The sequence below is a fragment of the Canis aureus genome, chromosome 5, assembly GCF_053574225.1.
Source record: "Canis aureus isolate CA01 chromosome 5, VMU_Caureus_v.1.0, whole genome shotgun sequence".
Classification (NCBI taxonomy): Eukaryota; Metazoa; Chordata; class Mammalia; order Carnivora; family Canidae; genus Canis; species Canis aureus.
The window spans coordinates 13,643,613-13,715,701 of record NC_135615.1 but is presented as its reverse complement, the minus strand read 5'-3'; the positions used below and the strand labels follow the sequence as shown (position 1 = coordinate 13,715,701).

At 40.9% G+C, this 72,089-nt stretch overlaps 1 protein-coding gene and 1 pseudogene across 1 annotated transcript; both read left to right on the top strand.

Moving 5' to 3' along the window:
* The first annotated feature begins 27,245 nt into the window (after positions 1-27,245).
* On the top strand, positions 27,246-27,428 carry LOC144313331 (ATP synthase F(0) complex subunit j, mitochondrial pseudogene; annotated as a pseudogene).
* A 210-nt stretch (positions 27,429-27,638) lies between these two features.
* Positions 27,639-50,873, top strand: LOC144313286 (uncharacterized). The gene is made up of 6 exons (XM_077896426.1): positions 27,639-28,062; positions 32,414-32,532; positions 44,875-45,078; positions 45,601-45,772; positions 46,295-46,473; positions 50,319-50,873. The coding sequence occupies exons 1-4, from the start codon at positions 27,639-27,641 to the stop codon at positions 45,619-45,621; spliced, it is 768 nt and encodes a 255-aa protein (XP_077752552.1). The 3' UTR covers positions 45,622-45,772; positions 46,295-46,473; positions 50,319-50,873.
* The last annotated feature ends 21,216 nt before the right edge of the window (positions 50,874-72,089 follow it).

The window sequence follows — 72,089 nt, the reverse complement described above, 5'->3', positions numbered from 1 at the left end:
GGCTAATTTGGGCCAAATTGGTCTATACTGCACATGCCCAAAACACTAATGTATTTTGGTAACCTGCCTTTTTAAGGGCAAAATTAACAATCATTTCTGGCTAAGCCAGAAACAGCACAACAGAAATACAGTTGCCTTTTGAAAATACAAGGTCATCTAGGTGGGATTTTTCTGTCTAATGTCAAAGAGATCTAAAGGGAATGTATGAATTGGTTTTTCAGAGACATTTGGCCCAACATACTGTATTCAATTTTCTCAAAAATAATATGAGTTTTATCAGAATGTAATGCCTGTCGGAGAATTCTGTGTCCTTCCTAGATGCCACAAGTTAACATTTTATCGCCTCTGAAATACTGAGAGATCACCAGGTTTTGTAACCTGACTGTACACAGGGAATAAAAAAAGCTTTTCTCAAATTAAATATACCCTTCTCAAGTTATAAGAAAAAAATTAAAGTGTTAAATGGGCAAATAGCATATGGACAGAAAGTCTCCTACAACAGATCTGAAGGTAACCCATTGTCAAGCATTCCAACAACAACAACAAAAAGTTTTCCTCTTAAAAATCTGTGAGGAAATGCTGACTCGGATACAACAAAAATAGCATTGACAGTTGACGTGTGTTGAATGTCAGGTAATCCTCACAGGAACCCCAGAAGGTAACTATTGCAGACTCCCCACTTCTTTTCACTATTTTATGGAACTTGTCTTTTCATGTATAAGGAACATATTCCCAGATCTCCAAATAATATTTTTAGGGGATGTTAGAGTAAGAAACCACACATACATTTATATTCTCAAAGGGTTTCTATATGGTGGCTCTAATGAGGTATGGCATACATACCATAAAATTTGGTCACTGGGAGTAAACAATGCAAATGACATTTAGGAAAAGTATACAGTATACAACTACCTCCACAATCCCGTGTTAGAACATTTCCATCACCCCCAAAGGTTCCCTGGTGTCTACGGTCAATCCCCACTTACCCACCCCCCAGGCCAAGGCCCAAGCCACCCCTGATCTAGAGATTTCATATACGTAGGATCATACACTATATAGCCTTCAGTATGCGCCTGCCTTCTTTCATGTAGCACAATGTTTGGGAGGTCTATTTTGTAGCATGTGTCAGTTCTTTGTTATTGCTGAGTGCTATTCCATCATATAGTTAAACCACAGGTGACGAAAATTTGGGTTGTCTCCATTTGGGTGTGGTTATGAATGGCACTACAATGACAAGCTGTGCATGTGTCTTCATGTTGACATAAATTATCAATTGTCTTCATGGGTAGAAACCTAGTAGAGGGACTCCTGGGTGGCTGGCTCAGTGGTTGAATGTCTGCCTTTGGCTCAGGGTGTGACCTCGGAGTCCTGGGATCGAGTCCTACATCAGGCTCCCTGCATGGAGCCTGCTTCTCCCTTTGCCTGTGTACTCTGCCTCTCTCTCTGTCCCTCATGAAAAAATAAATAAAATCTTTAAAAAAAAAAAAAAACTAGTAAAACTGGGGATAAGTTTATGTTTAACTCTATAAGAAACTACCAGGCTCTTTTCCCAAGGGGCTATGTCATTTTACATACCTGTCTTTCCACCAGCAGTGAACAGATTCCCATTTTCCTGAGAGGAGCGGGAGATAAAGCAGAATCGGGTACTTAGCCCAATGTTACACAACAAATAACAGCAAAGTAGGGGGTGTGAAACTAAGAGGCCCAACTCTGTGTCCAATCTTCTTAATTTCACAAAGTTGTGTAGGTTATTTGAGGTTAAACAAATTTCCCTGTTGTAGGACTTAAGAGGATTTAGTGCCCAAATATTTATAAGGAACTTCCAAGAGAAGTCAATAGCATCCAGTGCTTCCACCATATGTTTGGCCCATGGGACCCTTTCCTATCTTAGTCCATGTCTTCTGTTGAATTCTCAAAAAGCAGAGCCTGAGAAGGGACCTGGATGCATGCAGTTTATTGAAAAAAACGTAGCAGAATGAGGGCAGGATAGAAAAGAGCAAAGGGGCCATGTAAGGATAGAGTTTTAGAGAGAGTCCAGCTTTTGCCTGATTGGGGATGAAGAGAAGCTCTGAGACATAATTACAAAGCATTTACATTGCCAGCATTTTGCTGCCAAAGTCAACCAGTCGTTGGCCATCAGCTATCCCTCCTTGGTGCAGAGGTAAGGGGGGCTATGACCTTCTTTCCTTGGTGACTCCAAATGGTGGAGGGCAATGTTCAAAGAAGGTGGCTGCTGGGAGCTGTCAGGAATCAACACATGAGTACTGTCATGGAAATGGTCTGAGAGGGGCACCCATGGCATCCATTACAGTAAACTTCCTTCCCTCTCATACAAGCTAACACATCAAACTTCCTCACCCCTGTGCCTTTGCACCTGCTGTTCTAGCCTGAAAATATTACCTCATCTCGACCATAAACATATTGGCTTCTTCTCACCTCTTAGGTCTTAGCTCAAATATCAATTAAAAAAAAAAAAACAGAGAAAAAGATGGCAGTTCTAGTAATAGTCATCAAAAGTGGCCGTCAATGTTCTACATGACTGAAGGGTTCTCTGAACTTACACACTCTAGTTATCAAATGACTGGGCAGAAACAAAGCACACCAGATAAAAGTCACTTCCTTCCACTTTGAGACACTTCTTTCAGTATCACAGGCCTGCTGGAAAAATGTATCATCCAGAACAGGATAGATTGTGCTGCAGTAACAATAAACCCCAAATCTCACTTTCCCAAAATCATTCCTTGCTTTTCCTACATAGCCATTGTGGATCAGGAGGAGTGGGATAGAGGCACTTTTCTCTCAAAGTCATTCCCTCAGTGGCCCAGCTGAGTGTTCAGCTATTGATCTCAATGTTGCTCATCAGTAACTGCCAAATCAGAGTGAGAATGTTCCAGAGGCTCTAGCATCAGCAATCAAATGCTCCAGCCCACATGCAGATGAATGAAACTAGACCATTCTTTTACATCATACACAAAGATAAACTCAAAATGGTTGAAAGATCTAAATGTGAGACAAGAATCCATCAAAATCCTAGAGGAGAACAGAGGCAACAACCTTTCTGAATTTGGCCACAGGAACTTCTTGCAAGATACATCTCTAAAGGCAAAGGAAACAAAAGAAAAAAATGAACTATTAGGACTTAATCAGGATAAAAAGCTTCTGCACAGCAAAAGAAAGTCAAGAACACTAAAAGTCAACCTACAGAATGGAGAAGATATTTGCAAATGACATGTAAGATAAAGGGCTAGTATCCAAGATCTATAAAGAATTTATCAAACTCAACATTCAAGAAACAAAAAATCCAATCATGAAATGGGCAGGAGACATGAACAGAAATTTCACCGAAGATATACACATGGCCAACAAGCACATGAGAAAATGCTCTACATCACTTGCCATCAGGGAAATTACAAATCAAAACCACAATGAGATACCACCTCACTCCAATGAAAATGGTGAAAGTTGACAAGACAGGAAACAACAAATGTTGGAGAGGATGTGGAGAAAGGGGAACCCTCTTGCACTGTTGGTGGGAATGTGAACTGGTGCAGCCACTCTGGAAAACTGTGTGGAGGTTCCTCAGAGTTAAAAATAGAACTACCCTATGACCCAGCTATTGCACTGCTGGGGATTTACCCCAAAGATACAGATGTAGTAAAACACTGGGACACCTGCACCCCAAGGTTCATAACAGCAATATCCACAATAGCCAAACTGTGGATGGAGCCACAATGTCCTTCGACACATGAATGCATAAAGATCATTTGCTTCAACCTGGATGGAACTGGAGGGTATTACGCTGAATGAAATAAGTCAATCAGAGAAGGACAATCATCATATGGTTTCACTCATACATGGAATATAAAAAATAGTGAAAGGGATTATAGGGGAAAGGAAGGGAACTGAGTGGGAAAAAATTAGAGAGGGAGACAAACCATGAGAGACTCCTAACTCTAGGAAATGAACAAAGGGTTACAGAAGGGGAGGGGGGCGGAGGGTTGGGGTAACTGGGTGATGGGCACTGAGGAGGCCACTTGATGGGATGAGCACTGGGTGTTATACTATATGTTGGCAAATCAAACTTCAATAAAAACAAATTTAAAAAAATGCTCCACCCCAGAAGTAGCACCTGTCACTTCCATTCACAGCTTGCTGATTAGAACTGCTCATAGGCCTGGACTTGCCAAGGGTCTAAGAAGTGCTGTCCCATGTGCTCAGCAGAGGAGAGAGTTGGCTGTGGAAGAACTCCTGTCCTTCCTTTCAGGCCTGACTTCATCTAATCCACAGATAGTGTGTGGCTCTGGTGACTGTTCTCAGTCAATGAAATCAATCCCTTTCTGGTGGCCTCTTGTGTTAAACTGGTTTTGGAAAGGGCGGAACTTCTAATGGCATAAAGATAGCAATTAAAGAGGGTATAGCAGTGGTTAATGAGCGAGCAAGCTTTTCCAAGAGAACTCTGAAGAACTGTTAAAACCTAAGTCATCAGCCATGGAAGCCTGCAGTATTTTCAAATGTATGGACCTTTTCTACTTTCACTTTGAGGAAGAGAAAGTTGGCTTGTGTCTACTTCTAAGGTAAATGAAGGTCAGGAAGGCCATAAAACTTATTTTAAGACTGAGCCAGGACAGTGATCTGACAAGGTTATGGAATACAAAACCTTAATTAAAGTGCCCAAGTAAAGAGAAAGAATCTCACTATTTGCTTATATTATTCTATGAAGAAAGTCTTTCAAAATTCTGTATCATAAAAATTCTTTGCAATTAACTTAAAATAAGTCATCTCTTTCAAGGTACTTAGATTTATGATGCAAAGGTAGCTTTTAACTTAATTGTTATTTCTTTCCCCAGGACCTTCCACACACACAACAGCTAATTAGGAGAGCCTTCTTTTGCTATTCAGCATGTTTGTAGCTACTGAAGTGTACACTTCACTGCTGAAGCAAGTGATCCTTGCTTATGAGATTAGCTAAATTTAGGATCCTTCTCCACTTGCCTGTGAGTTGCCTAGAATGACAAGAAGTTCTGAATAAGGTGGAGGGGAGGGATGTAAGAGATCACAATCTATGTCTATTGACATAGTATTGAAGTAATGCAAGCATAAGCCATCCACATGAGCCATGCAAAATTGTCCTCCAGGTTTAAATTAAGAGGGATCACAGAAATTGACAATTTGTTTCCATGGATATAGAAGGAATTTAAGAACCATGATGAAAAAAAAAAAAAAAAAGAACCATGATGATCCACTCAAAAGTCAAACCTCAAAGTATCTAATTTTGCTTATATTTTGCACTTGTACTTGCTCTGCAGTGAGAGTAGCCAAGTATTTAAAGTAGCAGCACTGCCCTCAGTTACTTGGTAGCCTCTGATCACTTCTTGTCAGTTCTTGAGCTATGCACACTTAACCTGATGGTAATACAGAAGAAATGTTACATACTTAGGCTGAAGAAGAATACCATGATCTCTTCTCTTTTTCCTATTCTGTTATTCCTATTCTGTTGTTCAACTCATTTACAGCAACAGACAGAGAAGTAGGAATGCCTTTAATGGTATGCTGTTTGACTACTGTGCCTTACCCTCAGTCCCTCTACTGTGGGCTCCTAGCTTTTCCTCAAGTATGCCACACTCATCTAGGCCTGCATCACATCATGAAGGTGTTTGGCTCCTAAGAAATTAGAACATCTGGGAACAATAAGCCCACCAAGCCACTGAGGCGGGTGAGGCTGAAGTAGAGTAGCAGATACTGGGTCATGTATGCTCTAGTTTGTCACAGTGCCAACGGTGGGCTGCTGGAAATCTTTAACAACCAGCTCTTGGGAGGGAGGGAGACCTAACTGGTAGTGTTTGCCAGTTTTTGTGGTATAAATACTCCTGCCATAATTGATTGCAAGCTACCACTGGAGCATCATCCATCTTACACATTTCCTGAAAAGTTAACAATTGGCTCTCATGAGCTGGTACAAGCTGGTTCCAGCATACCACCACACAATGGTCAACGCTCTACACCCACACAATGTAAGTACATGAATCAAACCCATATACCTATTTCACATGCTACTTTCCCCTCTCTGGGCTTTTTAGGCATCCAAATTAGCCACTACTGGAGTAGATGACCCTAGATCTTTCCAACTACAATAGGAAATGATTCCATGGCTTACAGGGAGACTTCTCTGAGAACATTTTCTACATTAATAACAGGACAGTCTGATATTGCCTCACTATTTTTAGACCTAGAAAGGGCTGCCAGAAGATTGAAAATCTTATCTAGATTCAGATTTGACTCTACAATCTTCACCATCTCATCCCTGTATTATTGTAACAGCTTCTTGGATGTCTCTCCCACTCTTTCTGTAGCTAGGCAGCTATGGGAATAATTGTCCTCCATCAGCTGTGAGAATGAAGCCCTCCAACACCATTTTCATCATGTCATTTCCTTACCAGGCAAGCCTCAGAATCTTCCTGTGGCTTGTCATATCTAATCCAAACCCTTCCGTTTGGCATTCAAACCTGTCTGCCCATAAGCAAGAGTAATAATCCTAGGCATTGTGGCCTTTCACAACACCAGAGGTCTTTGAAATCCCTCTGGACCCTCCACGTTGCATCTCAATTTCCTCATTCACAGAAGACAGCAATAACTCTAATTCCCATCTTTCATCAGACTTGCTAGAATACAGAGTATCTAGTAAGCATGCTGTCTGCATACTAAGTCTCAGGGACTTCCAATTGACACATGCATGTCCTCGATGATCACAAACCCCTTTAAGGACAGATAACATAGAAAAAAATAAACATTTCATTTTAACACTTTGTAGGCCACCCCCAAAACATTTTCAAACACCCTGACATTTTCAGAAAGCACTGAGTTTCTCTCTTCCCTGCATCCACTTGTAGTTCTTGGTAACCTTAATCAGGGTCGATTCTGAAAACCATCTCCCTAGCAAATAGAATGACAGTCAGAGAATGTCTTGCAAGTGGGGTCCTTTTATGTGTCCTACTTCTCTTGTATCAGGAACTGGAACAAATTCCTTCCATATCATATGCCATGGGTTGAGAAACAGATTCTACTGGGGAAAGAGACACAAAGACAGGATATAGAAGATGGTGCTGAGGTCCCAACCTATTGATCCTCTTAGCACACCTGACTTTGCCTACAGCTGTGCTTGACAGTTTCCAGCACATTGAGACCTTCTCACCTCAAGCCCCTGCCATCTCTCTTCAACTCTGCCTAAGGGGTTTCTCCCAGCACCACCAGAGCTTGCAACTGAGAAATGCAGGGGAATTAACATCCTCTGGGACAGTCCCTACCAGTTGTGGGATGGGAGTGAATGGATAAACTCCCAATTCTCCATTCTTCAGAAGGACACTGATGGGCATTCTATATTGTTCTTCAGAAGGTCCCAGAGTCATTGAATCTCATTTTTCCACAGCAGTAACCTATTATTTAACCTATGTTTTATTAGCTTTCCTCTCTTTTCACCTGTTTCCTTGTTCTCCCCAATAAACTACCTTAACCCATATCTTGGGCTCTGCTTTTGGACAAAATAGAACAAAGGCATTGGGTCAGCGAGGGAAAAGAAGGCAGAAGTCCCTACCCTCCCACTCTCACTATGGATCCTGAACCATCACATGGTCATGCAGCAATTGTTATTTGTTCCACTGGGGAATTCCCACCCATGTTCCTTATAGATCCTTATAGATCAGTAGTTCTTAACTAGAGGCAATTTTGAGCCCTTAGAGACATTTGGTTCTATCTGGAAACATTTTCAAATGTCCCAACTAGGGATGAGAGTTGCTACTAGCATCCAATGCATTAAGGTCAGAGTACAGCTAAACATCATACAATGCATGGGACAGCCCTCTTCAACAAAGAATTACCTGGGCCCAAACATCAGTAATGTCAAGGCTGAGAAATGTCATAGAGCAAGCATGAGAACAATTCTGTGGAGGATGATCAGACCACTCTGGTACTAGTTAGTCTCAAATTGGATGTCAGCTATTTATAAGAGTTATCTCAGCACCATCTGCCCAGCACCTGGAAGCTCTGGGCCCATGGAACATGCAGCTTCCCTGGGAGGAGAAGAAGCCACAGTCCTGTGAGAAGCTGAGGTTGGGGTGAGCTCCTCTTGCTAGGACCAGACAGACCGTAGTTCCAGCTGTTAGTCCAGGTAACTCATAGTAAGTCTCTCAAGTCACTCTTCAATCTGGCACACAGAAAAGATATATACCCTGGCGCTCTTATTCTTCTCCCTAAGGAGAATATTCTTAAGACCATTCTCAGCCTATAAACAATTGTAATAATGTAAAAGAAAGACATATGAAAATGAAAGAAAAAAGAAAAAAATCCTCCCTTTACAAACTGTCTAATGTGTGAATCAATCATAACCAGAGAGGAAGTCACCCTCCTCTGCCACTGCTCTGCTCTGTATCCTCACACACCCAACAAACTACAGGGTGAGAAATAAAACCAGATGCTGAGGTTAGCCTATTGCCATGTGGGCTGATTCAAAATGAGTAGAGAATCCTCTAACACAAAGAACATTTTCCTTAAAGACTCTAACTCTCAAAGATGCCACTGTGAGTTCCACTAGAAATAAAGAGTAACAACCATGATGGGTAAAAAAAAAAAAAAAAAAAAAAAAATCACTGGGGTCCCAAGGGGGGGGGGGGAGCGCATCTGACAGGACAACCATCCCAAGTGAGTCACGTGCCATGAGGGATTGAACATATAACTGCTGCTCGGCTCCTTCTTGGGGACACTTTCAGCCCACACTGCACCTGGAAGGGCACTGCTCAGGAATTCTACGAAAAGATTCCAGGCAAACTGTCACTGCCAAGTAGGCATCTGCCTACCTGCCCGGCTCCCTTGGCTGCCTGAGTTCATAAGCTCCACTCCCAAAGGTGGCTTCCCACCAAAGCCAGGAGCTGGCTACACAATCCTAACTCGATCCCGGTCTCCCATTAGAGCCCCATGTGCTCTGGAGCAGCTTTGCAAATCGCTAACGGTTTCTTTTTTTGGGAAAAGAGAGAGGCAGGCAAGTGTAGCAGCCAGCTGACTGTCAGAAATCCAGAGCTGGCTGCAGGCCGGCCCAGAAGACAAAAGGGTCTTTGGTTCACCTGTCAACACTGTGCTCCTTCCTCAGGTCTCTTCCTGTGGAGCTTATCTGATTCCTTCAGCCAGGTGTGATGGAGCAGAGAGTGCTGACATCATCACCCGGGGTGAGGGGGTGAGCGGCTGGCTGGGTCCGAAGCCGCCAGGGAAAGCTGGCATAAGACGCTGCTCTCAGCAGAGGCTGCAGCAGCCTGGAGACTTGGATCTCTCTCCTCCAAACTGGTAGCTCTGAGGAAGAGGGAGGAGCTGGGGGCCAGGGCTGGTCCCCAGGAGGGTGAGGGAGGGAGTTCTCCCTACTTGCCTCTTGCCCTGGCTTCTTCCTTCTGTCAGGCCCTTCCCAGAAGTAAAGGACCCTTTCGAAGCTATGGAGAAACATTTAGCCGGACTTAAGTGAATCGGGCAGAGCCTTTAGTTATTACTATTATTTGGTGATTCTCTTTGCTGTTTTCACCAGCAAATATGCTATTCAGATTTTCTTAGAGCAATGGTGCTCTCAAAGTGTAGCCCCCTGGGCAGGCATCACCAGGGAATGAATTTCCAGATGTGAATTCCTCCCCACTGACTCCCAACCCTCTTAAGTCAAAAACTCCGGGGGGGGGGGGGGGGGGGGGAGGGAGGAGAAGGGGCACCTAGCAATTGGGTTTTACAAGCTCTCCAGGTGATTCTGATGCACTCTAAGGTGTGCAATCCACTGTTGAGAGGAGCGGAGTTCACTAGGGCCAGGCTTCCCAGGCAATTGCAGCTCCCAGAGAGTTCACACCCAGCAAATGCACACCTTCTATTGAGCCTTGCTCCCTGACTTCGCCTTGGCATTATCACCCCTCTCCCAAAAATATTATTTACTGACTTCAAGCTTTTCAAAATTTGCAATTTAAAGTTCTCCTCTGCGTGTGAATGTTATATTAGCATAGATTTCTCATAGAATGCAAATGTCGCTAGTCAAATACATTTCAAAGCCGAAAACCCCTTGTTCCTGTCATCCTGTTAGTGAATTTATTTTACCCTACTACAAGCAATCCTATATGAACCTCATCATTTTTTAAACAAAACAGTTACTTGTTTGAAAATGATTGTATGGAGGGGACGGGAGGTGGAAGAGGAAAGAATATATATATATATATATATACCCTCATGGACCTCCCCTGTGACAATTTCCCCAACCCCCCAGCCAGAATAAATTCTTCCAAATCTAGCTCCTACTGCATGGGCGAAGATGAAATAAAATGAAATAAAATGTATAAAATGTTATTACTCAATGTTGGCAATAGTATGATGAGAGAAACACTTCTGTACACTTCTCAGGGATGTAAATTGGAGTAAGTTTTCGGGAAAGCCACTGGGCAATAGAACCCATGACCCAGTAAGTCTTCTTGTTAGTATCTACCCTGAGGAAAATTTTAGGAAAATAATGGTCAATTTTTTAGGAGATCTGTCTAACCCACTGACTGACTATCCTTTTGATAACTGGCTCCCAGGTGTACTGGTAATACAGCACAAAGGTTGAGGGCAGATTTTGGAGCTCACAACCTAGGCTTGAAACCTGACTCTGAGACAAGACACCTGTGTGACACGGGATAAGCAACTTAAATTTTCTGAGCTACAACAGCAGCATCCAATTAAAAAATGATATAAGTACTATCTCTCCCACGTGTCGGTTGTATGAGATGCCCCATCGTAAGCACTTGGCAGTGGCTGACACCCAGTTCACACTCAGGAATTGTAAACTAGTGTTGCTTTATGATTTTATGTCTCTCTTCTATAGCTGACTGGCCGTAACAGAAGCTGGATCTATCAGATTTTTCTCCTGGGAATTTGGCATTGTGACTCAGAGCCAGCTAGTCAGTCTATTTGTTGCTGGGAGCAGAGCATAAACCATATTCTTCCATGTGGACGAAGAACCTGTGAAGCCTCTTCAGAGAGAGAAGTTTTACAACACAGCAGCAAAAGCAAGAAATAGTGTGAGTCCTGGGGGCTTCCCAAGCTTCAGTTCTGCTTTATCCTGGCAGCCTGGCTTTATTCTTGTCCTTGATTTCAGGAAACATTTAGTTCCTTCTAATACCTAGAAGAGCATGATGATTATTGCCTCTCTGTCCCTCAGGTCGAGTCCTTGCTGTCTTCTGTCCTACTCTGTGCCTTGGGGACTGAGAGTGGGATTATCACCACCCACGGCCCCTTCCCCTTTTAACTACACCCCATGACCTTGTGATTTAATTTTTGAGTTCTTTTTTAATTGCTTCAATCCTATTATGTTCTTCTATAACACAAAGCATATGCATGGGATTTCCTTTTATTCCCTGAGTTATAGTTTTCTTTTAGACTAGGTTCTTTGTCTTTTCCTGTTATGCCTTTTCCCCCTCTGCAGAGCGTTTTACAGCTTCCATGTGGTTTTCTTTCTCATCTCATGGTTATCATGAGACACTTGTCCAGAATTTCTATTTGATCCACTATAGTGTGAGTGAGTTCCCTTTAAGTTCTTTTCCACTGAGGCCTATTTATATCTCTCTAAACTACAAATAAAGCCTGGGCATCCCAGGTCCTAGCCAGTTGTTTTTGTTTTCCTTTTGGTGGGTCTAGCAAGCTTGAGTGGAAGAGCTAAAAGAGAATGAAAGAGAGCTCAGCGGAGGAAGTAAGCAGCTGTTATTAGAAGACTTGGATTCTCTAGAGTTTCCTGATTTTAACAGATGCCTGTTCTAAACCAGGGCCCATGACACCAACATAACAGTGTATCCCAAGGCCCTGGGAGCTGTGCTGGGTGTTCAGACTGGGCGCTGATGGAGAGGCCCTGGAGCCTTTCCTTCTCCAGGGAGGGTCATCATCAGTTGCTCACTTCTCATTTAGCTTTGATACTACCCTCAACCCAGTCAAAAGAGGGAAAAATAGGGGCAGGGTGTTCTTTGTTTTATTTCTTTCCAGTTTGAGGATGGTTAATGGAAATAACAGAGATTGTTTGGACTCTGTGGCAGAGACTGTTATGGTCACCAAAACCTTTCTGTCTCCTGGTGGGCACACAGAAAGACTAACTTTCCCAATCTCCCTGGTGGTTAAGGAGGTCTGGCCAGGTGAAGTTAGCTACTTCTAAGCTGATTCCATAAAAATTTGTCATTTCTGATTCTCTACTTCCTCTTAGTGAGAGAACTTTGAGGATCTATAAGAGGAAGAATCCATAGATGGAAAGAACCTTGTAGCTACCTCACAAGAATAACCATTTGGGTACATAATGAGTGGAAAAGGAAGTTGCCCGTAGCATGTAAAACACTGAGCTTTTAGCATTGCATGTTTCAACTATTAGCTTACCCTGAAGAATACATTCACCAGTATTGTTTCTTGAATTTCGTAGCTGTGGTTCAGTGACCTGTCATGTCACATTACAATATTTTAATTCTTTTCTTAGCTGCCACTTGAGAAATGTAGGGCATTCAATTATTCCCTTTTCCTTATTTTGTTCTACTAGTGATCTGCTTTTTGTTTACTTCTAGTTTTTACTAGTTTTCATTCATTTCATTAGGGATATTCTGTAAAGCCATGCCATGCAGTCATTGTTATCCAGAAGTGACACAGCATATATTTTTTCAATCTGTTATAACCGTTTTTCCATTCTATCTTGCAATGTATGTAGGTAATTACAAACCTGTTTCTTTTCCAGACTGTAAGTTTCTTGGACTCAAGAATGATGACCTAGTTTTCTGGTAACTCTCATGGGTACCACAGCAGCTGGTTCATAGTAGGTACCCAATATTTTATGCCTAATAGATATACTTGTCCTTAGTAACCACTAGACAACCAGGATTTTGTGTGCAAGCAGCTGAAGGTAAATATAAGTGGAGTAAACATTTATAATAAACATAAAACATTAGCTGCCAATCTATCTATGGCCATATAGAACATTCTGCCAGAGAACCTCAATTAGTCAACATTCTACCTGCAACGAGAAAAAGTAAGCATAATCTACTGAAGTACTAAACTCCTTGTCGACTACACAGATATAATTGACTAATCTACTTCAGGAATAGTAATAGAACCCCAAATTAAAGTTTTGGAACTGTTAATGTTGCAGAGAACAGGCATGCCAGTTTTGCTACCTATTAACAGAGATCTACTATGATATAAAACTCTCAAACTTCCAGTAATATAATTCAATTTTTCCTTTAACGTGTGCAATCAGAGGCACCTGAGTGGCTCAATGTGTTAAGCAGCTTGATTTCAGCTCAGGTTGTGATCTCAGGGTCCTGGGATCAAGCCTATATCTCTCTCCCTCTCAAATAAAAATAAAATCTTTTTTAAAAAATAAAAAATTAATTAAAAAATAATAAAGTGTGCAATCAACCTCATTACTTTTGTAGTACACTGGTGCAGTACTTCCTAGCACTTAATTCTGAGAATTCTAAAAACCAAAAAACTAGAGAAGCAATGAGATTTGTAAATGGGAACAAATGGATGATTGCCCACTTCTGACTTTCCCTGGGCTTTCTGAAAAACAGTCTAAGATCCCTATCCATGCACAGAAACTCAAGGCTAAGGCTAATAGTCATGGGAATATGAAGTTTAGGTTGAAACTAAAGTAAAGTTTAGGTTGAAACTGAAGAAAGATCTCGCTTCATTCCTTTTTCATATCATATAAAAGTCTTTTTCTACTAGCTGATGCTCCTAAATGTACCTCTTCTCTGAGCTCCAATCCAACTAAATACTCAAAAGTCTCCACATGGATGTTTCACAGGCATCTGAAAATGATGTGCAAAAGACAAAACTCTTACCTGCGCCATCCCTCTCCTACCCTAAACCTCAATGGGTAGTTGTCACTATCTCAGTGTTTGTCACCCATCCTGATCCATGCCATATCACCAGGAGCCATCTTTGATTACATTTTCTTCCTTACTCTATGTATCTCTTCAGAAAGCTCTGTTATCTCTCCCTCTAAGTGTATCTCTCTATGTTTCTTTTACAAAACTACTCTTGGTCTTCATTGCCTTTCACTTGAACCCCAGCCACAGCTTCCTACATGGTTTCCTTCTTCTGTTTTTGGGTACAGCCAGTCTATGTACTAAATACAGCCAATGCTATATTTTAAAATCCAAAATTAAATAATTAGCCTCTGTTTATGAAAGCTTAAAATTTCACCCCTATGCTCTCTATCCTAAACCTTTATTCCACTCTTATGCTCTCTATCCACATTCCATATCCCTTTCTTCCTTCAAAATTTCCTTTTAGCTATAATCGCCATGCTTTCTTTCAGGTTCCCCTGACATGCCAAGCTCTTTTCATTGCATTTGGCTTTTGCATTTGTCATGTAACCTCCTGTTAAATATTTTCCCCTACCTTAGAATAGCTAGTTCCTTACTCTTCCTACCTCACTTTAAATATCCCTTCCTCAGAGAAGCCTTCGAAAATCTCCCTCCACCATCTTTTCCATCTAGGACATTGTTCACTCAGTATCTTGCATAATACTTGACACTTAGTTCATGCTTAATAGATATGACGAAATGATTGTGATAACTTCTTAGAGTGAGAGACCCACTGTTAGTGAGATGACACTTTTATATTCTTGTTGCTTGTTAATTTATAAGTCAACTCTTACCCATATTTTATCGCAAAACAGGTGGAGTTTTTCATGAAACAAAGTGAAGAGTTATTTTTTGCTCCCCAAAGGGAGAAAAAAGCGAACTAATTCTGGTAGAGAAAGTACTGGTAAGGTCAAGATTTAACAAAGAGAGAAAACAGAAAAGCTAACAGGAGCTGTTGCTTTCTCCAATGTGGAGTAGATGTGAACTCCTCCTTTGTCAATATCATAAAAACCACTTTGCCCACTAAGGAATTTGAGAATATCAAGGGGGTAACTTTTACACCTAGATCAGCATGGTTTAAACCAGTACTCATATAACATAGGGTAATCCATGAAGTGTCCTCACCTAGACTAAGAAACCAGAGGATGAGTTTCCTTTACGATCACGTAAAATGAAAGATCGTTAGAATGAGATACAATGTGCACAAAACATTAAAAAAAACTCCATACCTTTGAATACATCAAAATTAACATTACTTTTAAAACTTACTCTGAAGAAAAGGAAAAGGCAAACCACAGACAGGAAAATATATTTGCTGTGCATATAACCAACAATACTTTAGAACCCTGAATATATAAAGAATTCTAACATTTTTCTTTGGAGAACAATTCAGCAATATTTGATAAAGATGAAGATATTCATATCCAAAAACTTAGCAATTCCATTGTAGTCTGTTCCTCCAGAGAACCCTTACACATGGAAACATGGTTAGGAATGTTCTTTGCAGCATTGCTTGTAATGGTGAAATACTGGAGACACCCTAAGAAAATGGATAAATAAATTATGGCAAAATCATACAAAAGAAAATGACACAATAGTTATAAAAATTTAAAACCTGCATAGCAAAACTATTTCTCATTAGGGATATAAAAGTATGTATTAAAAATATGGAAGCATGCATGAGAATAAATAAATATCATATTCATGCTAATAGTTCTTTCTAGAGAGGAAGACAAAGGAAAGGAATTAGTATCCTTTGGGAAAATACCATGATCTAATAAGGGTAGAAGGGGGCATCCATCAGGGTTCATTATGTTTGCATTAAATTCATTCGTATGTGTAAAATCTTTAAAAATTAAGTTATTTTTTTAAGGACTTAGAAAATAGGAAAAATGTGGAATAAAGTAAGGTAAGACCCAGGGTAGGGTTAGTACACAAAAATCAGACACTGTATACCACCATTCACATGGCAAAAAATGATTCTAACATTAGAACATTATTTAAATAGTCATTTAAATTGTGTTTCCAAATGTAGGCAGTATAAATCCTTGCATGCCGATCATGCTATAGCATGGACTCAGAAATTTCATAACCACAAATTTGGGGAGTTTCAGCAACTGTTGCAACCCCTTCACTTCTACAAAGAAGAATCAAAATCAACTGCCAATGCTACTCCTGCTACTCCAGGCTCTATGCAGTGTAGATCACTGGAAGAGGTTAAGCATCTTGCCTGGTGGACATATTTCTGGGTTAGTCTGACAGACAGGGCATAAAGTGCATCTCCAAAAGCAAATGAAATTATATTCTCATAAATAGGTAACAGCTCTGGCCAGGGCACAACATGCACATTGCCCAATGAATCACTCTGGGCTGTTCTTTTTGCCTAAAATAATACAGGATCTTATATGTTAGAGGAAGCCATGAATCTTTCTGCTCTGCAAGCAGCAAGGGCATGCCTCTGCACTGCTGGCTGTAAGAAACCTTCCTGAGATAGAGGAGAGAATTAAAAAATAGAGCAAAAGTTTGGACTCTGAGGAGAAAAAAAATGGGTCATGTTTTTGTCTCATCCTGCTCATCTTTGGAGAAACTAAATTCACTTTGAATCAACTAGGGATTTAACCTCCTTCTCCTTGTAAGGAGGCTAATATTTTATCATAATATAAAACCTGACGCAATTACAACAGAATTTAAACCAGAGTTGCTTTTGGTCTTTGTTTTTCCAGTTAGCTCTAACAGACACTGGCGCCCAAAGGAAATGAGCAATGTAAAAAGATACTGTTTCTTTTTACTAAATCAGAATGCTGCATTTCCTCATATTTTCCCAGTAGCCAATAGCCATGGCCATTGTGGGGTGATGAGGTCTCCTCCTGGGGAAATATCCCAATCCTCCAGGGGAAAGTTCAGATTTCAGTGCTTTCCTATTCAACTTCCTGTGGCCAGTTTAGTCAATGGAACCCATATTTCCAAAAAAGTGTTGCCAGCGTCCCAGCTTCTGGAGCTTAGAGACAGAAAACTTGCAAGGTAGCAAGTACCAGTCATCCCTGCCTTCCACAAAGACTGCTAGGTTGTGTTAACTCCATTTAGAAACAGGCCAAGTACCGGTTGTGACATAGACTACATTTTATTTTAAACTACTTGCAACCTAGATCATGTAATGTAAATGAATGTGATGCCTCTAGGCCCCCAGAGTATAATTCCCCTATTTGAGGATATTCTAGGGGTGATTAGTGGACACTTATTCAGAAGACAATGCCCGAGAGATGGTATCTCTAAGGCTTCAGCCAGGTCTATGTCTGATCAACACAGAAGCTTGTTAATTAGCATAATGAATATTATACATAGATTTTCATTGGTGAAATCAATGGCTTGTTAATAAGCATAATGGACATTAGATATGGGCTTTCAGTAGTGAAAATGATGGTGTTCAAGATACAAGGGCGGGCTCAAATACAGCTGATATATTCCTACTCTTACATGAACAGGAAGTTTAAAAAATTTTAGCTCTCCTTCCACCCTTGTTTTCCTTATACCATACTAAGATACCAAGAGTGGAATCACAAATATTACCTATCTCTAATACTAAAAGGAAGCGAATGGTTGTGCATCACCAATTAGGTTTAAGTCAGGTTTTAATGTAAGAACTAAAGCAGACTCAAATAATGGCTTAATTAGGGAGCAAAATCAGAAAAGATCTGAGGATATAATTTGGCAATAAATGGCTGATGGGAAAAAGAGAATTAGAGACATGTAGAATTACAGCATCAGACAGAAGAAAATTAAGTATAAAACAGAAGAAGTGAATCTACCAATCAGGAATGAGATGAAAAGAAAAACTGAAAATAAATAGGTAATATTAAAATATTTTTTCCAAACATGGTAACAAGATAAAAAAATGACTGCATGTCCTTTGGATGTCATAGGAATATTGTCTAGCAGGTTTTCCCCAGGATTACTTAATTTTCTAGGAGAAGGTGCCTTTGTTTGACTATTTACCATCGATTAGAACTCATAATCTTAGACGTTAAATGTTAACTTTAATCTTTGATAAAAATACAAATGATATCTGAATGGTAGAAACAGTTATGCCAAAAGTTATCATTTTTAATATTTATATTCTTACCATTTTGTCAGTTTTATTGCCCTGTAGGAAGTGAACAATTTTATATTTAAATTTAGCAATCTTATTTCAGCAGTAATTCTTTCAGAGCCTGTGTATACTTAGCTTTTCAAATTCTCTTTGAATCAGCTTTAATATCCTGCTGCTTCCTTCGTTAATGAGTTAAATAAGTCTTTGACATGATAGTCATGTTTTAAATTTTTTTAAATTATACTTTGGGAGAAAACTGGAAGAGTTGCCAAAATATTTGAGTAGCTTACAGTGCTCAAATACCTCAGAGACAGATTGTTGTCTTATTATTATTACTCTCCAAATGCCTACGTAGAAAGATATTAAATGTTTTCTTTGGAAGAAAATATTTTCATTCCCATTTCACAGAGAAGAGAACTGAGCTTGAAGAGGATAAGCAAATTTGCTCTTATTAAATATACCAGAGCCTGAACTCGAAAGGTTGCCTGAGTATTTTCCTGAAGTTATATAACCTTTAGATTCCATGAATAGAATTACAAAATGAAATTATTTTTTATTTTTATTTTTTTTTAAATTTATGATAGTCACAGAGAGAGAGAGAGAGAGAGAGAGAGGCAGAGACATAGGCAGAGGGAGAAGCAGGCTCTATGCACCAGGAGCCTGACGTGGGATTCGATCCTGGGTCTCCAGGATCGTGCCCCGGGCCAAAGGCAGGCGCTAAACCACTGCGCCACCCAAGGATCCCCCAAAATGAAATTAAAGAGTTGTCACATAAATCCACTTCCATCTCAAGCAACCTCTCAGTGCCACCATTCTGTTGCTCCAGGCATTTTGCTGATGCCATTCAGTGCAGACTGGCCAACACTTCCACTGCCTGAGGCTGATTTTCTTCCAGCAGTGAAGTGATCTGCATTCTCATCAAGAAAACAAGGATGTTTTATGGGCTCCTTCCTACAGCTCTTCCCTAAGTAGGATGAAATAATCTTGACTCTGGTTCTAACTAGGGCATTTAGAGAACAATGCAATTATCATTGCAATTTTTGAATTGTCAGAGAATGAAAATAAAAATAAATCCAAGGAGATCAAAATGTTCTAAAACCAACATTCTCCCCCATTTTGAGATCAAAGTTTTAAAAAATGGTATCTCCCACCTCATTTTTTCACTTTCTCTCTTCATTTAAAGCATGGTTGACTTAAATATACAGAGAGAGGGCTGGACAGTAAAAATTCAAGAAGACCCCCATAGAAGAGACTGGTAGGTGAAGATCAGAAATATGTGTTGATTCTCAAACTTCCAATTTGCTGTATCTTGTGGGTGCCCTGCACTGTGCTAAATACATCCACCTGAAGAATTCTGGGTCTACTTTAAAAAGAAAAAGTGAAGTAATAGCCATGTAACAGGACAGATGGTAGCTACACTCCTGGTGAACATGCATACTGTTTAAACTTGTTAAATCACTAAGTTTTATAATGGGAACTAATATAACATTATGTGTCATCTACACTCAAATAAAAAAAATAAAACAAAAGTGAACACAGAGCAGACATGCAATGATTTAGTATTGAATGTTATGAAACAGACCCTAACTATTAGGGAATTCAGAAAGATGAGGTGGGGGGTGGAGGGTAGAGTAGAGTAGGGGAAACAAGTGATCCATGAGGCAGGTTAGTTCAAATGCAGAGATCAAAGCCCATCAGGGTTTCCAGTAATTTATAAAGTTGCAGAGCAGGAAGGATTTCCAAGGGTAAGGTAGATCTGTCTGCAAAGTTTGTATTGAGTGCTTTGCCATGTTGTATATATTTAATTTCATCTGGTCATCAGTCATGTGAAACAGATAAAAATTACACCCATTTTGTAGATGAGAACACTGATATGGTGCCCAAGATTTTTACCTGGGGATTACTGAGTTCAATCCGTGTGTGTGTGTGTGTGTGTGTGTGTGTGCGTGTGTGCGCGCGCCCGCACATAGAGGGCAGCGGGGCCATGCCGATGCCAGGGTGGAGTTGGGATGGTCACTTGGTGACATCACAAGGTACCAAGAAACCTTGAGTGGGAAGCTGCAGAGTCTTGGTATGAGGAAAACAGGCATTAGAGTATGGTTGTGGATTTTTTTTCTTCACTCTGTGGCATGATGAGATCACAGTGTAGGATAGAAAAACAAAGAGAGGGAAAGGAGAGTCTGGACTGTAGATAAATATTTCTTGCCATCTCCAAAAAATAAGTTCCGTCTATTTAAAAATATACTTTTGCCCTTATATAGCTATATATACACTCCTTTACAATTTTTTTAATTATAAATTTTGGTTAAATGTAAATCAATTTTTTTAAAGATTTATTTATTTATTTATTCAGAGAGAGCGAAAGAGAGGCAGAGACACAGGCAGAGAGAGAAGCAGGCTCCATGCAGGGAGCCCTACATGGGACTCTATCCCGGGTCTCTGGGATCACACCCCAGGCTGCAGGCAGTGCTAAACTGCTGCGCCACGGGGGCAGCCCTGTAAATCAATCTTAAAGAATAATTTGTGAGCTTGCTTTATAACTTTAAAGATATGTAGGGACACCTGGGTGGCTCAGCCAGTGGTTGAGTGTTTGCCCTCAGCTCAGGGCATGATCCCAGGACCCTGGGATCAAGTCCCACATCCAGCTCCCTGCAGGAAGCCTGCTTCTCCCTCTGCTTCTGTCTCTGCCTCTCTCTTTGTGTCCCTCATGAATAAATAAATATAATCTTTAAAAAAAATAAAAACTTTAAAGATATCTAAAATGTTATATCTTATTTGTTGCTAATAATGTTACAAGAGAGGGAGGGTAGGGTTTACTTAGTCATTGTACAGATGAGGGAAATGAGGCACAGAAAGTTTCAGTGCTCCCCCTTCTCTGTCTTCAGTTGCCATGAATGATACCATTACTTGTCTATTAGAGTCAAACAAACCAGATATTTGAAAATCATCCTTGACCTCTCTCTTTTCCATATGGCCTAAGTCCAATCAGCCACCATGCCTGCATCATTTTCATAATGCTCAGATGACATACCCTACCCTCTGCGTAGACTGTCATAACTGAGGCAACCATCACTCCATCATTTATATCCAGATTATTCCAGCAATGTAAAATGGACCAACCTGCCTCTGGTCTCACTAATGCCCAATCTCTTTCCCAACTACCACCATTTTGTGAAAAGTTAATCTGAAATGTCTAAGCCACCGTATCAATTCATTCTTATTTTTATGAATAAATATAAACTCCTTGTTAGAGCATATAAGATCCTTCATGATGCAGCCTTCATGAAACCCCAGTGTTATCTCTTGCCATTTATCCTCTACTCTGATGAGTCAGCTCCCCACCTCATGCATCATATCTTCTGGCCACACAGAATACTTCCTGATGGTTCCAGAAGCTTCACACTGGAAATCTCTGCATGTGTTGTTCTCTGTGCCTAGAATACACATCCTCATTGTTCTCATAGGTCACTTACTGTTCAGTCCTTCAAAATTCATTAGCTATGCCTCCTTCTCCAGGAAGCCTTTCTAGCACCCCCTAGACTAGCATAAGATGACTTTCTATATGTACTTAGTCATATCATAGCACTTACCACTCATAAAACACACTGTTTTCCTGTTCAGTAATCTTATCACTAATTTCTATGTCATTACATGTCTTGAGATTGTTTGAATGTGTGTACTATCCATTCCTTTAATAGCTCTTAAAATGCATTAAGATACATATACATCCTAATACATGAAGAGAGTTTTACTGGGTGGAGCACTTGACTGGGCTGTAGGGAGCCCAAAAGATATAAGATATGTTCCTTGTCCTTGAGGGAGATTTCTATGAACTTGAAACAAGGGAAACTCAGGGAAAAATAACATATACCTAACATAGTAGATTGATTGATGGTCCCATAAAAGATATATCTACTGAGAACCTGTGAATGTAATGATATGTGGAAAAAGAAATGGTCTTTGGAGATGTAATTAAGTTACGTATCTTGATATGAGATCATCCTCGCCCCTGAGTGGGCTCTAAATGTAATGACAAGTGCCTTTATAAGAGAAGGAGATACTAACAGAAGAGTAGAAACAGTGGAGAAGGTGATGCGAAGACAAAGGCATAGGTTAGTACCAAGTGTCAGTGAGCCAAACAATGCAAAGGACTATCCACAGCCATCAGAAGCCATGAGAGGTATGGAACAGATTCTCCTAGAGCTTCCAGAAGAAACCAAGCCCAATGACATCTTGATTTTGAACTTCAGGTCTTCAAAACTGAAGGCGGATTACTTTCTGTTGTCTGAAGCCATCCAGTTTATGGTAATTCATTATAGCAGCCCTAGGAAATTAATATACCAGATATGAACAATAATAAAACAAGATCTCACTTATTTTCAATGTGCTTTGCATAGGTTAACACATTTCCAACAATTTAAGATGAGATTCTTTTCTTCTGCTTTTGTGCTCTTTTTCCAATCATCAGACCCTAGCAGGGATATGTATGTAGAGACGCACTAAGTGCTTCGTAAATACTGATTGACAGATAACAATATTTTGTATGATAAGAGAGAAATGATACTACAAGCGAAGCAAAGTACAGAAGAAATGTGTGCCTTCTTTACTTCTAAAAAGGAAAAAAATCTGTCCGAAACAGGAAAGAACTGTCAAAAGTACATGGTATTGAGTACAGATATTATGAAACAAGTCATAGTACAAGATGGTTTGTGACAGTATAAATGCATACATTTTACATCATGTTAGCAAGTAGGTATCTACTACCTCATCCAAATCACATGTGCTCCTCTCAACTCTTTAATCATGATTTGCAGTAATCTCTAATTCAAGAGAGATAAGTTTATAACTGATATATTCAGAGCTATTTAGGACTTTAACACTGGGGAAAATAGATTCTTTGCCAAAAAAGGGGAGGAGACAAATAAAAGAGGGAAAAATATATGATAGACACTATTACCTGGAAATGACAAAGCTAGATGAAAAAAGGCAGCCAAACCTTTCTCCTTTTATGATTTGAAATTCAATAACCTGCATCTTTCATTGGGGCCAAATGTTGTACTTCCTACTGAGGAAAAAAGTCCCTGAACTCATAGGACTTGTATTCTAGGACAGCTCTTATAAAGCTACAATGCATTATATAAATAGGTAATAAAAATAGCAATGAAATCATCTGCTTCCACATAATGTTAATAGTTAATAATTATTGAGTGTTTATTATATAATAGGCACTTCCTGGGCTCTTTTCAAATTAATTTATTCAATGCAACAATCTATTATTATCTCTATTTGTACAGAACAGGAAACCGAGGCAAGGGAAATGAAGTAAATTGTCTGCTGGTTGAACCAATCAGGAAGTGGTAGAGACAGGACTAAAACCCAGCAGCCTAGTTCCAGGCTCTTGGTTTCAATTACTCTATTATCTTGCATCTAGATGTAATAAGAGTGACTTGCAACAATAAAAAAGAAAAATTATCTTATGGAATGAATTAATCAGTCTTTACTCCCATCACAAAGCACAAATTAACCACTTCAATCTCACACATACCATATACAAATGTGGAAAATAGTAACATGTACTTTGCAGGATCCAAATGAGGATTCAAGAATAGGACAGATGTGAATGTGCCTATAGTGCTCGAAACAAAAAATAAATTTAATAAGTACTGAATTTTTAAAAAAATATATACACAGATTATTCTATGGCCCCTTTCCCTATCTTTAAGCATTTGTTTAAAATTGGGCTGAAAATGCATAAAGATCACACTGAAATCTCCAAATAATAAATCCCTAAGTCATTGCCTACAACAGAAAAACATGTTATATTTTCACTAAATTACTTAATTTTCTTCCTGGGCACATAGGAAGACTACATTTTGTAGCCCACCTTGTATCTAGGAGGAGCCATGAGATCTCTTTTGGCCAATAGAATCTGAAAGAATATGATGTATACTACATCTAAAACACTTCCGGATCTAATGTATTAGTTCTGGCAGACCAATTCTTCAAATGAGAACAACTAGAAAAATTAGATGGAATGGAAAAACAAAGCAAAACAAAACAAAACAACAACTAAAAACAATCTCTTTGAAGCCATCAAAGATGTTAGAAGGCATGGCACTTATTTGGGGAGATGGGACTTAAAAAAACCGTGATGCTACCAAACAGAAACAAATCACCGAAGTGAGCATGACTTTCTATACTACTTACATCAATCTAATCATTTACCAATGTGTATAACAAAGTGGCCAAATTTGGAGAGACAAGACAGAAAGAAGCTCCTGGGAAACAGAAAAGCTAAGCATATCTTATGGCACTACATCACACTGGGGAATAAAATCAGAAGTTTAATTATATTCTTTAATTTATATATATAATTTATATATAATTTTAATTTATATATATAATTAATAATAATATATAATTAATATAATAATATATTATATTATATATATTATATAGTATATTAATATATTAATATAATATATTATATTAGTATATTATATTAATTATATTAATATAATATAATAATTAATATAATTAATAATAATCTTTAATTTATATATATAATTTATATATAATTATATTCTTTAATTATATTCTTCAGTGCAGAATCTCTGCAGGATCACACTCTAGAGTTAGAACAAAGCAAAAATGGACCAGATCTTACAAGGACTAGAAACTCAGCCTTAAATCAGCTAATTATTTGGCCAGAAAACAAACAAAATCTTTTATGGAAAAATATAACAGCATCCATAGACTCTAATATTTGTTAACAGAATGTGTGGCATTCAGGGTTACCAAGGGTATAAAGAGACACAAAAGAAAAAGAATTAAAAGAAACAGACCTATGGGTGATCCAGATATTTGAGCTACCAGACGCGGACTTTAAAATAAGTGTGATTGGGCAGCTGCAGTGGCGCAGCGGTTTAGAGCTGCCTGCAGCCTGGGGTGTGATCCTGGAGACCCGGGATTGAGTTCCACATCCGGCTCCCTGCATGGAGCCTGCTTCTCCCTCTGCCTGTGTCTCTGCCTCTCTCTCTCTGTGTCTATGAATAAATAAATAAAATCTAAAAAAATAAAATAAAATAACTGTGATTAGTATGTTCAGGAAAACTGAATCAAGATGATGATTTCACCAGAGAAACTGAATCTGTGAAAAATTAAGTGGAAAGTCTAGAATTTAAAAAAATATATAATTACTGAAATTAATACAACTTAGAATTCTATACCAAGTGAACATCAATAATGATGGTGAAAGTTTAAGGAGCTTGGAAGTCACCACTGTGTTCTAACAAGTACAAACTAAACAGACTAAAAAATCAACAACTCTCCTTGGGGGAGAGGAGAAGACAAAAGACAAACTGCTGCCTCGACTGGAGAGATGGGTGAACACAGATCACCAGAGCTTCCCAGAGCAGAGACTCATGAAGAAATTGCCACAAGAACCAGTGCTGGGGTAAGAAATTTTGAACTGTAATTGAAAGAATTGCTGGAGGCTCAGTGTAGACAACTCTCAGAGTTAAAAACTCCAAGGGGACCAAGGCAGAGGGAAGATCCACAACATTGTGAGATTCACCTCTAGGAGCTCAACCAGATTCCCATAGTAAATAGTGGGAAAAAATCAATCCCCTCAGGCTTTCTGCAAGGAGAGAATAAGGAACCATTTTGAAATAAACCAGAGTACTCTGTTCTTCTTCACAGGCCTGTTCTTAGGGAAATCTAGTTAACCAGAACCTAACCTGCTGTGGTATTATCAAAGGCTAAATTGCCTGGGAAAAAGACAATACCCAACTCTAGTTCATTGGTGTCATCCTGTCTCACTTAAATGGGAAGAAGAAACAGAAAAGCCCTTGCAAAGTTCACTGCCCAGAAACACAGGATGACTGAGATATAGACCTAATCACCGACCTTAAAATGCTTCCCCTTTCCCAAACCTCTCCACCAGTAGAGGCCTATTCACTGGAGTTGCTTTTACCCAGTACCCATGTGTGATTATCAAGAAAAAATTAAAAGATATACCAAAAGGCAAAAATACAGTTTGAAAGGGCAGAACAAGCACCAGGATGCTTGGTACACCAGAAATGCACCAGATATGCCAGGGATATTGGAATCATCAGACTGAGTATTTGAAATGACTCTGATTAATATGCTAAGAACTTTAATGGATAAAGTAGAAAGCATACAAGAACAGAGGAGCAATGTAAGCTAAGAGATAAAAATTCTAATAAAGAACCTCCCAAAATGCTAGAGATAAAAAAAAAAGATAAAAAAAACACTGTAAGAGAAATGAAGAATGACTTTCATAAGTTTATACAGACTGTACATAACTGAGGAAAGAATCGGTGAGCTAGAGGATATAGCAATAGAAACATCAAAAACTAAAAAGCAAAGAGAACAAAGATGAAAAATGGAGAACAGAATTCTAGGGACTGTTGGCAACTACAAAAGGTGTAACGTACACATAATGAGAATACCAAAAGGAGAAGAAAGGGACAGAAGAAAATATGAAACAATAATGACTGAGAATTTACCCAAATTAATGTCAGACACCTATCCACAGCTCCAGGAAGTTCAGAGAACACCAAAGAGGATAAATGTCAAAATATCTACACCTAGGAATATCATCTTCAAACCAAAGAAAATCAAAGACCAAAAAAAAAAAAAAAAAAAATCTTGAAAGAAGCAGGAGAGCAAAATAACACATTACCTATAGAGGAACAAAGATAAGAATCACATCCTACTCAGAAACCATGCAAGCAGGAAAAGGAGTGGAGGGAAGTATTTCAAGTATTGAGGGAAAAGAGAAAGAAAAAAATAAGATATTTCATAATGGACAACACCCAAAGAATCTGCATTACATGACTTTTTACATTGTTTTACTTTGTGAAAATTCATCAAGCTATATAATGAACATAATAACAGGGGTTTTTCCTCTAAAATGTCTACAGAATAGTGAGAAGGAGGGGAGATTAAAAATAGCGAAGCTTTAATGACTATATTCACTCTCCCACTGCAAACCATCTGCCACAGGCTCAAGTTCTAGATAGGAAAACTAATTAACCTCACGTCATGTTCACAACTTTGCTAATTACAAAAGACTGGACATTTTGACTACTGGATTTTCGATTACCTAAATGTAACCAGACAGTGCGTGGGGTTCCTGAGCCTTCATTCAGGGTCAGAGCTTTAAGAACTAGGCAATATAGCACCCAGTGACCTTTCCGAGTCCTTGGCCGGGCAGATCCCTGAGGCATGCACCAGGGGTCCTATACCAAATGTTTCAAAGTCTTTTTAAAAATATTTGGGTCCCCATGAAGCCCTATTCTACCCAAGTTTATCAGAAGATTTGAGTAGGAATGGGGTTGATGGGCTTCATCATTTATAAAATTAGGAGTGCTGATGAAGGAAGTAAAGCTCTGAAAGCTTCTAGTCCTGCACCTGCTCATGGTCATCACTAAGCAGCTTTACTTAGAATACACACCAGATGGAACATCAGTCTGGCTGTAAAGCTCAGCAAGCTCTGTTAGATGGGGACATGGAGCATTGCTGTAAACTTGTAAACATGTCATTTCCTTTGTGACATGAATCAAGGTATCTTCAAACAAACAAAAAAATTGGGCAACAAAAAAGTGTTGTGCTTATCATTATTTTTAAACCCTCCTGGGATGATGTGTGCTTGCTCTTGTCTTGTCTTTGCACTCAAGGCAGAAGATGCAGTGAAGGACCTAAGGTACAGCCTGGAACATAGGTGCCGGGACTCTCGGGAGGCCGGCGACGGCCCGCGCCACACGTGGCATCCGGGGCGGGGCCTGCGCGCCGTCGGGCGGCGGGGGCGTGGCCTGGGCTCCGCGGCGGGGGCCTGGCCCCTCCCCAGATGCCTCCGCGCGCCCGCCGCCCTCCAGCGCGCCAGGCCTCCCGAGCGCCCAGTGCGCAGGCGCCGGCGGGGGGCTCCGAGCGTGCGCCGAGATGGAGCGCGGTCGGAGCGCGCGGCGGCGGCGGTTGCCCCGCGGACTGACGGGAGGTCGGGCCGCCCGCCGTGTCGCCCTGCGCCTGCTGAACTCCGAGCGCCCGAGGATGTCAGCGCTGAGGAAGGTGCGAGCCGCGGGGCCGTGGCCGGGTCGTGCTGCGCGGCGGCCTCGTCCCTCGCCGGCGGGGGTTCCCCGACCCTGCGCTCCCGGGGCGTGGGTGCGGCGCGGGCTGTGCGGGGCGGACGGGCGGGCTGGGGGAGCTGCGGGGCCTGAGGAGGGGGCGGCGTCCGGCTCCCGCGGGGCAGCGGCGAGGGAACACGGAAGCGGCTCGGGTTTGGGGCAGCGCCAGCGGCAGGACGGACGGTCCCTGGACGGCTCGGGAGCCTCCGGCCACACGGCCCGCCGCACCTGCTGCCGGTCCGTCCAACGGATGCGGGGCGCCGAGGCACGTGTGGAGCCGCGCGCTAACTTAGCGGCGCCCTGGCACCGGCCGCGCGGGCGGCGCTGGGACCGCGGGGCTGCCGGCGAGTGGCACGCGCCCCGGGTTACCCGCCGCCTCTGGCGCGCAGCACAGGTGACATCCGGGGCGGGGCCTGCGCGGCGGCGGGCGTCGGCGGGCGGCGGGGGCGCGGCGCGTGGCCTGGGCGCCGCGGCGGGTCCCGGCCCCTCCCCAGATGCCTCCGCCGCCCCCCAGCGCGCCAGGTCTCCCGAGCGCCCAGTGCGCAGGCGCCGACGAGGGGCTCCGAGCGAGCGTGCGCCGGGCTGGGTACCGTGACTAAGGCCATGTCGCTCTGCGCCCGAGGATGTCTGCGCTGAGGAAGGTGCGAGCCGCGGGCGGGGCGCGGGCAAGGACCCCGAGCAGCGGGGCGCACGGTCGCGGGCTGCGCGGCGGCCTCGTCCCTCGCCGGCGGGGGTTCCCGGACCCTGCGCTCCCGGGGCGTGGGTGCGGCGCGGGCTGCGCTGGGCTGGTTTTCATGATCTCCTAGGACTTATCTGTTGCTTTAAAAAATTTTTTCCTTGTTTATGATTTTAAAAAGCCATAGTTTAAATATCGGGCCCGTATAATTAAAAAAAAATCGATCATCTTCAGAAGTTGATTTTCTTACCTGTGTTTTCTATTTTATTTGTAAAAGATTTTACTTACTGATTTGTGAGAGACAGAGAGAGGCAGAGACACAGAGGGAGAAGCAGGCTCCCCATAGGAAGCCCAGTGTGGGGCTGGATCCTGGGCCAGAATCACGCCCTGAGCCAAAGTTAGTCGCTCAGCTTCTCAATCACCCAGGTGTCCCTGTGTTTTCTATTTTAATTTAGATAATAAGGCGTATGTCATCAATCTCGAAGTGATTTGCTATTTGGTTAGTCCCCCAGACTCCTTTCAGGTTTTATCCACAGATTAGAAATTATAGGGATCTTTCACTTTATGTGTTTTATGCGGATGCTTATTCCTCTGCTTCTCTTGGTTCTTCATTAGAGAACCAAACTTTTTGAAGTGAAGTTGAGTAAAGGTATAGACAGAATTCTAGTAAGGGGCAATTGCCACTTGAGGAAGTCTTAAGAAGTCACTTTATTATTTTTTAAAGCGTTTTTTTTTTTTAAGATTTTATTTATTCATAAGAGAGACACAGAGACAGAGTCAGAGACACAGGCAGAGGGAGAAGCAGGCTCCATGCAGGGAGCCCACAGTGGGACTTGATCCTGGGTCTCCAGGATCAAGCCCTGGCCCAAAGGCAGTGCTAAACTGCTGAGCCACCCGGGCTGCCCAATTTTTAAAACGTTTTTATCAGGGACGCCTGGGTGGCTCAGTGCTGAAGCGTCAGCCTTCAGCCCAGGGTGTGATCCTGGAGTCCTGGGATCGAGTCCCACTTTGGGCTGCCTGCATGGAGCCTGCTTCTCTTTCTGCCTATGTCTGCCTCTCTCTCTCTGTCTGTCTGTCTCATGAATAAATAAAATCTTTAAAAAATTCATCAAATGCCTCTTTTGTGCCAACCACAGGACTATGTGCCTTGTTCCCTTGCATTCTTATAACAATCACATTAACCACCACTTTTCCTCTTGCTTTAACTGTACTTTGAGATAACTGTGGATTCATGTGTTGAAAGACGTAATACAGATCTCGTGTACCCTTGACCCTGCTTCCTCCAGTGGTGACATCTCGCATAGTTATGGTAACCACGTGGGTACATCGTCACTGATGCAGCCCCTTAGGCTTTTTCAGATTTTACCTGTATTATATGCACACACTTGTGTATGTGCATACGTTTGTGTATTTTTTCCTGTCCAGTTTACTACATGTGTAGATTACCGTTTCTTTTGAACATATGATGGAAAGAAGGCTGAGGTAAGTTATGGGAGGTAAATGAAGTATAGACCTTGTTTGAATCTAGGTCTGTTTGACTCAGAGTTTTGATTTTTCAATAGCAGTAGTGATGGGCACTCCTGGGTGATGCAGTGGGTTGAGTGTCTGACTCTTGGTCTCAGCTCCAACCATGATCAGGGTCATGATTTGGAGCTTTGTGTCAAGCTCCATGCTCAGCGTGGAGTCTGCTTAAGATTCTGTCTCCCTCCCAGGATCGAATCCCACGTCGGGCTCCTGGTGCATGGAGCCTCCTTCTCCCTCTGCCTATGTCTCTGCCTCTCTCTCTCTCTCTCTCTCTGTCTCTTTGTGTGACTATCATAAAAAAAAAAAAAAAGGTTCTGTCTCCCTCTGCCCCTGTCCCCTGCCTCTCTGTAAAATAATCTTAAAAGAAATAACAGTCCTGATGAATAACAGTAATAATAACAACAATAGCTGAAGCTCACCGAGTTACATATGAAATAGACTATTTACCATGTGCCGGGGCTGTTCTAATATATTACCTCAGTTAACGCCCCCCCCCCCCCAAGAACTATACCTCATAAATTATGTTATAGTTGAACTAGTATTATTGATTAAACTAACCATATTTCCCAGGAACAAGGAATTCCCTTTATTGCTCCTGAAATCAATAATAAAATACTGAAATTCTACCTCCTTTTTACATAATGTTCAATTTGAACCTCTGACCTTAACCACTGATCTTGGCAATTGTCGTGTTTTTGAAGGTGTGTGTATCTGTGTATGTGTAAAGTGAGACCTGTATTATTATACATCGAATTATGTTGGGACACCTTACAGATAGTTTTATGAAATCATAAATAAGAGCTAGCTTAGGCACGATGCCAGGTTTTTAAGGGAGTAAGTGTAAATCATCAAGAATACTTAAGAATGTAATAGGGAGACATTTTCTTCCCCCTAAAGTAGAATAGATCTTTTTGGCCACATGCAGTCCCAGGAATGTTTGAGTTTAACGTCTCAAGTTACAGATCCAGCTTTCCAAGGGAAAGCGAATACATTTGGTGAATGATCACTGATTATCAGAATATGATAATACTTTAGGAAGATAATAGATATACTAATCAGCAGGCCATAATTTACTATTCTTTGCTAGTTACATATCTTGTAAAGCTGTCCCTGTGATGAACAGCAGCACTTCAGAGCAGGAATAACAACACGCTCCTGTGTCGTAGATCCCAGGAGGTTTCGGTGCTCTTGTAGACAGCAGACAGAAATAAAAGGAAGTTTCTCCTTTTTACCTCGTATAATCCCACTGGAAAGTGAAATGTGTGCTGAGAGTTGATACTGACTTCTTCTAGGTTACCTCCCTGAAGAGGCCCCAGGCAGGCACTGTCGTAACAGTTCTTGAACAGGAGTCTGATGGCCCCCAAAGGAGGTGGAGGGTTTCTGCAACAGGCTACTGGTGGAATAGGGCGCTACTGTCTAGCCCCAGGAAGCTTCTAGTGAGGAGGGCCCCTAGGAACCTGCATCCTTTTTCTTAACGCTTTCAGAGGGTACGGCATACGCCCAGATTGGAGTTAAAGGTAAACTCAGTTCTGTGTAGCTTGTGGTTGTTTTTGAGAAATGAGCAGCTACAAGAAAGCAACACCACGTATGGCTTAATAGGCCTTAGCTTTTTGGAACTTGAATTTGGATGTAGATAACGGAAATGGTTTTGAAGCTATATATCATTAGGAACTCTTTGGAAACCACAAAACCTTTTTAATGGGCCACTCTATCAATTTTCTGCTCTTCTAAGGAAGTTTTTCCTATTCATGACTCATTTTGCTCTTCGGCTAACACTGAGGGAAATGTAGTGACAATTTAGTTTTCTTCTTCCTCTGAAAGCTTGTACACGTTTTCTGCCTCGGGTTGTGTCCACTTGGATGCCTGCAGAATGTTGACAAACAAGAGGTTAGGCTAGCCTGTTGATGCTGCATATTTGTTTCGGCTTTAAAAATCAAAAAGGTTCCTTGGCTTTCTCAGAGAAGCATTCTGCTTGATGGCCCAGAATACTGATCCAGTAAAAACGACATGTTCCAGCCATCCTTCACACACACCTTAAGTGAAATTAATGAGATCACTCTACGATTACGCTTTGTGTTTTATTTTCACTTTCTAGGTCTGTATGAGCTGTTGGCTCTTGTGCCAGGCCAGCTGGGGCCACGTGTGGACAGCCAGGAAGACCTGACCTTCCTCTGGGATATGTTTGGTGAGAAAATCCTGCATTCACTGGTAAAGGTAAAACCATGCTGATGTCAGATTCTCTTGGTGGGAAAACATATGGAAAAATATTTTGAGCACCGTCTCATAAACCAGAGATCAAATTGTTGCCTTCTGCAAAGCAGAACAAATCAGCCTTGTTCCACTTCCCTGATAGGCATGGAAGTTGTTAAAGATTCTACCAAAAATACCTAGAATATTTCCCTTAATGGTGGTGATCTGGCTGTGTGCACTAATGAAGCCAACGTGTGCCTGCCCTTGTTTAGACGAAGAATATGAAATAATAGCAGGAAGGTTTAGGCTCCTAATGGACAATATTCATGAGCTGGAATTTAACTTGAGTAGATGAATGGTCACAGCAAAAATTAGAAGGAATATATTTTCTGACGTTAAGGATGGCAGCAGTTCATAGCCACATTAATTTAAAAAAATTATCTTTCCATATAAATCTTAAGATAATTTGTTCCAGCTCTCTGAAGAAAGTCCATGGTATTTTGATAGGGATTGCATTAAATGTGTAAATTGCCCTAGGTAGCATTTAGATTTTCAATATATTAATTCTTCCAATCCAACACCATGGAGTATTTTTCCATCTCTTTGTGTCTTCCTCAATTTCTTTCAGAAGTGTTCTGTAGTTTTTAGGGTATAGATCCTTTACTTCTTTGGTTAAGTTTATTCGTAGGTATCTTAGGCTTTTGGGTGCAATTGTAAATGGGATTGACTCCTTAATTTCTCTTTCTTCAGTCTCATTGGTAGTGTATAGAAATGCCACTGACTTCTGGGCATTGATTTTGTATCCTGCCATACTGCCGAATTGCTGTATGAGTTCTAGCAATCTTGGGGTGGAGTCTTTTGGGTTTTCTATGTAGAGTATCATGTCATCGGCGAAGAGGGAGAGTTTGACTTCTTTGCCAGTGTGAATGCCTTTTCTGTCTTTTGTTGTCTGATTGCTGGGACTAGGGCTTCTAGTACTATGTTGAATAGCAGTAGTGAGAGTGGACATCCCTGTCTTGTTCTTGATCTTAGGGGAAAGGCTCCTAGTGTTTCCCATTGATAATGATATTTGCTGTGGGCTTTTCATAGGTGGCTTTTAAAATGCTGAGGCATGTTCCCTCTATCGCTACACTCTGAGTTTTGATCAGGAATAGATGCTGTATTTTGTCGAATGCTTTCTCTGCATCTAACGAGAGGATCATATGGTTCTTGGTTTTTCTCTTGCTGATATGATCAATAACATTGATTGCTTTACAAGTGTTGAACCAGCCTTGCATCCTGGGGATAAATCCTACTTGGTCATGGTGAATCATCTTCTTAATATATTGTTGGATCCTAGTGGCTAATATCTTGTTGAGAATTTTTGCATCTGTGTTCATCATGATTATTGGTCTATAATTCTCCTTTTTGGTGGGGTCTTTGTCTGGTTTTGGAATTAGGGTGATGCAGGCCTCATAGAATGAGTTTGGAAGTACTCCATCTCTTTGTATTTTCTGAACAGCTTTAGTAGAATAGGTATGGTTTCTTCTTTAAACATTTCATAGAATTCCCCAGCGAAGCCATCTGGCCCTGGACTTTTGTGTCTTGGGAGGTTTTTGATGACTGCTTCAATTTACTCCCTGGGTATTGGCCTGTTCAGGAAACAACAAATGCTGGAGAGGATGTGGAGAAAGGGGAACCCTCTTGCACTGTTGGTGGGAATGTCAGTTGGTGCAGCCACTCTGGAAAACTGTGTGGAGGTTCCTCAAAGAGTTAAAAATAGATCTGCCCTACATATGACCCAGCAATTGCAACGCTGGGGATTTACCCCAAAGATACAGATGCAGTGAAACGCCAGGACACCTGCACCCCGATGTTTATGGCAGCAATGTCCACAATAGCCAAACTGTGGAAGGAGCCTCAGTGTCCATTGAAAGATGAATGGATAAAGAAGATGTGGTTTATGTATACAATGGAATATTACTCAGCCATTAGAAATGACAAAAAATTGTGGCATGTTTCCTTTAAATTCCCAGAATTTACATTCTGTTTCTTGGTGTAGTGCTGACAGGTTGTACAATGCAGAGAACAGGCATGTGCGACTATTCTGCCCTGAAACTGTGCTGATCCAAATCGTATGGACAACAAGGGCAACAACACTCTCCATTATGTGGCCTTTGAGGATAATATCTCAATAGGGAAGCTATTTTTTACACAAAGGTGATGCAGATGCAAAATGCAAGGTACAGATCAACTTTTTTCTTACAGTGTAGTTGACATTATAAATATATATATATTATATATATATAGCTGCAAAAGGTTTATTCTATATATATGTACATATATATGAACACATCGACACTGAATTTTATAAATCAGGTTCTGTCATCATGGAAACAACTCCAAAACCAAGGCAGGGGGAGAGAAAGAGAAAAGTAATGCATATAGAAAGGCTACATTCTGTCTGCCAGACGCCCTTCCACACCAGAAAGAAAATCTTCCCTTTCGTGCCTGGGAGTAGATGGTGCGCTCAGGGCCCACAAAGGATTGAAGGCCTAGAGGGGAGTGTGGATGATGATGGATGAATGCTGTGCAGGGGCTTTGGAAATGGATGCTTCTGGGGATTAGTAGGAGACCGTGACCCAGAGGAGTTAGAGTAGCTTGGGTGAGTGTAAATGGGAGGAGATAGCATCAGGTTGTAATAGGCCATGGGAGCTCTAGGCCCTAAGGTTTAGAAGATGAGAGCAAGGGGATCAGGTCATGGCATCCTACAGGGGGTATGTACTTGTGCTGGTAGCCACTCTGCCAGCCACATACCAAGGTGAGGTCTCCCATTCCGCAGAGTAGCTCCTGCTCAGCCTGTGTAGTTCCTATTATTACTAGTGTTTCATAACCTCTATAAACAGCAGGGGGCTTGGACCCCTGGCCCTTCTTATCTTGATGAAGTCCCAATAGTTCATTTTGCTTTTGTTTCTTTTGCCTTCGTGGATGGATCTTGCAAGAAGTTACTGTGGCCGAGTTCAAAAAGGGTGTTGCCCTTGTTCTCCTCTAGGATTTTGATGGAATATTGTCTCACATTTAGATCTTTAATCCATTTTGAGTTTATCTTTGTGTATGGTGCAAGGGAGTGGTCTAGTTTCATTCTTCTGCATGTGGATGTCCAATTTTCCCAGCACCGTTTATTGAAGAGACTGTCTTTCTTCCAATGGATAGTCTTTCCTCCTTTATCGAATATTAGTTGACCATAAAGTTGAGGGTCCACTTCTGGGTTCTCTATTCTGTTCTATTGATCTATGTGTCTGGTTTTGTGCCAGTACCACACTATCTTGATGACCACAGCTTGGTAGTACAACCTGAACTCTGGCATTGTGATGCCCCCAGATACGGTTTTCTTTTTTAAATTCCCCTGGCTATTCGGGGTCTTTTCTGATTCCACACAAATCTTAAAATAATTTGTTCTAACTCTCTGAAGAAAGTCCATGGTATTTTGATAGGGATTGCATTAAACGTGTAAATTGCCCTGGGTACCATTGACATTTTCACAATATTAATTCTGCCAATCCATGAGCATTGAATATTTTTCCATCTCTGTGTCTTCCTCAATTTCTTTCAGAAGTGTTCTATAGTTTTTAGGGTATAGATCCTTTACCTCCTTGGTTAGGTTTATTCCTAGGTATCTTAGGCTTTTGGGTGCAATTGTAAATGGGATTGACTCCTTAATTTCTCTTTCTTCAGTCTCATTGGTAGTGTATAGAAATGCCATTGATTTCTGGGCATTGATTTTGTATCCTGCCACGCTACCGAATTGCTGTATGAGTTCTAGCAATCTTGGGGTGGAGTCTTTTGGGTTTTCTATGTAGAGTATCATGTCATCGGCGAAGAGGGAGAGTTTGACTTCTTTGCCAGTGTGAATGCCTTTTCTGTCTTTTGTTGTCTGATTGCTGGGACTAGGGCTTCTAGTACTATGTTGAATAGCAGTAGTGAGAGTGGACATCCCTGTCTTGTTCTTGATCTTAGGGGAAAGGCTCCTAGTGTTTCCCCATTGAGAATGATATTTGCTGTGGGCTTTTCATAGGTGGCTTTTAAAATGCTGAGGCATGTTCCCCCTATCCCTACACTCTGAAGAGTTTTGATCAGGAATGGATGCTGTATTTTGTCAAATGCTTTCTCTGCATCTAATGAGAGGATCATATGGTTCTTGGTTTTTCTCTTGCTGATATGATGAATCACATTGATTGTTTTACGAGTGTTGAACCAGCCTTGTGTCCGAGTATAAATCCTACTTGGTCATGGTGAATAATTTTCTTAATGTATTGTTGGATCCTATTGGCTAGTATCTTGTTGAAAATTTTTGCATCTATATGCATCAGGGATATTGGTCTATAATTAATTCTCCTTTTTGGTGGGGTCTTTGTCTGGTTTTGGAATTAAGGTGATGCTGGCCTCATAGAACGAATTTGGAAGTACTCCATCTCTTTCTATCTTTCCAAACAGCTTTAGAAGAATAGGTATGGTTTCTTCTTTAAACGTTTGATAGAATTCCCCAGCGAAGCCATCTGGCCCTGGACTTTTGTGTCTTGGGAGGTTTTTGATGACTGCTTCAATTTCCTCCCTGGTTATTGGCCTCTTCAGGTTTTCTATTTCTTCCTGTTCCAGTTTTGGTAGTTTGTGGCTTTCTAGGAATGCGTCCATTTCTTCTAGATTGCCTAATTTATTTGCGTATAGCTGTTCATAATATGTTTTTATTTATTTTATTTTTTTAAGGATTTATTTATTTATGATAGACATAGAGAGAGAGAGAGGCAGAGACACAGGAGGAGGGAGAAGCAGGCTCCATGCCAGAAGCCTGACGTGGGACTCGATCCCAGGAGTCCAGGATCGTGCCCTGGGCCAAAGGCAGGCGCCAAACCTCTGAGCCACCCAAGGATCCCCCATAATATGTTTTTAAAATCGTTTGTATTTCCTTGGTGTTGGTAGTGGTCTCTCCTTTCTCATTCATGATTTTATTAATTTGAGTCTTCTCCATCTTTTTTTAATAGGGCTGGCTAATGGTTTATCTATCTTATTAATTCTTTCAAAGAACCAACTCCTGGTTCTGTTGATCTGTTCCACAGTTCTTCTGGTCTCGATTTCGTTGAATTCTGCTCAAATCTTTATTAACTCTCTTTTTCTGCTGGGTGTAGGATGTATTTGCTGTTTTTTCTCTAGCTCCTTTATGTGTAAGGTTAGATTTTGTATTTGGTTCTTTCTTTTTTTTTTTTTTTTTTTTTAATTTATTTTTTATTGGTGTTCAATTTACTAACATACAGAATAACACCCAGTGCCCGTCACCCATTAACTCCCACCCCCCGCCCTCCTCCCCTTCTACCACCCCTAGTTCGTTTCCCAGAGTTAGCAGTCTTTACGTTCTGTCTCCCTTTCTGATATTTCCCACACATTTCTTCTCCCTTCCCTTATATTCCCTTTCACTATTATTTATATTCCCCAAATGAATGAGAACATATAATGTTTGTCCTTCTCCGACTGACTTACTTCACTCAGCATAATACCCTCCAGTTCCATCCACGTTGAAGCAAATGGTGGGTATTTGTCATTTCTAATAGCTGAGTAATATTCCATTGTATACATAAACCACATCTTCTTTATCCATTCATCTTTCGTTGGACACCGAGGCTCCTTCCACAGTTTGGCTATCGTGGCCATTGCTGCTATAAACATCGGGGTGCAGGTGTCCCGGCGTTTCATTGCATTTGTATCTTTGGGGTAAATCCCCAACAGTGCAATTGCTGGGTCGTAGGGCAGGTATATTTTTAACTGTTTGAGGAACCTCCACACAGTTTTCCAGAGTGGCTGCACCAGTTCACATTCCCACCAACAGTGTAAGAGGGTTCCCTTTTCTCCGCATCCTCTCCAACATTTGTTGTTTCCTGCCTTGTTAATTTTCCCCATTCTCACTGGTGTGAGGTGGTATCTCATTGTGGTTTTGATTTGTATTTCCCTGATGGCAAGTGATGCAGAACATTTTCTCATATGCATGTTGGCCATGTCTATGTCTTCCTCTGTGAGATTTCTGTTCATGTCTTTTGCCCATTTCATGATTGGATTGTTTGTTTCTTTGGTCTTGAGTTTAATAAGTTCTTTATAGATCTTGGAAACTAGCCCTTTATCTGATATGTCATTTGCAAATATCTTCTCCCATTCTGTAGGTTGTCTTTGAGTTTTGTTGACTGTATCCTTTGCTGTGCAAAAGCTTCTTATCTTGATGAAGTCCCAATAGTTCATTTTTGCTTTTGTTTCTTTTGTCTTCGTGGATGTATCTTGCAAGAAGTTACTATGGCCGAGTTCAAAAAGGGTGTTGCCTGTGTTCTTCTCTAGGATTTTGATGGAATCTTGTCTCACATTTAGATCTTTCATCCATTTTGAGTTTATCTTTGTGTATGGTGAAAGAGAGTGGTCTAGTTTCATTCTTCTGCATGTGCATGTCCAATTTTCCCAGCACCATTTATTGAAGAGACTGTCTTTCTTCCAATGGATAGTCTTTCCTCCTTTGTCGAATATTAGTTGCCCATAAAGTTCAGGGTCCACTTCTGGATTCTCTATTCTGTTCCACTGATCTATGTGTCTGTTTTTGTGCCAGTACCACACTGTCTTGATGACCACAGCTTTGTAGTACAACCTGAAATCTGGCATTGTGATGCCCCCAGATATGGTTTTCTTTTTTAAAATTCCCCTGGCTATTCGGGGTCTTTTCTGATTCCACACAAATCTTAAAATAATTTGTTCTAACTCTCTGAAGAAAGTCCATGGTATTTTGATAGGGATTGCATTAAATGTGTACATTGCCCTGGGTAACATTGACATTTTCACAATATTAATTCTGCCAATCCATGAGCATGGAATATTTTTCCATCTCTTTGTGTCTTCCTCAATTTCTTTCAGAAGTGTTCTATAGTTTTGAGGGTATAGATCCTTTACATCTTTGGTTAGGTTTATTCCTAGGTATCTTATGCTTTTGGGTGCAATTGTAAATGGGATTGACTCCTTAATTTCTCTTTCTTCAGTCTCATTGTTAGTGTATAGAAATGCCACTGACTTCTGGGCATTGATTTTGTATCCTGCCACGCTACCGAATTGCTGTATGAGTTCTAGCAATCTTGGGGTGGAGACTTTTGGGTTTTCTATGTAGAGTATCATGTCATCGGCGAAGAGGGAGAGTTTGACTTCTTCTTTGCCAATTTGAATGCCTTTAATGTCTTTTTGTTGTCTGATTGCTGAGGCTAGGACTTCCAGTACTATGTTGAACAGCAGTGGTGAGAGTGGACATCCCTGTCTTGTTCCTGATCTTAGGGGAAAGGCTCCTAGTGCTTCCCCATTGAGAATGATATTTGCTGTGGGCTTTTCATAGATGGCTTTTAAGATGTCGAGGAATGTTCCCTCTATTCCTACACTCTGAAGAGTTTTGATCAGGAATGGATGCTGTATTTTGTCAAATGCTTTCTCTGCATCCAATGAGAGGATCATATGGTTCTTGGTTTTTCTCTTGCTGATATGATGAATCACATTGATTGTTTTACGGGTGTTGAACCAGCCTTGTGTCCCAGGGATAAATCCTACTTGGTCATGGTGAATAATTTTCTTAATGTACTGTTGGATCCTATTGGCCAGTATCTTGTTGAGAATTTTTGCATCCATGTTCATCAGGGATATTGGTCTGTAATTCTCCTTTTTGGTGGGGTCTTTGTCTGGTTTTGGAATTAAGGTGATGCTGGCTTCATAGAACGAATTTGGAAGTACTCCATCTCTTTCTATCTTTCCAAACAGCTTTAGAAGAATAGGTATGGTTTCTTCTTTAAACGTTTGATAGAATTCCCCAGCGAAGCCATCTGGCCCTGGACTTTTGTGTCTTGGGAGGTTTTTGATGACTGCTTCAATTTCCTCCCTGGTTATTGGCCTCTTCAGGTTTTCTATTTCTTCCTGTTCCAGTTTTGGTAGTTTGTGGCTTTCTAGGAATGCGTCCATTTCTTCTAGATTGCCTAATTTATTTGCGTATAGCTGTTCATAATATGTTTTTATTTATTTTATTTTTTTAAGGATTTATTTATTTATGATAGACATAGAGAGAGAGAGAGGCAGAGACACAGGAGGAGGGAGAAGCAGGCTCCATGCCAGAAGCCTGACGTGGGACTCGATCCCAGGAGTCCAGGATCGTGCCCTGGGCCAAAGGCAGGCGCCAAACCTCTGAGCCACCCAAGGATCCCCCATAATATGTTTTTAAAATCGTTTGTATTTCCTTGGTGTTGGTAGTGGTCTCTCCTTTCTCATTCATGATTTTATTAATTTGAGTCTTCTCCATCTTTTTTTAATAGGGCTGGCTAATGGTTTATCTATCTTATTAATTCTTTCAAAGAACCAACTCCTGGTTCTGTTGATCTGTTCCACAGTTCTTCTGGTCTCGATTTCGTTGAATTCTGCTCAAATCTTTATTAACTCTCTTTTTCTGCTGGGTGTAGGATGTATTTGCTGTTTTTTCTCTAGCTCCTTTATGTGTAAGGTTAGATTTTGTATTTGGTTCTTTCCAGTTTTTGAATGGATGTTTGTATTGCGATGCATTTCCCCCTTAGGACTGCTTTTGCTGCATCCCAAAGATTTTGAACGGTTGTATCTTCATTCTCATTAGTTTCCATGAATCTTTTTAATTCTTCCTTAGTTTCCTGGTTGACCCTTTCATCTTTTAGCAGGATGGTCCTTAACCTCCACGTGTTTGAGGTCCTTCCAAACTTCTTGTTGTGATTTAGTTCTAATTTCAAGGCCTTATGGTCTGAGAATATGCAGGGGACGATCCCAATCTTTTGGTATCGGTTCAGACCCGATTTGTGACCCAGTATATGGTCTATTCTGGAGAAAGTTCCATGTGTACTTGAGAAGAATGTGTATTCAATTGAGTTTGGGTGTAAAGTTCTGTAGATATCTGTGAAATCCATCTGGTCCAGTGTGTCATTTAAAGCTCTCGTTTCTTTGGAGATGTTGTGCTTAGAAGACCTATCGAGTATAGAAAGAGCTAGATTGAAGTCACCAAGTATAAGTGTATTATTATCTAAGTATTTCTTCACTTTGGTTATTAATTGATTTAAATATTTGGCAGCTCCCACATTCGGGGCATATATATTGAGGATTGTTAAGTCCTCTTGTTGGATAGATCCTTTAAATATGAGATAGTGTCCCTCTTCATCTCTCACTACAGTCTTCGGGGTAAATTTTAGTTTATCTGATATAAGAATGGCTACCCCTTTCTTTTGAAGACCATTTGAATGGTAAATGGTTCTCCAACCTTTTATTTTCAGGCTGTAGGTGTCCTTCTGTCTAAAATGAGTCTCTTGTAGACAGCAAATAGATGGGTCCTGCTTTTTTATCCAGTCTGACACCCTGCGCCTTTTGATGGGGTCATTAAGCCCGTTCATGTTCAGAGTTACTATTGAAAGGTATGAGTTTAGTGGCATCATGATAACTATTCAGTCCTTTTTTTTGTGGATTGTTCCACTGAACTTCTTAAAGGGCAATTTTAAGAGTCCCCCTTAAAATTTCTTGCAGAGCTGGTTTGGAGGTCACATATTCTTTCAGTTCCTGCCTGTCTTGGAAGCTCTTTATCTCTCCTTCCATTCTGAATGAGATCCTTGCTGGATAAAGTATTCTTGGTTGCATGTTCTTCTCATTTAGGACCCTGAATATATCCTGCCAGCCCTTTCTGGCCTGCCATGTCTCTGTGGAGAGGTCTGCTGTTACCCTAATACTCCTCCCCATAAAAGTCAGGTATTTCTTGTCTCTTGCTGCTTTAAGGATCTTCTCTTTATCTTTGGAATTTGCAAGCTTCACTATTAAATGTTGTGGTGTTGAACGCTTTTTATTGATTTTAGGGGGGGATCTCTCTATTTCCTGGATCTGAATGCCTGTTTCCCTTCCCATATTAGGAAAGTTTTTAGCTGTGATTTGTTCAAATACATATTCTGGCCCTCTGTCCCTTCAGCGCCCTCGGGAATTCCAATTAAACGTAGGTTTTTGTTCTTCAGGTTGTCGTTTATTTCCCTTAGTCTATCCTCATGGTCTTTTAATTGTTTGTCTCTTTTTTCCTCAGTTTCCCTCTTTTCCATCAACTTGTCTTCTATGTCACTCATTCTTCCACCTCATTAACCCTCGTCGTTAGGACTTCTAGTTTGGATTGCATCTCATTCAATTGATTTTTAATTTCTGCCCGATTGGATCTAAATTCTGCAGTCATGAAGTCTCTTGAGTCCTTTATGCTTTTTTCTAGAGCCACCAGTAGCTGTATAATAGTGCTTCTAAATTGGCTTTCTGACATTGAATTGTAATCCAGATTTTGTAACTCTGTGGGAGAGAGGACTGTTTCTGATTTTTTCTTTTGTGGTGAGATTTTCCTTCTAGTCATTTTGCTCAGTGCAGAGTGGCCAAAAACAAGTTGTATTTGGAAAAGGAGAAAAAGAGAGGAGAGAAAGAAGGAAAGAAAAGAGAAAAAGGAAAAAGAAAAAAGGAAGAAAAAGGAAAAGAAAGAAAAATAAAGGAAAAAAAGGGTGGGGGAAGCAAACAAATCAAAAAGGAAATAAAGAAGAAAAAAACACGGGGGGAGTATCTTCTGATTCTGTATACTTTAAGTCCCTTGACTTCCCCTGGAACTTGTCCATCTAGTTGGTCTTCTGGGGGAGTGGCCTGTTGTGCTGATTTTCGGGTGTTGGCACTTGGAGCTCTCTGCCCCCTGCCTGGTGTAGGGCTCAGTGGGGGTTGTTTACTCTGTGAGGCCCCAGGAGGAACATCATGATTGGCGGCAGCCAGCTCTGGAGCCCTGGATTCAGCTCCTGCAGTAACTAGGGAGCTCTCAGTCTGCAGTGCCTGGAGGCTCCGGGGACGGGCAGCTGATCTGCTCAGCTCCAGGCAGGAGCGTCCTTGCTGTTCTGGGCCCTCCCCGCCTCTGCCTGTCCCGGGGGGAGGCCGGAACCTGGGTTGTGTCCTGGCGCCCAGTGCTCCCGGGCCTGTGCTGTTGGATTCACGCTCCAGGTGGCACAGCCCCCTTCCGCGGAGCCGTCGCCCAAGGCCCTCCGAGCTGCTCCCTGAGTGGAGCAGCCCCCTCTGCACAGAGCCTCTTCCTCTGCGGGAGCCGCCTCTGAGCTGCTCCCTGGCCACGCAGCCCCCTCTCCGCGGAGCTACCGACCGAGCCCCCCTGAGCTGCTCCCTGGTCCAGCCATGCCCGTGCTGCAGCCCTTTAGGGAGCTCGGTGCACTCTCCCCGGGGCGCAGTTGCTCTGTTACTATCCCAGGGAGCCTGAGGGCATCCCCTCACTCCTGGGGTCCTTCTCCAAATCCCTGCAAGACCTTTCCGCCCTGGAAGATTGGTGTAGCTCCTGCTTCTCCGGGCCAGAGCTCTCCTTTCCTGGGACACTCGCCCCAGCCTTAGCTCGGCTCCTCGCGGGGTCCCTCCCCTCTGGGTGCCTTTTGTTTCTTTATTCCCCCCCCCCCCCCCCCCCCGTCTTCCTACCGTGATAGAAGGGTGAACTCTTTCACTGTAGCATTCCAGCTGTTCTCTCTTTAAATCTCAGGCCGAATTCATAGATTTTCAGGATAATTTGTAAATTTTTTTTTTTTTTTAATTTTTATTTATTTATGATAGTCACAGAGAGAGAGAGAGAGAGGCAGAGACACAGGCAGAGGAAGAAGCAGGCTCCATGCACCGGGAGCCCGATGTGGGATTCGATCCCGGGTCTCCAGGATCGCGCCCTGGGCCAAAGGCAGGCGCCAAACCGCTGCGCCACCCAGGGATCCCCCGATTTTCAGGATAATTTGAAGGTTATCTAGGTAATTTGGTGGGGACAGGTGATTTGGAGACCCTACTCTTCCGCTACCTTGTGCCTCCTCCAGAAGCTGTTTTTATACAAAGGAGATACGGAGGCAAAAAACAAGGTACATATCAACTTTTTTTTCTACAACATAGTTGACATTTTAGGTGTATATATATATATATATAGCTTCAAAAGGTTTTATTCTATATATATATACGTATATATGAACAGATGGACACCGACTTTTATACATCAGGTCCTGTCTCATGGAAACATCTCCAAAACCAAGGCAGGGAAAGGGAAAAGTAATGCATATAGAAAGGCTACATTCTGTCTGCCAGACGCCCTTCCACACCAGAGAGAAAATCTTCCCATTCATGCCTGGCACTACGTGATGATGATGATGGCCGAATGCCGTGCAGGTAGGGGCTTAGGAAGTGGATGCTTCCGGGGATGAGTAGGAGATCGTGACCCAGAGGAGTAGAGTAGCTTGGGTGAGTGTTAAAGGAGGTGAAACTTGTGTCATGTTTCCTTTAAATTCCCAGAATTTGCATTCTGTTTCTTGGTGTAGTACTGACAGGGTATACAACGTAAAGAACAACCCTGTGCTACTCTTCTGCCCCGACACGGTGCTGAGAAAAGTGTTAAGGACAACAAGGGCAACACCTCAACGTTATGTGGCCTTTGAGGAGAATGTGTCGATAGAGAAGCTGCTTTTATACAAAGGAAATACAAAGGCCAAAAACAAGGTACACATCAACCTTTTTTTTTTGCAAGTAGTTGAGATTATAAATTATATATATGTATATCTATCTATATATATATTCAAAAGGTTTTATTCTATATATATGTACGTATTTATGAAGACATCGACACCGACTTTTATACATCAGGTCCTGTTATCATGGAAACAACTCCAAAACCAAGGCAGGGGTTGGGAAAGGGAAAAAGTAATGCATATAGAAAGGCTACATTCTGTCTGCTAGCCTCCCTTTCACACCAGAAAGAAAATCTTCCCATTCGTGCCTGGCAGTACACGGTGCGTTCAGGGCCCACAAAGGATTGAAGGCCTAGCAGGGAGTGTGGTGATGATGACGGCCGAATGTTGTGCCGGCAGGGGCTTAGGAAGTGGATGCTTCTGGGGATGAGTAGGAGACCGTGACCCAGAGGAGTAGAGTAGCTTCGGTGAGTGTAAATGGAGGTGAAATTTGTGTCATGTTTCCTTTGAATTCCCAGAATTTACTTTGTGCTTCTTGCTGTATTCCTGACAGGGTGTACAATGGAAAGAATAGGCATGTGCGACGATTCTGCCCTGACACGGTGCTTATCCAAATTTTATGGACAGCAAGAACCACACCACTCTACATTCTGCGTCCTTTGAGGAGAATGTCTCAATAGAGAAGCTGTTTTTTACACAAAGCAAATTCAGACCCAAAAAACAAGGTACGTATCAACTTTTTGTTTACAAAGGAGTTGACATTATAAATATATATATAGCAGCAAAAGGTTTTATTCTCTCTCTCTCTCTCTATCTATCTATCTATATATATATATACACACACACACACACACATATATATGAACACATCGACACCGAATTTTATACATCAGGTCCTGTCATCATGGAAACGACTCCAAAACCAAGGCAGGTGTAGGGAAGGAGAAAAGGAATGCATATAGAAAGGCAACATTCTGTGCGCTTGCCACCCTTAAACCGTAGAAAGAAAATCGTCCCATTCGTGCTTGGGAGTAGATGGTGCGCTCAGGATTGAAGGCCTAGAGGGGAGTGTGGTGATGATGATGGCCGAATGCTGTGCAGGGGCTTAGGAAATGGATGCTTCTGGGGATGAGTAGGAGACCGAAACCTAGAGGAGTAGAGTAGCTTGGGTGAGTGTCAAAGGGAGGTGAAACTTGTGGCATGTTTCCTTTAAAATACCAGGGTTTATTTTGTGCTTCTTGGTGCAGTGCTGACAGGCTGCACAATGGAAAGACAGGCATGTGCAACTGTTCCGCACTGACACGGTGCTGAGACGAGTCTTCAGGACAACAAGAGCAACATCGCTCACCGTTATGCGGCCTTTGAGTAGAATGTGTCAATAGAGAATCTGTTTTTATACTAAGGAAATACAGAGGCCAAAAACAAGGTAATATCAACTTTTTTTTTTTTTTTTACAAGTAGTTGAGATTATAAATTTCATAGATAGATACCTAAGGTTTTATTCTATATATATATATATATATGCATATTTATGAACACATCGACACCAACTTTTATACATCAGGTCCTGTCATCATGAAACAACTCCAAAACCAAGGCAGGGGGAGGGAAAGAGAAAAGTAATGCATATAGAAATCCAACAATCTGTCCGCTAGCTGCCCTTCCACCCCAGAACGAAAATCCCATTCGTGCCGGGCATTACTTGGTGCGTTCAGGGCCCACAAAGAATTGAAGGCCTAGAGGGGAGTGTGGATGATGATGGCGGAATGCTGTGCAGGGTTTAGAAATGGATGCTTCTGGGGAGTAGTAGGAGACCGTGACCCAGAGGAGTTAGAGTAGCTTGGGTAAGTGTAAATGGGAGGAGATAGCATCAGGTTGTAATAGGCCGTGGACGCTCTAGGCCCTAAGGTTCAGAAGATGAGAGCAAGGGGATCAGGTCGTGACATCCTACAGGGGGTATGTACTTGTGCTCGTAGCCACTCTGTCAGCCACGTACCAAGGTGAGGTCTCCCATTCCGCGGATTAGCTCCTGCTCAGCCTGTGTAGTTCCTTTTATTACTATTGTTTCATAACCTCTATAAACAACAGGGGGCTTGGACCCCTGGCCCTCGAGATCGAGTCACATGCTCTTCAGAGTGAGCCAGACAGGTGACCCGAGAATAACTATTTTTATGCCCATATTTGTGGATGAAAAACAGAATAATACTATCCGATGAATAAAAACAACATCAACTCTGGTTGATACAAGCTGTTTTCCATGAGGTGTAGATTAGCGATTCTGATATTGCTTCATGTGTACGCTGGAATTGAATGAGGAAATGGATGGTGACAAGCAGGCTTCTCACTGTTGGGAGTGGGAAGTGACAAGGGAAGGAGGCTAAAACAATCCGTTTGTTAATGACTTAGAGTTAGTGACATCAGTAAGAATTCATCTTAAGCTCACTATAGTTACAGCTGATTGCGCAAAAAAGTGTTGACAATGTGTATTTTCTACATGAGTTAGTGTATATATATATGTATTTCTTTGTCAGATGAGAGGACATACAAGAAAGAACACTCTGGTAGCAATGTACAGACCATCACCCAGATCCTGGGATCAAATCTCACTGCGCAGTAAAAAGCATGAGGGCGGGCAGCCCAGGTGGCTCAGCGGTTTAGCGCTGCCTTCAGTCCAGGGCGTGATCCTGGGGATCCGGGATTGAGTCCCACGTCGGGCTCCCTGCATGGAGCCTGCTTTTCCCTCTCCCTGTGTCTTTGCCTCTCTGTGTGTCTCTCATGGATAAATAAATAAAATCTTAAAAGATGCAAACAAACAAATAAAGGCAAGAGGGCTCCCTGGAGAAACGGTTGATTCCCAGGAATGGAGCATTGTAAAATGAGCCTGGGGCACCCGGCAGTTCCAAAATAAGTAACTGTTAAAATGAAACGAGCAAGCCCACATTGATGGGACCCAACTGAAATAGCTCCTTACAGCCAAAACTGGAACAGTGTGAACAACAAAATTAATTTAGTACTGGATTAGAGCGCCAAATACCAATAAATGTTCACCAGTCCATGCTGATATGAAGAAATGACTGAATAAATAGGAAAGAGAAAATATTCCAAATTTATTACAGAGATACTTTAACTTCTAAAGGAGGGTGAGCATAACACACTACTCTAGTGTGGCCTGCACATGGAGACCTCCTTCCAAACAATACAGTATGCAAAGAATGGGAAAAGAGAACAACTTTACAGTGGAGAAACCTGACAGAGACTATTTCACCCTGGGGACTAATAACAACAGTCACAAATCAAGTTGATTGTATGTACCCTTGATATGATAAAAATGGTGCTTTAGGTAGACAAATGCCAATAGAGGGGAATTCTACAACACACCTGACTAGTATGACTAAAAACTGTCAAGGTCACCAAAGACAAGGAAAGTCTGAGAAACCTTCACAGCTGAAAGGAGCCTAATGAGACAATGACAACTAAATGTAAGAGGAGATCCTGGAGTAAAAAAAAAAAAAAAAAAAAGGATATTAGCAGATTAGCGGAAAACTAAGAAAATCTGAATGAAGTATAGATTATAGTTAATAACAGTGTATCAATCAATATCAAGTCACTAACTGAAATGAATGTACCAATCTAAGGGAAGATGTTAGTGATCAGGGAAACAAGGTATAAGGCATACTGGAACTCTGTATTATCTTCATAATCTTTCTATAGATCTAAAATTGCTCCAAAAAATAAGGTCCATTAAAATTATTTTTTTTTAAAAAGCCAAGAAAGAAAAACCAAAACATATGTAATACTGGTGTACAAGAAAGAGGATATTACAAATTTATGTCTAAAGGATAAACTACTGGGTAGTAGCAGACTATCCTACTGAGTCTACTACTCAGTAGACTGAGTAGTCTATCCTTTAGTGATCTGGGGACTACTGGCTGTTCACATGGGAAATAAAATTGAATTACAGTTTCACTCCACATATAAATGACAGTTGGACTAAAATTCAAGTATGTGAAAACAGTTTACACTATCAGAAGAAAATCTTAGAGAATAGCTTCATGATCTTGCAGTAGGTAGGAAAGCATAAGAAAAAAAGCATTAACCCTACAGAAAAGATTGATTTGTCCACATAAAAGTTACCAACTTCAATAAAAGAAATACCATTTAAGAAAAAAGAGGACAAATGGGTGGCCAGAAAAAAAATGGTGTTTCAACCTAAAATGCCCCATCATATACAAAACACAAAGAAATTGTGTAAAAAACATAAGAAAATGCTAATCAATAGAAAAATGGGAAAGGAGATGAATTGACAAATCATGGAACAAATGGCCATCAAACAAGTGGAAATAGGCTCAATAGGAGTAGTAATGCACATTTAACACTTAAGACGCCATGTTTTACCCCTCAGATGGATAAAAATGATAAAGGCTGATAATACCGAAGCTCAGAAAAATTACAAGAGAAAGATCTTTAGTGCACTGTCCACGGTCATCAAGTGCTTTAAACCCTCTGGAGGACAATTTTTTTTTTTTTTTTTTTTTTTTTTTTATGATAGTCACACACAGAGAGAGAGAGAGGCAGAGACATAGGCAGAAGGAGAAGCAGGCTCCATGCACCGGGAGCCCAACGTGGGATTTGATCCCGGGTCTCCAGGATCGCGCCCTGGGCCAAAGGCAGGCGCCAAACCGCTGCGCCACCCAGGGATCCCTGGAGGACAATTTGATAACATCCATTTAATATTTACATCTTTTCTTCCAAAATATTACAAAAGGGGCAAAGCTGGGGCTTTCATCAACAGAATTATGATTCTATAGTTCATTGAGCTGTGATATGATGGAAGAGGATGCCTTAGTTTAGAAGAATGACAGAGATACAGATGTATGTATAGAAAGGTTATCTAGACAGACAGACACACACACACCATGGAAATACAGCTCTGACACATTACATGGTCTAGAAAGAAAGTTATAGAACAATCCACAGAGTAGGACAGAATCTGATTAAAAAGGAAACAAAAAGACATAGATTTCTGTATGTCCATCCCTATATATTTATTCATATCCATCTAGAAGTGCTCGATGCATTAAACAATATGTTTACGCACATCCCTATATAGGTGTTTAACGCACAGAACATTCTTGAAGGATACTCGTCAAACGGTGAAAGAAATGAGATTGGGGGCAGGGGAAAAACGGGTAAAGAATTCTTTTCCTTTTTTTATCTATGCATCTTTGACAATGTATTACTTGTGTAATTAAACTTTTTTTTTCTCCTTAGTGAAATAAGTAGAAAGGGGAAGAGGGAGAAATGGTATGTTTCACCCGGAAAGTATTTGAAAGCATTTTTGCTCCTGAGCACTATGTGCGTCGGAGTGGCCGCTCTCCTGCTGCATGAGGAGCATGCTCTCTCGCTCTGTACTCTGGAGACGACAGTGCCAAGCAACAGTACCTGGGGTAGAAGAATGACCCCTGACCTGTAAACTGCAGCTTGTCTGCAAGGAGCTACAGGGAACCATGAGCATCTCATGTGTGCACCATGCTTTTGGAACTTCCCTGAATGCAGTGACTCTTGGAGCAGGACTCAACCCTGGTTGGGACATACAGGTCAAAAATATCACCAAGCCAGGTGTGAGTCACACAGGCACTTTAGATTTGCACCAAGTGAGCCAGCTATGTGTGGAAAGTCCTTTTCAAATCTGAGTAGCCTCAGCTGTTTCCATGATGACCCTTCCACTGCCCCAGAAACTAGAAGTACTCCATTCTAATCATTCCTTGAGATAGATGTAAGCAATAATATTTTGCACTCCATTAAACTGGGGCAAATAGCATAGAACTTACTCATTATACAACTGTAGTTAATTTCCCAAACCACTATAGAAAGTTGAATCATTTATTTTATATACTAGAACACAATGTGGGACTATATAAAACCTAAAACGAAGAAAATATATTTTTTTTTTTTCTGAAGGACTGGCTTCCATGGTAATGTCTTGAGGAAAAAAAATAAGATTTCTATGTATTTGAAAATCAAAATCACTTCTTACAGAAAACTAATCCTCAGTGGAAACAGTGGAAAAAAATCATAATTGATGGATAAAGATGAGACAAAACCTGCCAAAGATAAGTTATAGATATGCTTGAAAGAGCAAAGAATGAGATTTCCAAATTTGTCATTCAGCTTTGTTAAAATCATGGTGCTAGTCACTGCCCACACTGAGGACCTTCTCAGCTGCTTACACATGGCACTGGGGAAGCCAGATTCAGGACAGTCAATGCAACACACCGAATGTTATTTTTAGTCACACACTAAGCTACTTCTTTTGAGGGGCCTTAAAAATGCAAGGCATAGCTCTTCAAGCCCACTCACATTCTGTGTTGTTAGTTTCTCAAAGGGTCCATGAATTTACATTTTTAAAAAGTACTGGTTCTCAGGCCTATAAGTACAGAAAGCAAACTGATGGTTGTCAGAGGGGAGGTGGGTGGGGGGCATGGGCAGAATGGGTGAAGGGGCATGGGAGACACAGGCTCCTAGTTATGTGATGAATAATTCACGGGAGTCAAAGCCACAGCCTGAGGAATCTAGGCAATGAGGGCTCAGCAGTTGAGCATCTGCCTTCAGTTCAGGTCACGATCCTGGGGTCCTGGCATCAAGCCCTGCATCGGTTGTGCCCAAGATTGCGAATCCTAGAAACCACCAAGGAGCCGACACCGATGCAAACACATGAGGGTTTATTTACAAGCTCGAGCTTGGGTCCAAGTGTCCCTGACACAGCGGAGTAGGGACTTGGACCCTGAGACTAAGAGGCGTAGCAGCTTTATAGGGGCCAGTGGCTAATGGGATACACAGAAAGTTGCACAGTCCTGTCAGTCCACATGCAGGTGGCCAATTGAATTACACCTTACCCTATAGTATCCATTTGAGCTGGCCTATTACTTTGGTCAGAATTGGTGCGCAGTTTTGGCGGGCACAAAGCAGGGTTACATTGTTATGAGCCGATTTCCGATTAGGGTGTGCCCAGCGGCTTGACTATGGTGGGGCAGCGCCTTAAGCAATAAGCAGGTCATGTGGGGGTGATACAGGAGGTGGCAGGGGTAGCACAAAATGGAGTTAGTCCTGCTCTGCTTGTCCAGGGGTAGGGGATTTTTGTTAAATTTCCTGGGTCCCACAATTTCTTCCTTGTAGTATAAGACTTTGTTTTTCACTTTCAGCTTGAAGATTTCTTGCAATAACCTGAACCTGGTCTTGGAGATCAATTCTAGTCTTTCTTTACACTGCACACTGCTGTAGGCATCATCTAGTTGCTCTTAGAGCCACATATTTTCACTTTGTAGTTGAGATAATCTCTCTTTTATGGATTTCTGCTTTCCAATGTATTTATTCACTTTACCTTGCTCATTTTGATATTTCTGTTCAATTTCCTTTTTCTGACACTGTGTGTGTTTTATGTTTCTTTGTACATGTTTTAAAGCCCAAGTCTTTTCTCTGAGAGCATCTCTTGTATACTGGAGCTCAATTTCCAGGGTATTGAATTTACTTTCAGCTTCAGAAAGTTGCTGAGAAAGCACCTCATTGGTATCTTTTAGGTTAGAACATCAAAGTTCATTTTGTCCTGTAAATGACACCACTCGTCTTCTGCTCTCTGGAAATCAAGTGCTGAGGTTTCTTTCTCATGCCTGACTTTGATCATGATCCTGTCTAGCAATAGCCAGTCTAGCTCGGTATGATTGAAGTTTTGCTTCCAGTCTTTCTCTGTTTAGCTTTTCATCCTGCAGTTTAGAGTTGAGCATGGTATTTTCAGTTGTCACAACATTCAGCTGCCCAGTAGATTGGAATAGTGTATTTGTTAATGTTACCTCATTCAGTTTTATGGCGTTTTGAAGACTCATTCTTTTCTTTTTCAATTTCAGTGTCTTCACAATATTTCTTTTCCTTTTCGTGCTTCTGATTCCTTATTGTGTCTGTTTCCAGTCTTAGCATGGCAGTTTCATCTTGCAACATGTGGTGTTTTTTTTTTTTTTTTTAGATTTTACTTATTTATTCATGAGAGACACACACAGAGAGACAGAGAGGCAGAGACACAGGCAGAGGGAGAAGCAGGCTCCACGCAGGGAGCCCGACGCGGGACTCGATCCCGGGACCCCAGGATCAGGCCCTGGGCCAAAGGCAGCGCTAAAGCGCTAAGCCACCCAGGCGCCCCCAACGTGGTTTTTATGTAACAGACCTTTTTCTTTTTCATGAGTAGGAGAAACCTAAGTAAAACAAGAGTCTTTAGCTGGAACTCAATAAAATGACATTATCATGATTTTCTCTGAAATTAAAGAATAATCTATGTTTACACAAGGAATAGGTTGTAGTTAAGTGGAAAAACATAAAGGTGGATCCAAGCCTCAAACTTTTATACAAGCATAAATTCCCCAAAGTTCAAAAATTTAATTGAAGACAATGCACGAAAGAAAAATCATGACAAAATCCTAAGAATCTCAGAATTGGAAAGGTCCTTCTCTGATTTACAACAAACCCAGAAAGCCTGAAATAAAAGACTAATACATCTGACTACACTAAAATTGAGTTTACAGTTTGATATCTAACGTAGTCCACAGGAAAATCCTTAGCTCTGCATATATTTGGACAGATTCAATTTCCTAACCTTTTTTCCTGAGAATATTCCATAATATTCTACTTATCTAACATTTCTATAGTCAGTTATAATTATTATATCTACTGATAACTAATAAATCTAGACATGGTACTACAAACCCTTCTGTACATATTGATGATCTCTTTTAGTTGCCAGCATTCCAGAATGGAGAGGTTAAAAATACATAAGTGATCTGCAGGACATTCCCCAGGTCTTTGGTACTCCACTACTACTGTTCTGGCATCTAACTGCACTACTTCTCTAGTGTGAGTCATAAATACAAAAGAAGCCTTATATTTCAGGAGTGACTGGGTGGCTCAGTCAGTTAAGCCTCTGCCTTTGGCTGGGTCATGGTCCCTGAGTCCGGAGATCAAGTCACATGTCAGGCTCCCTGCTCCACAGAAAGCCTGCTTCTCCCTCTCCCTCTGCCTCCGTTCCCCCTGCTTGTGCTCTCCCTGTCAAATGAATCCATAAAATTTCTTACAAAGAAAAACAAAAAGCAGCAGCAGCCTTACATTTCAAAATACCAATGCTAACTCAGGTAAAATTTATGTAGCTCCTAGAAAAATCATGAGATTATCTGGCTGCAACAAATTTTATTTCCTCTTCAGATGTTTAAAATGGCAATAAATGTAAAATAGGGGAAAATACACTGAGCTATTTTATTAAGAACAAAAGACATCAATAAATTATCAGTAAGTATATATTACAGCATATGATTGTTTCAAAAGCTCCTTGTAATGAAATCGGATACTATTTGGAGCAAATTGTTACTCTTCTCAAAAGTAGGAGAGGAACATCTGAAGTAAGGTCTCTGAAGTAAGGTCTCTGAATGGGCTACACTTTTCCTCCTGTTTATCAGTGGAAGTGTGAAACTAACCTCTCTATTAATACAGAGGTGGTCAAGTAATTGCCAAAAACTAAAACATGTTGTTAGTAGCACGAGTTTTGAGCTTATGGAAAGCTCATAAATTCCATACTATTTTCCAAAATAATAAAAACTTCTTTAGATAAGGACATTATGGATGTCACTATTTGACCCTTGCAGACAAATGCACTTAAATTAACTAATGGGCCAAAAATGCCACTCCCCCCTACATATATAAGAATATATATATATTCTTTTAAAACCCTCTGTACTTTCCATGACGTACAGTGTTGGTTTTTAAAATATATATACATACATGAAGAAAATAATTCCAAAAATGTATTATACATACATAAAAATTTATGCACATATGTAATTCAAAATAACTAAGGAAAATACCTCAGAATTCATTTTAGTAGGAGACATTTCTCCCATCCAAGTACTAACCAGGCCCGACCCTGCTTAGCTTCCGAGATCAGACGAGATCGGGCGCGTTCAGGGTGGTATGGCCGTAGACAGTAGGAGACATTTCTATCTCCTTCCATTTGCAAAGTTGATTGTTCAGAATTCCATCTTGTAATGTTCTGGCATTTGGTTCTTGAGAAAGTTGCCTCTGAACTTCATTTTGCTCTTCTATAACCTAGAGACACATTTTCATTAGGATTTTGGATCATATCATTTAAAAAAAAAAAAAAAAAAGGTCAGAAGCCTTAAGAGAAGTTAAAAAACTGTTCAAAAGTAGACTTTTTTTAAAATAAGGATTTTCTTTTTTTTTTTTTTTAATTTTTATTTATTTATGATAGTCACAGAGAGAGAGGCAGAGACTCAGGCAGAGGGAGAAGCAGGCTCCATGCACCGGGAGCCCGACATGGGATTTGATCCCGGGTCTCCAGGATCGCGCCCTGGGCCAAAGGCAGGCGCCAAACTGTTGCGCCACCCAGGGATCCCTAAAATAAGGATTTTCATTCATCCTGCATGAATAACTCAAATTTTCATTTAAATGACAGCTAAATTTGTCATAGAGTAAAAATACAAGTAGACAGTACTGAGAAGAAAAAAAAATTTCTTTATACAACTTTTAACCTGTTTCATCATCTAGCCTCTATTTTAACATTAAAAAATCCCAAACTGTGGCACCTGGGGGCTCAGGTCCAACTCTTTTTTTGGCTCAGGTCATGATCTCATGATCTCATGATCTCAGGGTTGTGAGATTCAGCCCCAAGTGAGGCTCTGTGCTCAGACCAGAGTCAGCTGGAGATTCCTTTCCCTCCCTCTCACTCTACTTCTTTACCCTGCCCATGCTCTGTCTAAAAATATATATAAATTCTTAAAAAAAAAAACCAACAAAAAAAACAATATTCACATTTATCTCAATTTACCTTCTATCCCTTTGTTCAGAAAATATACATAGAACATATATGAGAAGCCAAGAATTCCAAAAAGGTAGTAACTGTAGCTATAAATATCATAGTTCCTCGGATATTCCTATTAGGATAAAATTAAATGTTTAATCTATTTTAAATCTAATAATGGATTAAACCAAAGGGACATTATAAATAATATGGAAATACACAATTTTTGTCCAAAATTTACCTGCTTCAAATAAACTTTTACACTCTTCAACTTCAGGTCTAGTGTTCTAAGATTAAGTTCAAGTTGTTTCATTTCAACTTCTTTACTATATTGCTCTTTACTTGTTAATTGCTCCCTACCCTTTTCATATAACGTATCAGCACTTTTTCTTTTTTCTTGTTCTTGTTTTAGGTCAATCTGCAAATGCATGTGTTCATTTTAAAATTTGTTTTGTTAGCAATAAAAAGCTTATTTTATAATCTGGTTCCACATATGTTTCATTATCCAAATGAAATTTTTCTATTGTCATTTTTTTTTTCCTTTCTAGGGCTTCGGTTGTTAATTTCTCACTTCAGTCTCTCCCAAATATAGTTGAAAAGAGGCAATGAGAAAGCATTATGTCACTTAGTAAGGTTTAGTCAGTAATAACTCTGGTAAATTATGGAAGGAAAGGAATTCTGAAATTATTTGGGGAAGTTAGAGTTGAAAATTACCATTTCCCCACATAGTCGTAAGTATTCTTCAATTAGGACAGATCACTGAGTTACTAATTAAAAAGAAGTTGCTATTTATCAACAAGTTTATAAATTCACTAGAAAGATTTTTACTTGACAAAATGTCACAGGTACCTCTAAAAATGATCTGCAGTGTAAGACGGCATCAGCAGATGACTGTGATCCAGCACAAGACTAGGGAGTCTAATATCTATTGCCCCATACTTTTTATGTTTCTTCTCCAATATTCTCAACCTTGCTGATTATTATACATTTTACATCATTTGAAAACTTCTCTTAGAACACAGGATCCATATTAAGTAAAGAATAAAAAGTAATATGTGCTTTCAGCATAGATTTTTGAATTAATTTTCTTTAAATAGGAGAGAAATGTTGGAAAAGCTTAACCATTAATCATTTTCCTTTTTGCTTTTTAATCCCTACATATGCTAAGAATAAACCGAAGTTAAAAAAAATTTTCTGGGGATCCCTGGGTGGCACAGTGGTTTGGCGCCTGCCTTTGGCCCAGGGCGCGATCCTGGAGACCCGGGATCGAATCCCACGTCGGGCTCCCGGTGCATGGAGCCTGCTTCTCCCTCTGCCTGTGTCTCTGCCTCTCTCTCTCTCTGTGTGACTATCATAAATAAATAAAAATTAAAAAAAAAAATTCTGTCTAGAGAAAAATCGACCATTTTACACACTGTTCGTGGGCATGTAAATTAATATAAACTTTCCTGAGAACAATTTAAAAATATGGGTCAGAGACTTCGCTAAAAATTTTTATACTTTTACCCAACAATACTATTTTAAAGAATTTATTCCAGGTAATCAAAAATGTAGAAACAAAATAAAAGGCATTCCTTATAGCATTAATTGAAATATAGAAAAATGGAAAACGGAGGAGGGGCAAGATGGCGGAAGAGTAGGGTCCCCAAATCACCTGTCCCCACCACAATACATAGATAGCCTTCAAATTATCCTGAAAATCTACGAATTCGGCCTAACATTTTAAAGAGAGAACACCTGGAATGCTACAGCGAGAAGAGTTCGCGCTTCTAATCAAGGTAGGAAGACGGGGAAAAAAAAAACAAAAGGCCTCCAAGGGGGAGGGGCCCGCGAGGAGCCGGGCTGAGGCCGGGGCGAGTGTCCCCAGGACAGGAGAGCCCCGTCCCGGAGGAGCAGGAGCTGCACCGACCTTCCCGGGCGGAAAGGGGCTCGCGGGGAGGTGGAGCAGGACCCAGGAGGGCGGGGATGCCCTCGGGCTCCCGGGGACAGTAACAGACACCTGCGCCCCGGGAGAGTGCGCCGAGCTCCCTAAGGGCTGCAGCGCGCACGGCGGGACGGGGAGTAGCTTGGAGGCGCTCGGGCAGAGGAAGAGGCTCTGTGCGGAGGGGTCTGCGCGGCTCCGGAAACACCTCGGTGGGGCTCAAGCGACGGCGCCGCGGAGGGGGCTGGGCCACGGGGAGCCCGAATCCAACAGCGTAGGCCGGGAGCACTGGGCGCCGGGACACAGCCCAGGATCCGGCCTCCCGCCGGGACAGACAGAGGCTGGGAGGGCCCAGGACAGCAAGGACGCTCCTGCCCTGAGCTGAGCAGATCAGCGGCCCGCCCCGGAGCCTCCAGGCCCTGCTGACGGAGAGCTCCGGGAGTTACTATGGGAGCTGACTCCAGGGCTCCAGAGCTAGCCCGGCCACTACGGTTGTTCCTCCTGGGGCCTCACGGGGTAAACAACCCCCACTGAGCCCTGCACCAGGCAGGGGCACAGCAGCTCCCCCAAGTGCTAACACCTGAAAATCACAACAGGCCCCTCCCCCAGAAGACCAAGTAGACGGACAAGTTCCAAAGGGAAGTCAAGGAACTTAAAGTATACAGAATCAGAAGATACTCCCCCGTAGTTTTTTTTTTTTTTTCCTTTTGTTTGCTTCTCCCACCCCTTTTTTTCCTTTCTTTTTATTTCTTTTTATTCTTTTTTCTTTTTTCTTCCTTTTTTGTCTCTTTTCTTTCCTTCCTTCTCGCCTCTCTTTTTCTCCTTTTCCAAATAGAACTTGTTTCTGGCCACTCTGCACTGAGCAAAATGACTAGAAGGAAAACCTCACCTCAAAAGAAAGAATCAGAAACAGTCCTCTCTCCCACAGAGTTACAAAATCTGGATTACAATTCAATGTCAGAAAGCCAATTCAGAAGCACTATTATACAGCTACTGGTGGCTCTAGAAAAAAGCATAAAGGACTCAAGAGACTTCATGACTGCAGAATTTAGATCCAATCAGGCAGAAATTAAAAATCAATTGAATAAGATGCAATCCAAACTAGAAGTCCTAATGACGAAGGTTAACGAGGTGGAAGAACGAGGGAGTGACATAGAAGACAAGTTGATGGAAAAGAGGGAAACTGAGGAAAAAGAGAAATAAAAGACCATGAAGATAGATTAAGGGAAATAAACGACAGCCTGAGGAAGAAAAACCTACGTTTAATTGGGGTTCCCGAGGGCACTGAAAGGGACAGAGGGCCAGAATATGTATTTGAACAAATCATACCTGAAAACTTTCCTAATCTGGGAAGGGAAACAGGCATTCAGATGCAGGAAATGGAGAGATCTCCCCCCTAAGATCAATAAAAACCGTTCAACACCACAACATTTAATAGTGAAGCTTGCAAATTCCAAAGATAAAGAGAAGATCCTTAAAGCAGCAAGAGACAAGAAATACCTGACTTTTATGGGGAGGAGTATTAGGGTAACAGCAGACCTCTCCACAGAGACCTGGCAGGCCAGAAAGGGCTGGCAGGATATATTCAGGGTCCTAAATGAGAAGAACATGCAACCAAGAATCCTTTATCCAGCAAGGCTCTCATTCAAAATGGAAGGAGAGATAAAGAGCTTCCAAGACAGGCAACAACTAAAAGAATATGTGACCTCCAAACCAGCTCTGCAAGAAATTTTAAGGGGGACTCTTAAAATTGCCCTTTAAGAAGTTCAGTGGAAGAATCCACAAAAACAAGGACTGAATAGATATCATGATGCCACTAAACTCATACCTTTCAATAGTAACTCTGAACGTGAACGGGCTAAATGACCCCATCAAAAGGCACAGGGTGTCAGACTGGATAAAAAAGCAGGACCCATCTATTTGCTGTCTACAAGAGACTCATTTTAGACAGAAGGACACCTACAGCCTGAAAATAAAAGGTTGGAGAACCATTTACCATTCAAATGGTCTTCAAAAGAAAGGGGTAGCCATTCTTATATCAGATAAACTAAAATTTACCCCGAAGACTGTAGTGAGAGATGAAGAGGGACACTATCTCATACTTAAAGGATCTATCCAACAAGAGGACTTAACAATCCTCAATATATATGCCCCGAATGTGGGAGCTGCCAAATATTTAAATCAATTAATAACCAAAGTGAAGAAATACTTAGATAATAATACACTTATACTTGGTGACTTCAATCTAGCTCTTTCTATACTCGATAGGTCTTCTAAGCACATCTCCAAAGAAACGAGAGCTTTAAATGACACACTGGACCAGATGGATTTCACAGATATCTACAGAACTTTACATCCAAACTCAACTGAATACACATTCTTCTCAAGTCTACATGGAACTTTCTCCAGAATAGACCACATACTGGGTCACAAATCGGGTCTGAACCGATACCAAAAGATTGGGATCGTCCCCTGCATATTCTCAGACCATAATGCCTTGAAATTAGAACTAAATCACAACAAGAAGTTTGGAAGGACCTCAAACACGTGGAGGTTAAGGACCATCCTGCCAAAAGATGAAAGGGTCAACCAGGAAACTAAGGAAGAATTAAAAAGATTCATGGAAACTAATGAGAATGAAGATACAACCGTTCAGAATATTTGGGATGCAGCAAAAGCAGTCCTAAGGGGAAAATACATCGCAATACAAGCATCCATTCAAAACTGGAAAGAACTCAAATACAAAAGCTAACCTTACACATAAAGGAGCTAGAGAAAAAACAGCAAATAGATCCTACACCCAGCAGAAGAGAGTTAATAAAGATTCGAGCAGAACTCAACAAAATCAAGACCAGAAAAACTGTGGAACAAATCAACAGAACCAGGAGTTGGTTCTTTGAAAGAATTAATAAGATAGATAAACCATTAGCCAGCCTTCTTCAAAAGGAGAGAGAAGACTCAAATTAATAAAATCATGAATGAGAAAGGAGAGATCACTACCAACACGAAGGAAATACAAACGATTTTAAAAACATATTATGAACAGCTATACGCCAATAAACTAGGCAATCTAGAAGAAATGGACGCATTCCTGGAAAGCCACAAACTACCAAACCTGGAACAGGAAGAAATAGAAAACCTGAAGAGGCCAATAACCAGGGAGGAAATTGAAGCAGTCATCATAAACCTCCCAAGACACAAAAGTCCAGGGCCAGATGGGTTCCCTGCAGAATTCTATCAAACGTTTAAAGAAGAAACCATACCTATTCTATTAAAGCTGTTTGGAAAGAAAGAGATGGAGTACTTCCAAATTCGTTCTATGAGGCCAGCATCACCTTAATTCCAAAACCAGACAAAGACCCCACCAAAGAATTACAGATCAATATCCCTGATGGACATGGATGCAAAAATTCTCAACAAGATACTAGCCTATAGCATCCAACAATACATTAAGAAAATTATTCACCATGACCAAGTAGGATTTATCCCCGGGACACAAGGCTGGTTCAACACTCGTAAAACAATCAATGTGATTCATCATATCAGGAAGAGAAAAACCAAGAACCATATGATCCCCTCATTAGATGCAGAGAAAGCATTTGACAAAATACAGCATCCATTCCTGATCACAACTCTTCAGAGTGTAGGGATAGAAGGACATTCCTCAACATCTTAAATGCCATCTACGAAAAGCCCACAGCAAATATCATTGTCAATGGGGAAGCACTGGGAGCCTTTCCCCTAAGATCAGGAACAAGACAGGGATGTCCACTCTCACCACTGCTATTCAAAATAGTACTGGAAGTCCTAGCCTCAGCAATCAGACAACAAAAAGACATTAAAGGCATTCAAATTGGCAAGGAAGAAGTCAAACTCTCCCTCTTCGCCGATGACATGATACTCTACATAGAAAACCCAAAAGCCTCCACCCCAAGATTGCTAGAACTCATACAGCAATTTAGTAGCGTAGCAGGATACAAAATCAATGCCCGGAAATCAATGGCATTTCTATACACTACCAATGAGACTGAAGAAAGAGAAATTACGGAGTCAATCCCATTTACAATTGCACCCAAAAGCCTAAGATACCTAGGAATAAACCTAACCAAAGAGGTAAAGGATCTATACCCTAAAAACTATAGAACCCTTCTGAAAGAAATTGAGGAAGACACAAAGAGATGGAAAAATATTCCATGTCATGGATTGGCAGAATTAATATTGTGAAAATGTCAATGGTACCCAGGGCAATTTACACGTTTAATGCAATCCTGATCAAAATACCATGGACTTTATTCAGAGAGTTAGAAAAAATTATTTTATGATTTGTGTGGAATCAGAAAAGACCCCGAATAGCCAGGGGAATTTTAAAAAAGAAAACCATAGCTGGGGGCATCACAATGCCAGAGTTCAGGTTGTACTACAAAGCTGTGGTCATCAAGGCAGTGTGGGACTGGCACAAAAACAGACACATAGATCAATGTAACAGAATAGAGAACCCAGAAGTGGACCCTGAATTTATGGTCAACTAATATTCAATAAAGGAGGAAAGACTATCCATTGGAAGAAAGTCAGTCTCTTCAATAAATGGTGCTGGGTAAATTGGACATCCACATGCAGAAGAATGAAACTAGGCCACTCTCTTGCACCATACACAAAGATAAACTCAAAATGGATGAAAGATCTAAATGTGAGACAAGATTCCATCAAAATCCTAGAGGAGAACACAGGCAACACCCTTTTTGAACTCAGCCACAGTAACTTCTTGCAAGATACATCCATGAACGCAAAAGAAACAAAAGCAAAAGTGAACTATTGGGACTTGATCAAGATAAGAAGCTTTTGCACAGCAAAGGATACAGTCAACAAAACTAAAAGACAACCTACAGAATGGGAGAAGATATTTGCAAATGACGTATCAGATAAAGGGCTAGTTCCCAAGATCTATTAAGAACTTATTAAACTCCACACCAAAGAAACAAATAATCCAATCATGAAATGGGCAAAAGACATGAACAGAAATCTCACAGAGGAAGACATAGACATGGCCAACATGCACATGAGAAAATGCTCTGCATCACTTGCCATCAGGGAAATACAAATCAAAACCACAATGAGATACCACCTCACACCAGTGAGAATGAGGAAAATTAACAATGCAGGAAACCACAGATGTTGGAGGGGATGTGGAGAAAAGGGAACCCTCTTACACTGTTGTTGGGAATGTGAACTGGTCCAGCCACTCTGGAAAACTGTGTGGAGGTTCCTCAGAGTTAAAGTAGACCTGCCCTACAACCCAGCAATTGCACTGCTGGGGATTTACCCTAAAGATACAGATGCAATGAAATGCCGGGACACTTGCACCCCAATGTTTATAGCAGCAATGTCCACAATAGCCAAACTGTGAAAGGAGCCTCGGTGTCCATCGAAAGATAAATGGATAAAGAAGATGTGGTTTATGTATACAATGGATTATTACTCAGCCATTAGAAATGACAAATACCCACCATTTGCTTCAACGTGGATGGAACTGGAGGGTATTATGCTGAGTGAAATAAGTCAATCGGAGAAGGACAAATATTATATGTTCTCATTCATTTGGGGAATATAAATAATAATGAAAGGGAATAAAGGGGAAAGGAGAAAAAATAAGTGGGAAATATCAGAAAGGGAGACCGAACATGGAAGACTCCTAACTCTGGGAAACGAACTAGGGTTGGTGGATGGGGAGGAGGGCGGGGTGTGGGGGTGAATGGTTGACGGGCACTGAGGGAGGCACTTGACTGGATGAGCACTGGGTGTTATTCTGTATGTTGGTAAATTGAACACCAATAAAAAATAAATTTATTTTTTAAAAAAGGAAAACAACCATCATTCAAATTGTTAAATAATATAGAGGTTTCTATATGATGGATTTCTATGTGGTCATTAAAATTCTGACTTGGAATATACATTGAATTATTAGTAGAAGTATTCACTGTTAAGAACTCGCTGTGTCATTTCAAAGAATCTCATACTTCACATTTCCAAAGAAGCATTCCTCCCTAGAAAATCCCAGAAGGCAAATTAGCAATTACAAAACTTCTCCTTCACATCTGTAGTATAAATGTAAATATTTCATGGGGTTCCTGGCTTGCTCAGTTGGTAGAGCATGTGACTCTTGATCACAGCTGTGAGTTCAAGCCCCACGCTGAGTGTGGAGTCTATTAAAAACAAACAAACAAAAGTAAATAGTTGAAATATTTCCTTAAAACCAAGATGTTATACCTCAAACTGCTGAGTTTTCGTTCCCATTCCTTTTTTTGATGCTCTGTGATTTCTTTTATTTCTGATAACTTCTTTTGTTATCCATTGACCTTATATCCCATTTAAAAAATTTTTCTTGTAAGTTGTTCACAGTCATTTTCTTCAAGTTCTTTTAATCTTTCATATGAACGGATTGTATCCCGGATTTTCAATAAGCTATTAGAATCTACATCAGAGGAAAAACAAAAACATAAATGAAATATATGAGGCATCAGTGTGGCTCAGTTGGTTGGTTAAGCATCCAAGTCTTGGTTTTGGCTCAGGTGATGATCTCACGGTTGTCAGGACTGAACCTAGCATTGGGCTCCCCACTCAGCACAGAGTCCGCTTAAAGGATTTTTTACCCCCTCTCTCCCTCCCTGTCTCCCCCCCATCTCCTGCTCCTGCTGTCTCACAAATTCGTTCTTTAAAAAATAAAACAAAATGAGTACTTTTTGCATATATAGGTCCATGAATTTTCACGTTCACTCATTCATACATTAAATATATATTGAGTCACTTCAACGTAAAGATATTATATGGGGCACCTGCACTTTACACTGCGTTGCCTCTGCTGGCAGCTTTGTGGATCTGAGATCTCTGGGATGTGGTTCCCGGGGCCCTGGGTTGGCGAGTTTGGTACTATTCAGGCGCCGCCAGCCGGCCCTCTGCGGGCTGATGTTGAAGCCCAAGGGCAGCTCGCCCCTCTTACCCCCAAAGCTAAACATTTTCGTCATCGCAAAGATTTCAGGCTTCACAGACACAGGTTTTCGCCACCTCTAGAGCTCAACACTTAGTGCTGCAGATAAGCCAAGCCAGCCTCCTGGCGATGTCCCAGCGACCGAGATCCGGGGTTCAAAATCTCTCTCTGCAGAACAAATGTACCCCAGCAATGCAGCTAAACACAAATGCGCCTGCGCACCTCAGAAACTGGCGTCACTCGCCTGCTCACAAGGAGCCCATGGCCAAGAGTGCCCAAAGCGCATGTGCCAGGAGGCCCAAGCCTCTCAAACCTCCGATCCCCTTGAGCTGGGCTGGCTTCCCCTCAAACATTGCGGGATGGCTGAGTGTTGTGGGACATTTGCGAAAGACTCTGGGGTGTGGAAAAGCAGTCTTCCGGGTCCCTGAGTGGCTCAGTGGTTGAGTGTCCGCTTTCAGCTCAAGTCCTGATCCTGGATTTTGGGATCAAGTCTCACGCAGGACTCCCCACAGGGAGCCTGCCTCTCCCTCTCCCTGAGTTTCTCATGAATAAATGAATGAAATCTTAAGAAAAAAAAAGTAGTATTTATTTATCCTCTGACTAGGGCCAGAGTGCATGAAAGCACGTTCCCCCAGAATACTTCCCTAACAAATGCTCTCCCTCAGTTTATTCCTCTTCCACATCCCTCGGGACCCCTGTCAGTCTCCATGGAATGGAGCGGATGCAGCCAACAGAAAACTGTTCTCATTGTCAGACGTGGCAATGTGTATCATCAAGCGCAAGCTCACAAGGGGAGAACAATTCATATTCCCTAGATGAAATGAAAACGCGTTTCTGCATGTCTCATAATTCGCCCATTTGGCCCAGCCTTACATTTTCTTTATTTTTATCTTTTGCGGTTATTCCCCAATTTAATCTTTAATCAATCCAAGATTTAGTTTGCAGTGTGGTGCAACATTTAAGAATTTTTTTTTTCTGAGAGCAAGAGGGAGACAGAGACAGATGGAAGAATATGAGCTGAAATCAACAAACACAAAAAAAATAAAAATAAACAGAGGCTAATGCAACTAAGCCACACAGGCGTCCCAACATTTAAGAACTGTTTAAAAAAATAGTTATTTCCTTCTTCTAAATAATCCATCTTTTCTCACCTAGCTTAAAATGCCACTTTATCATAAATTCTGATATGTTTTTGTTTTCTGTAAATTTTTTTGTTTTGTGTAAATAAATCACTTTTTGATCAAATAGGAACTTCTCAACAGCAGCGAGATTTTATATTGTAAAATACATTTGTTTTGTGTTTTAAGACAAAGCCTATTTATAGGCAAATTTTGCTTTCCTCTGTTGTTTGACACTAAATAATAAACTGGGTGAGAAAATATTTTGAAAATAAAGTTTCAGAACACATTCTGTGTTCTCATAATTATTTGCTATAAACACATAAAAGAAAGCGGCATTCTCTAATGCTTCTTTAGAGGTATCATTATTTAGGGGCAACTGAGTGGCTCATCAGTCCGTTGAGCATCTGACTCTTGGTCTCATATAAAGTGATGATCACAGTCATAAGACCCAGCCCTGAGACAGGCTCAGCGCAAAGTTTACTTCAGATCCTCACCCTCTTTCTTTCCCTCTGCCCCCACACCACCCCCTGCTTGCACATGCTCACTCACTTCTTCTAAAATAAATAAAATCTCATGGCTGAGTAATATTCCATTGTGTACATATACCACAAATTACTCAGCAATTAGAAACAAACAAACAAACAAAAAAAAAACCCACCATCTGCTTCAACATGGATGGAACTGGAGGGTATTATGCTGAGTGAAGGAAGTCAATAGGAGGACGACAAACATTATATGGTCTCATTCATTTGGGGAATATAAAAAAGTGAAAGGGAATAAAGGGGAAAACAGAAAACGAGTGGGAAATATCAGTGAGGGTGACAAAACATGACAGACTCCTAACTCTGGGAACCAAACAAGGGGTGGTGGGAAGGGAGGTGGGGCGACTGAGTGACAGGCACCAATAAGGGGCACTTGACGGGATGAGCACTGGGTGCTGTGCTATATGTTGCAAACTGAACTCCAACCAAAAAAATTTTTAAAAAGGAAACCCAAAAACATAAAATAAATAAAAAACCCCTGAGTGTGAGCTGAAAAAAAAAAAATAAATAATCTAAAAAAAAAAAAAAAAAAACAGAAGGAAGGAAGGATGAAGTATTATGGTGAGCCTGGGTGGCTAAGTGGGTCAAGCATCTCCTCTGGTCATGGTCATGACATCAAGCCCCGTGCATCAGGCCACCTGGCTCAGTGGGAAGGCCTCTTCTTCTCCTACCCCTCAGCCTTCCTGCCCGTACTCATGTTTGCTCTCTCTCATGCTATCTTTCTCTCAAATAAATAAAATCTTCAAAAATATAAAGTTATTTAAAGCAAAAGCTTAGACAATTATTTTAAAATATTTTCATTTAGAAAATGCTTGACCTTCAAAATAAGAAAAATCGACCCTATCTATGGCACACAACAGTGTTTCTGCAAGGGCAGCGCTGAAGGTAATGAATGTCAAACAAAGCACGGGACACTGACAAGTGTGGTCATCACCAACTCACCACGAACACCTACCACCGCACTGAAGAACTACATAGGCTGAGCAGGAGCTACTCTTGGGAATGAGAGACCTCACCTTGGTACGTGGCTGACAGAGTGGCTACCAGCACAAGTAGATACCCCCTGTAGGATGTCATGACCTGATACCCTTGCTCTCATCTTCTAAACCTTAGGGCCTAGAGCGCCCACGGCCTATTACAACCTGATGCTGTCTCGTCCCATTTACACTCACCCAAGCTACTCTAACTCCTCTGGGTCACGGTCTCCTACTCATCCCCAGAAGCATCCATTTCCTAAGCCGCTGCACAGCATTCGGCCATCATCATCCACACTCCCCTCTAGGCCTTCAATCCTTTGTGGGCCCTGAGCGCACCATCTACTCCCAGGCACGAAAGGGAACATTTTCTTTCTGGTGTGGAAGGACGTCTGGCAGACAGAATGTAGTCTTTCTATATGTATTACTTTTCTCTTTCCCTCCCCCTGCCTTGGTTTTGGAGTTGTTTCCATGATGACAGGACCTGATGTATAAAAGTCGGTGTCGATCTGTTCATATATACGTACATATATATAGAATAAAACCTTTTGAAGCTATATGTATATATATATTTATAATGTCAACTACTTTGTAGAAAAAAAGTTGATATGTACCTTTTTTTTTTTGCCTCTGTATCTCCTTTGTATAAAAACAGCTCTCTATTGACACATTCTCCTCAAAGGCTGCATAACGGTGAGAGGTGTTGCCCTTGTTGTCCTTAAGACTTTTCTCAGCACCGTGTCGGGGCAGAAGAGTTGCACAGGTCTGTTCTTTCCATTGTATAGCCTGGCAGCACTACACCAAGAAACAGAATGCAAATTCTGGGAATTTAAAGGAAACATGCCACAAGTTTCACCTCCCTTTTACACTCAGCCAAGCTACTCTACTCCTCTGGGTCACGGTCTCCTACTCATCCCCAGAAGCATCCATTTCCTAAGCCCCTGGAAGTACACTATTTATGAGTGATTATTCACCACTCTATTAAAAGAGAAGCCTATGTGTTTAGGAAGAGCATGACCTCAAGAGGCAGCTCCACCTGTGTTGAACTCTGTCACTTCACAGTGACCACTTAGCCTTATCGCAATTTCCTCATCCACAAAAATGGGCATAAAAATAGTTATTCTCCAGTCGCCTGTCTGGCTCATTCTGAAGAGCATGTGACTCGATCTCGAGGGCAAGAGGTCCAAGCCCCCTGCTGTTTATAGAAGTTATGAAACAATAGTAATAATAGGAACTACACAGGCTGAGCAGGAGCTACTCTGCGGAATGGGAGACCTCACCTTGGTACGTGGCTGACAGAGTGGCTACCAGCACAAGTACATACCCCCTGTAGGATGTCATGACCTGACCCCTTGCTCTCATCTTCTGAACCTTAGGGCCTAGAGCGCCCACGGCCTATTACAACCTGATGCTATCTCCTCCTATTTACACTCACCCAAGCTACTCTACTCCTCTGGGTCACGGTCTCCTACTCATCCCCAGAAGCATCCATTTCCTAAGACCCTGGAAGTACACTATTTATGAGTGATTATTCACCACTCTATTAAAAGAGAAGCCTATGTGTTTGGGAAGAGCATGACCTCAGTAGGCAGCTCAACCTGGGTTGAACTCTGTCACTTCACAGTGACCACTTAGCCTTATTGCAATTTCCTCATCTGATCTTATGGAATCATTCCTTTTGTGCATAGTACCTATGTGATTTTTAGTTGTATAAGTTAATTGATTTTTTTCAAACATCTTACAACATGAAATATACATACAGAAATACACATAAAACATTTATTTATTTATTTATTTATTTATTTATTTATTTATTTATTTTTTACGTAAAACTTTTAAAAGTTTTAAAATTGGTTAAAATGTCAGTAGCCATGTGATCACCATCTGGTTCAAGAAACTAAGCATCCTGAAAGCAACCTATTTCTTCCCGTTCACAATCTCTTCAACCTCCTTACCGGTGGATGTTTAAAAAAAGATTCCTGTTTTACACTAGACATAAAACCTAGTTTATGATTTATGAAAGCTCCCAGGTGCTATAGCTGAAGTCCTTATTTTTGAACTTCAGACATGGGATTGGTTATACCATATGAATTGGAGTAGTTCTGTGTTAAAACCACCTTCTCTTCTTCTATAGCTTGTCATCTCATGCTTTGTTCTGTCCTCCCCTATTCCCTATGCAGAAGTTACTCGTCGAGCACCATTTTCCTTTAGGTTAGTGATTTCTGAATTGTATTCATGAAACATTTCCTTACTTATGACCAAAAAGCTATTCCCTTTTCCATTTTCACTTTGATTTCACTACTCTGGATTTTTGTTTGTAACGTGTGAATCTGGATCTCAAAAGAAATTCTCAACATTTCTTCTTTGTCATATTTGCTCTAGATTTTTTTCGTATTTGCCGTTTACTCAATTTAGGAAGTTTTCTTCTTTGTAAAATGACTTTTTAAGTGACTAGCCATTGGACTTTGTCAAGTGGTTTTTATTTATTTATCGTAATGATCATATGATTTGTTTCCTGTCAATCTCAACATAGCAAAGTTCATTGGGTTTTTACATTTTTTTTTTTTTACTGATTTTTGACTGTTCAACTATCATTGGACCATTATTTGAGATAACCTAATTTGTTCATGATTTATTATCCTTCTCATATAATCTGCTGGAGTTAGTTTACTCATGGTTTATTTATAACTTTAATGTCTCCTTTTATGAGACTTCAGCCTATAATTTTGCTTTCTCGTTCTCTCTCATCAGATTTTCACAATACCCTGGGTAGCCTTATGTTGTGAGGTGGAACTCTCTACTCTTCTGTGGATAAGTTTATGAAAGACTGAAGTTAGTTTTTCCTTTAGCAGAACTGACTTGTTGGGTTACTTGGGCCTGGACATTTTCTTTTTTGATAAGGATATTGGTAACTATTTTATCTGACACTTAACAAGCAGGAGGAGTGACAGGCAGAGGGAGAGGGAGAAGCAGGCGAGGACCCTGATGCGGGCCTTGATTCGAGGACCCTGGAATCCTGACCTGAGTTGAAGGCAGGTGCTTAACCAACTGAGCCACCCAGGCACTCTCTGTTCAGTTTTTGTTGCATATATTTAAATTTGTTATTAAATATAAATTTGTTATTTTGTGGGTGAATTACTACACTTTATACTTTTTAATAGACTTTATTTTAAAGTAGATACATTTTTGTTGCTATTTGCATGATATCTTTTCCTATCTTTTTATTGTCAACTCTTCTGTATTCCTGCTTTATTATAGCTTTTATGAATTACAGTTGGAGCTTTCTGAGGTAACAAGTCGAAGTCTTTACTTTCAACTAGAATATCTTCAGTACAGTTCATTATAATGTATGATTTTTAAAATTTAAATTCTAACATATTTTGTGTTTTCTTGTCCTGATTTTTCTTTGTTTCTTTTGGATTGGTGAGGGTTTTCCCTGCATACAGTTGTGAAGTTAATACATTCTCTTTCTGTTCTTTTAGTGGCTAACTTAGAAATTATGATGTGAATCCTTTATTGTAAAATCCTATCTTAATCTGTCTATTGTCATCTGGAAAAGATCCAGAGATCTTAGAACACTTTTGCCACATATACTTTCCTGTCAACATAAGTGCTTTTGTGTCCTGTATTTTAATTCTCTCTAGAAAACAAACAAAAACCCCTCACAACCTTGAAGACATCCTTATTTTGCTTTACATCAACGTCAGTATTCATTTAGTATAACCACCATTTTGTTTGTTCTACTGTCCATCTTCCAGCTCAGCCTTGTCACCCAGGCTGATTTTTCACCTGTTTAAAGTAAAAAAGCTCTAGAATCTCCTGTATTGAGGGTTTGTGGCTATCAAACTATGTCTTTCCATGTATCAGTACATGTTTTTATTTCCTTTCTTTTTTTTTCATTTTATTAAATTATAATCGACATATGACATACTAGTTTCAGGCGTGCAACATAAAATTTGGCATTTGTATACCTTGCACAATGAGCACCATAGTAAGTCTAGTTAACATCTCTCTGCATGCAGTCATGCCATTTGTTTTCTTGTGGTAAGAAATTTTCAGATGTATTTTCTGAAAACAACTTTCAAATTTGCAATACGTTATTATTGACTATAGTCACCATGCTGTGCATGACTTCATTTTATAAGTGGAAGTTTGTACCTCTTGATCCCCTTTATCCATTTTTACCCATGCAGCCTCACCCCCTTCCCTTTTGGCAACCACCTGTGTATTCTCTGTATTTCTGACTTGGTTTTTTAGATTTCAGGTATAAGTGAAATCATACCATATTTGTCTTTCTCTGATTTTTTTCACTTAGCGTAATACCCTCCAGGTTCATGCCAGTTGCAAATGGCTAGGTTTTATTTTATTTATTTTATGGCTGAATAGTATTCTTGTGTGTGTGTGTGTGTAAATCTTTTCCCATTCATCCCTCAAAGGACACTTTGGTTATTTCCATATCTTGGCTATTGTAAATAATGCTGCAATGAACATAGAGGTACATGTATCTTTTTGAATCTTCAGATAAATACCCAAAAGTGGAATTGTGGGATCATGTGAGTGTTGTATTTTTAAGTTTTTGACTGTTCTCCAGATTCTTTTCTGTGGTGGCCGCACCAATTTACAACCTCACCAACAGTGCACTAGGGTCCC

What these genes read in the sequence shown, in the direction of transcription:
- LOC144313286 (XM_077896426.1), top strand. Translation starts at nt 27,639, where the DNA reads ATGTGTGCTTGCTCTTGTCTTGTCTTTGCACTCAAGGCAGAAGATGCA. An exon ending in GGATGTCAGCGCTGAGGAAG is followed by an intron (nt 28,063 to 32,413) that starts GTGCGAGCCGCG and finishes TTCACTTTCTAG; the next exon opens with GTCTGTATGAGCTGTTGGCT. An exon ending in TCCTGCATTCACTGGTAAAG is followed by an intron (nt 32,533 to 44,874) that starts GTAAAACCATGC and finishes TTAAATTCCCAG; the next exon opens with AATTTGCATTCTGTTTCTTG.